Source organism: Euleptes europaea, chromosome 18, assembly GCF_029931775.1.
Source record: "Euleptes europaea isolate rEulEur1 chromosome 18, rEulEur1.hap1, whole genome shotgun sequence".
Lineage (NCBI taxonomy): Eukaryota > Metazoa > Chordata > Lepidosauria > Squamata > Sphaerodactylidae > Euleptes > Euleptes europaea.
In genome coordinates this window covers 19146382-19204174 of record NC_079329.1, presented here as the reverse complement: position 1 = coordinate 19204174, position 57793 = coordinate 19146382, and the positions used below count along the sequence as shown (strand labels likewise).

The 57793-nt window shown below is 42.3% G+C and overlaps 6 protein-coding genes and 2 pseudogenes across 6 annotated transcripts; 5 read left to right on the top strand and 3 right to left on the bottom strand.

Annotated features, from left to right (window-relative positions):
* The first annotated feature begins 4514 nt into the window (after positions 1–4514).
* LOC130490126 (olfactory receptor 11L1-like) lies at positions 4515–5438 on the top strand. Its single transcript, XM_056863937.1, has one exon. It carries the CDS (start codon positions 4515–4517, stop codon positions 5436–5438), a length of 924 nt encoding a protein of 307 aa, XP_056719915.1.
* A 6008-nt stretch (positions 5439–11446) lies between these two features.
* Positions 11447–12262, top strand: LOC130490949 (olfactory receptor 11A1-like). The gene has a single exon (XM_056864763.1). It carries the CDS (start codon positions 11447–11449, stop codon positions 12260–12262), a length of 816 nt encoding a protein of 271 aa, XP_056720741.1.
* A 5402-nt stretch (positions 12263–17664) lies between these two features.
* On the top strand, positions 17665–18601 carry LOC130490741 (olfactory receptor 5B21-like; annotated as a pseudogene).
* A 1861-nt stretch (positions 18602–20462) lies between these two features.
* Positions 20463–21283, top strand: LOC130490740 (olfactory receptor 6B1-like; annotated as a pseudogene).
* A 4256-nt stretch (positions 21284–25539) lies between these two features.
* LOC130490739 (olfactory receptor 10A7-like) lies at positions 25540–26511 on the bottom strand. Its single transcript, XM_056864547.1, has one exon. It carries the CDS (start codon positions 26509–26511, stop codon positions 25540–25542), a length of 972 nt encoding a protein of 323 aa, XP_056720525.1.
* A 5938-nt stretch (positions 26512–32449) lies between these two features.
* Positions 32450–33192, top strand: LOC130490738 (olfactory receptor 1020-like). Its single transcript, XM_056864546.1, is given in 2 exon segments — positions 32450–33164; positions 33167–33192. Coding segments are annotated over 2 exon segments (741 nt in total).
* Positions 33193–38379: 5187 nt separating this feature from the next.
* Positions 38380–39393, bottom strand: LOC130490737 (olfactory receptor 10A7-like). The gene has a single exon (XM_056864545.1). It carries the CDS (start codon positions 39391–39393, stop codon positions 38380–38382), a length of 1014 nt encoding a protein of 337 aa, XP_056720523.1.
* A 3140-nt stretch (positions 39394–42533) lies between these two features.
* Positions 42534–50321, bottom strand: LOC130490736 (olfactory receptor 10A7-like). The gene is made up of 3 exons (XM_056864544.1): positions 49731–50321; positions 44657–45580; positions 42534–42575 (listed from the first exon to the last, which is right to left on the bottom strand). Exons 1-3 carry the CDS (start codon positions 50319–50321, stop codon positions 42534–42536), a joined length of 1557 nt encoding a protein of 518 aa, XP_056720522.1.
* Between the last annotated feature and the right edge of the window lie 7472 nt (positions 50322–57793).

Genomic DNA, 57793 nt, shown 5'->3' with positions numbered 1-57793 from the left:
GAGAATATCCGAACGCGGCATAGGGTACGCGTCGAACTGTGCTAGGTCGTTGACCTTCCGGTAGTCCACACAGAACCGCACAGTCCCGTCGGGCTTCGGCACCAGCACTATGGGACTTCGCCAGGCACTACGCGAAGGTTCCACTACCCCCAAGGCTAACATCTTGGCTACTTCCCGTTCTACGGCTTCCCACCGCTGGCGGGGAACGGGGCGCCAAGGTGATCGGGCCACCTTCCCGTCCGGCGTGCGTACTTCGTGGGAGACCATTGTCGTGCGCCCGGGGTCGGAGGCGAAGATCACAGGTAAGCCGGTGAGTAGTTGGATCACTTGTTGTCGCTGCTCGGGGGTTAGCCCCGGATCTATGTGAGGGTGCTCCTTCTTTACCCCCGGCTCGCCCCAAGGAATTTGTCCATCGGGGAGTTCTAGAGGTTCCTCCCCCAATTGACACAGCCCTATTGAACCCGACCTGTCTACCCATGCTTTTAGGTCGTTTATGTGTATTTGTTTTCGTTGGTGCCCCCGCTGTCCGCACTTCACCTCGTACGTGCAGGGACCTATCACTTTGGTCACTTCAAAGGGGCCTTTCCAGGGATCAGTTTCGCCAACCCCGAAAATCCTTCCCTTCACCAGGACTTGTTCTCCTGCCTGAAATTCTCGTTCCCGGGTGCCCCGGTCGTAGGCGGCCTTTTGTTCTTGTTGGGCTTTCTGCAGGTTTTGGGCGGCCAAGTCTCGAGCTACGTCTAACCTTTCCCTGAGGTCCTGCAGGTAGTCCGGTACCTCCCGACCTTCTATTCCTTCTTCACGGCCTCTCCACGGCCGCTCAACCAATCCTAAGATGCCTCGGGGTCTCCGTCCGTACAACAATTCAAAGGGGGCATACCCGGTTGATGCTTGCGGGGTCTCCCTGACTGCGAACAGTACGGGGTCCACATAGAGATCCCACTGGTGTGGATGGTCCCCTGCCAGTTTCCTCAGCATGTTTTTCAACGTCTGGTTGAACCGCTCTACTAGCCCGTCCGTCTGGGGATGGGCCACGGAAGTGAAGATTTGCTGGACTCCGAGTGTTTTACACAACTGTCGTGTGATGCCCCCCGTAAAGGAGGAGCCCCTATCGGTTAATACTTCACTTGGTAACCCTACCTGAGCAAAGAACCTAATTAGAGCCCGGCAGACCCCCATCGCCTGCATAGACCGCAGCGGGATGGCTTCGGGGAACCTGGTAGCATAATCTACAATTACTAGTATGAACCGGTTTCCCCGGGGGGTCCGTGGAAGTGGCCCCACGAAGTCCATGGCGATGCGGTCGAACGGGGTTCTGATCACTGGAAGTGGCTGTAACGGGGCTCGAGGCGGAGGGCGGGGTGTCCAGCGCTGGCATCGGGGACAAGACTGACAGAAAGCCTTCACTTCTTTGGAAATGGCGGGCCAGAAGAACCGCCCAAGGAGGCGGTGTAAGGTGTTCTTCACCCCCTGATGGCCGGCCCAGGAGTGATCGTGACTTAACCGCAGCAGTTGGGCCCGGTATTCAGAGGGGACCAACAGCTGTTCCACCTCCGTCCCTTTATCTAGGACCACCCTATACCACCGCCCGCGTTTTTCAATTATTCGGGGCCAACGTCCCGCCCTTCGGGGATCCCGAACCTGCCCTTCACTCACCGCCACCAACCGTCTCAGGGCTGCCAGAGTGGGGTCCTGGTTCTGGGCGTGGGCGAACCGGCCGTCTCCTTCCCATTCGTGCGTCAGGGAATCCCTGGACGACGGTGTTTGCTCCCCGCCGACGCTGGAGGGCCCCGGCCGTTCCTCGTCTTCGACTTCTGTTACCCTGACGTGATCCTCCTTGGCCTCCGGGGTCGGGGATCCGATGTTTGCCATCATCTCTCCGAAACAGGGCGCGTCTCGTCCGATCAACATGGGGTAGGGGAGTGTTCGGACCCTCGCCACCTCCATCCGCCACCACCGGGCATTCCACTCGACCCCCACTTGGACCACCGGGTACTCTTCCACATGTCGGTGGAAACACGCCACTGCGGCCATCCTCCGCACTGGCAGGTTCTGGGGCAAGAAGGAGTCGAGAACCATTGAGATAGATGACCCGGTGTCCAGCAAGGCCTGGAGTGGGCGCCCCCTCAACTGAAGGTCCACCAAGAGGGGCTTGGGTCTTGCCCCGGGTACCCCGGCCTGGAAAGCGTATTCGCCCCCGAAGTCGCACTCCATGAGGGGGCACTCTCGCTTGAAGTGTCCCCACTGTCCACAAGTGAAGCACGGGCCTTTCCCCGCCATCTCCCCACTTACTCCTTCGGGGCGGACTGGGGGACGGTTCTGCCCACCCAGGCCTCCTCCGGGTCCGCTCCCGGGTCTCCCCAGGGTTCCTGGCGGGCCCCGGGGGTTCCCCCCCGGTAGTAGGCGGGGAAGGATACGGGCCCGTCCATCCCGGGCCAAACTAGGGGCGCCCACCGGACGACTGCCTCCTCGAGGGACGTCCCGTGTTGGCTCCCGGGTCTCTAGAGCGGACACGTTTTCCAACAAGGTTGTGGCATCTTCTAGAGTTTTGGGTCGGTTACACACCAGCCAATCCTTGGCCCGTGGGGGCACGACCTGCACCAGCTGTTCCATCACCACTCTTTCCACTATGGTTTGACTGGGGGTGACTGCCGGTTGGAGCCAACGTTCAGCCGCATCTTTAAGGGCAGTGACAAAAGCTCTGGCGGGTTCCCCCTTCTTCCAGGTCAGCTGGCGGAATTTCTGTCGGTAGGTTTCCTCTGAGATCGCATAGCGAGCCAAGAGGGCTTTCTTTAACTGATCGTAATTAGCACTTTCGGCCTTGGGTAATGCTTTCAATGCGGCCTGGGCGGGGCCGGTCAGGTGGGGCCCAATTATGAAAGACCACCTTTCTTTGGGCCACCCCGACGCTTCGGCCGTCCGTTCAAATGCATCCAAATATCCGTCGATGTCGTCTTCCGGTCCCAGCCGAGCTAAAGGGATGGGGGGCATACGTGGTGTAGAGCCTGGCGGGTTGCCTCCTGCTCCATCTCCCCCACTTCCTCTGGCCAGCTCCAAAGACTTACAGACATCCCGCATCAGAACGGCCTGGGCCTCCTGGGCCTGGCGGGCCATGTCCATCATCATTCGTTGCTGGGCTTCTTGCTGCTGTTGCCACATTTCCTGCATGAGGCGGCCTTGGTGATCCGCCATCCACTTCCCGAACTGGGAGAAATCTGTACCGGCCGCCCCCTGTGGCGCTGTGGGTTCCATCACGGCTCCGGTTGTAGGCTTGGGGACGGCGAAGACCGGAGGGCGTAACAGGGGTCGCGAGGGCCGCCAACCAGGTTGGGCTGGGATATGTGGGGGGGGTCGCTTCCCTAGGCCCCCACTGCCCGCATTCTCCACCACTGTGAGGCCCCCTGTCCCCTCTGCGTTCGGGGCGCCTCCCACCGGTGTAGGAGGAGTTCGAGGTGGAGGAGCTTCCCTGGCCTCAGACCTTTTTAGGAGGGGGTCTGGCTCCAATTCCCCCGCAGAGGAAGCCAGGATCACTGTGCCGCCTGCCCAGTCGATCCCCACAGACTCCTCCTGCTGCTCCTCCTCGGCCTCCGCGTCCTCCACCCCTTTTATCCTCCTCCCTCCCGGTGCCGCCCTCCACCCGTCCCCGTGACCTTCCCCGCCTCCTCCCCGCTCCTGTCTCCCAGGTTTCCCTGTCTTTCCCTGGTCCCCGCCTCCCGCCACGGGGTTGAGCTTCCCCGCCCCCTTCCACTCCGGGCGCGGCCGCCCATCAGCTGTTTCGCGGGCCGCCGCCCGCTCCGCTCTTCTTCGGGGCCGCCTCCTGGCTGCCGCCCCTCTCCCTCTTCGCCGCTGCTGCCGCCGCCCTCGGGCCAGCCCCTCTGCTGGCGGGGTTCGCGGCCCCCTGCAAAGGAGACCGGGGGGTCTGGTAAGTTCTCGGGGGAGCCGGGTCGTTTCCCCGGCGCCCCGCTTCCCCCCCCGCCGCCGGCGAGCTCCCCTGGCGGCCCGAACCCCGCCGCCGCAAGCGGCGGCGGTCCCGACGCCTCCTCCTGCAGCCTGCCCCTTCTTGGGGAAGGAGGAGGAGCCCTGCCAAGTCCGGCGACTCCCGGGGTCCCGGGGGTCGCAGGACAAAGAATATCAATACACTCACAGGCGAGAAATAGAGGGTGTCAGGAAAATCATTTTAAATACTGATTGCTAAAAAAATACCTATGAAGTTCAACACACATGTCAATTCATAATGACTTTTGAAATCTTCATATGAACAATCTCGATAGCAAATACAAGTTGAGTAGTTACAAGAAAGACTGTCTGTAATAAATCACCAGTAGTTCCAATTACTAGTAATTTACATGTCTAAAATATTTACTCCTAAAGTAAAAGTATATACTCCTGAACCCATAGTTCAGCTGTCTGCAATGAGATGATGATGATGACGACTTATATGTGGGTTACATATGTAGGGATCAGGGAACTAATTGTATTTTGTTTTATTTTGTATAACACATGGCCAATGCAAGATGGGAAATCAAACAACCATTGCTGAATTAAATCTTCTGGGATTTGGGGATGTACAGCACCTTCAGATTCCTCTCTTCTTGCTCTTTCTGCTGATCTACATCTGCACTATGTCTGGGAACATCCTCATTATTGTCCTAGTGATTTCTGAACAACAACTTCATACCCCCATGTATTTCTTCTTAGGTAACCTCTCCTGCTTGGACAGTTTCACAGTTTGCACCATCCTTCCGAAGATGCTTGCTGGCTGCTTGACTGGGCGTAGCACCATTTCTGTTCAGGGATGTATTGCCCAGTTTTATTTTTTTGCCTCTTTAGCTGCTGTACAATGTTATCTCCTAGCAATGATGTCTTACGATCGTTATTTAGCCATTTGCAAACCTCTGCATTATGTCTCTCTTATGAACACGAAGCTATGCTTCCGTCTGGCAGCTGGCTCTTGGATCAATGGATTCATAGGGATGTCAATATACATATTGCTGATGTCACAGCTAATATTCTGTGGTCCCAAGGACATTGATCATTTCTTTTGTGACATAGCTCCAGTAATGAAGCTTTCTTGTGGGGAAACTAAGACTGCAGAACGTGTGACCACAATATTTTCATCCATTTTTACTTTTCCACCATTTACATTAACCATGACATCCTACATATTCATCATCAGGAACATCATGAGAATCCCATCCACCACGGGGAAGAAAAAGGCTTTCTCCACTTGTTCTTCTCACCTCATTGTAGTTTCCATTTTCTATGGGACTTTGGTGAGTGTTTATGTGCTTCCAAGGACAGAGAGGCTCAAAGCATTAAACAAAGTCTTGTCTGTCTTTTATACACTCCTGACTCCTCTTGTAAATCCCCTGATATATAGCCTGAGGAACCGTGAGATGAGGGAGGCCCTGAGAAAATTTCTGAAGAAATCTGTCTAGTTCACTGAACTCCAGGGAATTTGGTTTTAGAACAAATGTCATCCATGGTAGTTAGTATTCAGGATTTGACTCTAAGTACAAATTTTCTTCCAGTGGGTTGGAGCCAAAGGCTTGTTTTTATGAAAAGGAAGACTTCCTTGGAAGGATGGCAGCTCTTTGAGGAAAAGAATGCTTTGATCCTATGCCAATACATCATAGAAAAGAGGTCTATGATGGACAATAGCCATGATGGCCACTCGGAATGTTCTGACTTCTTTGTTACTGATTGTAGCCTGGGGCTTTCAAGATAAGAGGAATTGGATACAGTATCCAGCCAGCTAAGAAAGGGTAAAATCCTATTGATTTATTCATCTAATGGTACCATCTTTATACTGTGCACAGTGCTTTCCTTTGGGGCAAGAGGCTCTTATGAAGCAGAAACACCTGCTGAATCAGGGGAAGTAAAGAAAGCTGTTGCCATTAGTGGAATGCATCCATAAGATCCAACACAGTATAATATTTAGGGGAGGGGCTGTGGCTCAGTGGTAGAGCATCAGCTTGGCATGCAGAAGGTCCCAGGTTCAATCCCCGGCATCTCCAGTTAAAGGGACTAGGAAGTAGGTGATGTGAAAGACCTCGACCTGAGACCCTAGAGAGCCGCTGCCGGTCTGAGTAGACAATACTGACTTTGGTGGACCAAGGGCCTGATTTAATATAAGGCAGCTTCATGTGTTCATGTGTTCACAAAGTCTACAACAACATCCACCACAATAGAGTGTATCAGATTTCATCCTTGTTGGTGGGGGAGGGGAGTTCTCTGGCAGTCATTTTGAAAGTGGATAGAATGGAGCACCTTACATTACAGAAAAGAAGGTGAACAGGGTATTTAAAATTAAGCAGCTTTTCCTGTTCTGCAACTGAAATATGAATGTCAGTTCATTTTAGTCATCTGCCATGTAAAATAATGTATTAAAGCTTTATGTTTCAAAGGAAAACATTGCCATATGATATTTAACTGCTTTGCATACATTTATTTACATATTTGAATCCCACTGTCCTCCCAGGAGCTCAGGATAGCATAGATGGAGATATGTATTTTATTTGTACAACATCTCTGGGAGGTAGATTATTATGCATTTTTTAAATTTTAAGCTATGACTGGTCCAAAGTAATCTGGGTAATTTCATGGCAGAATGTGAATCTGAATCCAGGTATCCTTCCAACATTCTATCCATTTCAGTACATGTACAGAATGCTCACTAAATGCAAACTTCGCATAAGGAGGGTGTTCAGACTGAATGAGAAGATGCACCCATCCCCTATTCAAGAAAATTGATCTTTTGACCAATATTATGTGCTTTGTACACGTGAGTTATTAAGAATGGACTTCCATATTACCTAGCATGAGTTTAGTAACCATGAAGCTGCCACAGACCCTTGGTCCATCAAGGTCTGTATTGGCTACAGGGCCTTTCTTATCAATTCAAGATGCTGGTGTTGACCCCAAGAGTCAATGGCATGTTGAGAGCAGAGAGACAGTTAGAACCACTGAGAGTTAGTTGGTCAGCAGAAGAACAGTGAAGTAACAATTTACAGTTTTGTGTTAGGGAAGATTAGAAAAGTAGCCTGTCACAGATGGAAAAGAGCAAGAGCCCAGTAGCACCTTAACAAAATTTTAATCCCAGAAATTTTGTTAGTCTTTAAGGTGATACTGGACTCTTGCCCTTTTCTACTGCTATTGACAGACTAGCACTGCTACCCATACTGATGGGAAAGTTATCTGGTACTAAAAAGCCAAGTATGAACTGAATCAGAGTTCAAAAGGTTAAGAGTTGAGAAATGTTGTATATATATTTATGAATCCCTCCCCTGTTGTGTTAAACTTTCAATAAAAAGTTATCTCCTTTTGTTTGTTCATCCCTGATGACTGGATGTGTATTGTGTCAGGAGCAGAAAGAGACATACATACATGCACACACCTGTAAAGCCTCGGTCACTATACATAGACTTATCTCTGAATAAATGGTGGCAGTGTGACATGGGCAAACAATGTTTAGTTCTCAACCCCAACAGTTCTTTGAAGTGCTGGGTGAAGGGCGGTTGACTTAAGGAACTAGGCTCCCCTGTCTGTTGATGTCTCTGGGGAAAAAAAAGAGAGGACACACTGTGTCCAGGTTCTCTACCTATTAAATAGAGATGAGATGGGTGGTGAACTGTGACTGTATTCCTGTGTAAAAGGGGTTCTGTTGGGAGATAGTGTGTTTGGGGGGCACAGGAAAAAAGTAGTGAACTCCTGAATCTGGGACAGCAGTTCAACCTGGGTGGTGGTCTTCAGGAGTGTTATCACATCTGCTATAGGAACTACCCAACCACTATGGTCTTCTTCTGAGGTCCTGCTTTGGGTGTCCCACATTCTGAGGTCAGAAGGCAGGGGTGGCAGCCTGAAAGTGGGCCTTCTCAGTCATGGCACCAAAAATTATGGAATACCCTTCCTAGGAGTCCCTTCCTAACACTGTTTTATGTCAGTGGATGAAGACTTTTTTTTGTTTAATCTGATATTACATGAGTGAACCCTCCTTCCTGCCCTATGTTTTAAGTGCTGACTACATTTTTAGATATGTGTTTTAGTTTTGATGTTAATTGGGTTTATCGTCTGTTCTTAATAAAGCTGTTCTCCCCTGGTGACCTTGGGCAGAAAGTCAGGGATAGTAATGTTTAAATAAGTGTATTACATACAGCTAAGCTTTAGATGTGATGATTTCAAGGCAGATTAAATCTGTATTCCTTTAAGGGAGATTTCAATTCCCCACCAAATTATGAGTGAAGAGTCAGTTGGAAGAAAGAGGGCACCCTTGAGAACAGGAAATACCCTTGACAAAAAAGCATGATACATAAAGAGTAAAATCTCTTGTAATTCGGGAGCTCTTTCTGTTAGCTGTTATCGTGCCAATGATACATATAAAAGTTCATCTTCTGAATGGTCTGAACCGCAGACTGGAGGCTGGGAGTGGGACCAGATGATATCCATTGTAGTCTATATCTTAAAGACAGAAAAGTGTCCAATGTTTAAGAAACCAGCATTTCCCTTGAGCTGCTTCAGCCTCCATCTGTCCTGAAATGCCAGAACTGTAAGTGCTTCACTGAATAAGGTAAACCAAAGATCTATCTTCTGGTCAAGATTTTTGCCTGCCTAAGTATTAAGAACCAGTTCTGGCCTAAAGTGGCATTTGCAGGAGATTTCTGGGTGTGCTTCAGGTCTCGGTTCACGTGAGGTGATGGTGAAGCTCAAGAGGTCCAAACAGTGCACTCCATGAACTGAATATGCACCCTAGAACTGAAAGACAGTTAGCCATGCAGAACTCACCTCTGTAATCATTGTAATAACCAGGGTAACCAAACACTAGGTGGGGCTTGCAGTTCTCTTGGAATTATAACCGATCTCCAGACTATAGAGGTCAGCTCTCCTGCAGGAAATGGCAACTTTGGAGGGTTGACTCTATGACATCACTTCCCTGCTGAGCTCCCTCACTCCCCCAACCTTTGCCTTCTCCAGGCTCTGCCTGTACATCTCCAGGAATTTCTCAAATTGGAGTTGGCAACCCTAATAACAATCTTGTCAGATCAGTGATTATTTTCATATTGCAAATTGGGTTTGAGAAGGAAAAAATGGTGTGCTTTAAGGCTAGCTAGGAAGTTTCCAACTGAGTTGATATTCAGATTTGGGATTTCCTAATGCATTTTCTCCCTCTCCAGCAATGCAATCCTATGCAAAAGTACTCCTGTCTAAGCCCACTGAAATCAGCTGACTTAGACTGGAGTAACTCTGCATAGGATTGCAGTGTTAGCCACTCAGCTGTTGCAGCTGTCAACATGCTCCTGAATTATCTAGAATGCACGTATTCTGGGATCTTTGATGCATTAATCAACGTGGAAGGGATTCCTTGAAAGCCAGGAGTTTTGATAGCATTGGCTTTTAGGAACTTACAAATGGAGAGCAGCCAATGGTCTGGGGACTCAAACATGTTTCAGTAATCACAGTTGAATGAACAATGTACTACAAAATGAACAGTGAGGAATGGAGTTTTGTAGAAATTGCTTTGCAAAATTATCTCAATGTTGCCTTGCTCAACAATGCTCCAAATTACTACTTTGAAATAAGTACCAAACCAGACATGCAGATTTTTAAAGTGTTGGGTCCAGGGGCTCAGAATATTCCGCTTGGAGTAGCAACAAAAGCAAAAAACAACAACAAACAAACGAAAAAAAAAACAGTGTTGAGCTGTTCTACTGCAAGAAAATGTCTGGGGAAGACATGAGCCCTGCTTCCTCCTGTGGCAGTGATCTGAATCCAAATGGGCTATTCTTTATTTAAAAAAAAACACAGCCATTCCCTTCAGCTGCTATGTAGCTGTCGGAAACCTGAGTTGGGTCTGGGAAACTCAGACACAACTGTTTAAAATCCCACACATCTAGTTTAATTATATAGAAAGTAAAAAGGGAGCAGAAAAGAAGGGTACCCATCAAAACATCTAGACTAGCAGCAAAAATAACATCCTCCAAATACATGCTGATTTTGATATTGAGGCTATTCTTGGGCACCTGAAGCTGCCTTATAATGAATCAGACAGTCAGTATTGTCAATTCAGAATGGCAGGAACTCTCCAGGGCCTCAGACAGAGGTCTTTCACATCACCTACTACGTGATCCTTTTACCTGGTGATTGAACCTGGGACCTTCTGCATGCCAAGTTCTACCACTGAACTGTGATGCTTACTTGGTGGCTATTACAGTTTTACCAATGCTTGATGCAATATTATGATCAGATCACAGCCAATGTATATAGGAAAAGAATGCACGTCACACAATTGTAGTACTTCGAGCACTCAAAATTGACTATGTGGATCCTCAATACAAAAATGATTAGAAAATTGTAATGATCATGTTAACACATTAACTGGGATGTATTCTTTGCCACCAGAAATTCACATTCACAGTACAATCATAGGAATTTCTACTCAAAAGAAGAGTTGGTTTTCATACCCCGCTTTTTCTCTACCTTTAAGGAGTCTCAAAGTGGCTTACAATCGCCTTCCCTTCCCCTTTCTACAACGGACACCTTGTGAGACAGGTGAGGCTGAGAGAGCCCAAAGAGAACTAAGACTAGCCCAAGGTCACCTAGCAGGCTGCACTTGTAGGAGTGGGGAAACAAACCCGGATCTCAAGATTAGACCCTCCTGCTCTCAACCACTACACCACGCTGGTTACTGTGTTCAGTGGTGCTTACTCCCTGATAAGCATACATACAGTTGTACTTTCAGAAATATTTGAATCAGCTTAACACAAATTAATGTTGTCATCACTCGTGGCTTCATGAAAATGTTTCTGAACCCTACTGAGACCAAACTCAATTATACTGTGTGTGTATCACAATCCAGAAATCTGTTCTAAGCATTACATCACTGGTACAATGTGTGCAGAATGACTTTCTCAGAATGGCTCAGAATGACTTTCTCATTTCAGTAAGAGCTCAAAATGCTTGCATGACAAGGAACAGTGCCCGTGGCAAATAATCAAATTGTGATTTTTGGTAGTTCACTTTTCTGAGGGTCTTTCCATTCAAAGATTTGTACCAGTAAATTAGTGATCTATTATAACCTGATGGATTGGAGCTAGCCAGATTTTCACGTCATTATTCCCAGTTCCCTTCCCTACTGGAAACTGTCTCATGTGGCATTAGTCCATGCAGGTCTCATAATCCCTATCCTAGTCCTTTCGGGATGTCTCCTTCTTATTTCACAGGGAGAAAAGCTGGTTGGATCCATTCCATTGTGACAATATGTGTGACAGCTTTAACTCAAAAGGACTTTTACAAAAATCATGATGTGTTTTATTTTCAAAAGCAGGAGATGGCAAATGAAAAATGGGAAAATCAAACCAACATTGCAGAAGTAAATTTCCTGGGATTTGGGGATGTACAGGACCTGCAGATCCCTCTCTTCTCTTTATTTCTTCTGATCTATGTCTACACAATGGCTGGCAACATCCTCATCATTGTCCTAGTGATTTCTGAACCACAGCTTCACACTCCCATGTACTTCTTCTTAGGCAACCTCTCCTGCTTGGATAGCTGCACAGTTTGCACCATCCTGCCAAAGATGCTCGCTTACTTCCTGACTGGGGATGGAACTATACCACTGTGGGGCTGTATTGCTCAGTTTTATTCTTTTGCTTCCCTAACTGCTACACAGTGTTACCTCTTAGCGATGATGTCTTATGATCGATATTTAGCCATTTGCAAACCTCTGCACTATGCCTGTCTTATGAACACTAAGCGATGCATTCATCTGGCAGCTGGCTCTTGGATCAATGGATTCATAGGGATGTCGGTCTTTGTAATGTTGATATCACGGTTAGTATTCTGTGGCCCCAAGGATATTGACCATTTCTTCTGTGAAATAACCCAAATAGTGAAACTTTCTTGCAGTGAAACTAAAACCATAGAGCTTGTGCTCACTGTATTTTCCTCAATCTTCACCCTTCCACCATTTATATTAACTGTGACATCCTACATATTCATCCTCAAGAACATCATGCGAATCCCATCCACCACTGGGAAGAAAAAGGCTTTCTCCACTTGTTCTTCTCATCTCATTGTAGTTTCAATTTTCTACGGGACCTTGATGCTTGTTTACGTGGTTCCAAGGACTGAGAAGTTGAGAGCATTGAACAAAGTCTTTGCTGTCTTTTACACTGTTTTGACTCCACTGCTCAATCCTATGATATACAGCCTGAGAAACAGAGAGATGAAGGAGGCCCTGAGAAAGTTTCTGAAGAAATGCATCTAGCCCTTTAGACTCCAGGGTATTTGGTTTTAAAATAGGTGTCCTCCTTGCTAGTTAGCGAGTAGGCTTTCATTCCAAGCACAAACTGTTCCTTAGCTTGGGCCAGATCGAAAAATTCTCTTTTGAGGATTAAGCTTCTCCCTTTGATTAAGGAAGCCTTCTCCAATGGAGGACCTCTCTCTGAGTGTCTGGATGTAACCCATCATTTCCCCAGTATAAAGATAATCATGGAGGATTGGTCTGTTAATGAACAATAGCTATGATGTCTACTCAGACAGTGCTGATTTTTTCATGCATAAATTAGACTGGTGCTTTCAAAAGTGGGGACAGGGACAGAATTCAGCCAACTGAATGAATCTACCACAGCTTCTACAACAATGGAATTATAGATTTCATCCTTGCATTGCGGGTGGTTTCTGATGAAGCCAATCTTTTTAAGAAATGCTAGAAAGAGAGCACATATATAGGATGTTGAATATTAAACATATTTTCCTGTTCCTCAACTGGAATGTGAACAACCTTTCAATTTTTCTGCCATGTGACATCACTTATTAAATTTCTGTATTTCAGAGTAACATCCCTGGAAGATGGGTTATTATGAATGTATGTTTATTTAAGTGGAGAAAGATTGTTTGATGCAAACTCATCCAGGAATTTATTTATAATAGAATGAGAATTAGCACCCATGTCTCACATGGAGCTGCCTTATACTGAATCAGACCATTGGTCCATCAAAGTCAGTATTGTCTATTCAGACTGGCAGTGGGTCTCCAAGGTCTCAGGCTGAGATCTTTCACATCACCTATCAACCAAGCTTTTAAGTAAAGATTAATTAATTAATTTGTTTGTTTATTTGTTTGTAGTCCACCAGGGATTCAACCTGGGAGGTTCTGTATGCCAAAAAGATTATCTAGCACTGAGCCACAGCTCCCCCGCAAAGTCTCCTTCCAACGTTCTGTCCACTATAGTATATGTACAGAATCGACCCTAAATGCAATCTTCAAAAAATTTGGTTTGGAGACTAGCTCCTTTTTTAGCAAATTATCTTCAGACAGATGGTGACTGTTGATTATCTGAGTAATTCAGTGTGGACTTGTCAGTATGGACTCCTACATTTAGGACAAATAAAGCTGCCTCAGAGCACTAGTCCATCAAGGCAAGTATCCTTTACTCTGACTGGCAGCAGCTGTCCTGGGTTCAGATTAAAGTCTTTTACATCACCTACTACATGAACTTTTAAACTGTAATTATTGGGGTTTGAAACTGGGACCTTCTGGATGGAAACCATATCTTATGCCACTGAGCCATGGCCCCTCCCTCAAGCTAACTACCATAGTAAGGAGAAGATAGGCCGGGAGGTGGAGGAGGAAGTGGTGGAAGGCTGGAGGAGAAAATGGACATTGGGGGATGAGATTTCCTGTCCACAAATTACTCACAGTCTCCCATATGTTAACAATTATTAGCTCTCCTGTCAAATTATATCACTGTGTTATATGTTAGCCATTGCCCACTTGGCATTTCCAATCCATATTCCATCCTGAGAAACCGCAGTCCAATTATAATGTCTCTAGAGGCAGAATGTTTGTCTCAACCTTCAGGAAGATTGCTTGCCATTAAGGGAGATTTCATTTCCCAAATCATTGGGAAAAGACAAGTTACCCTTGAGAACCAGAAATACACCAGGCAGCAGAAATCATACTCTGTATCATAAAATATAAATGCTCCTTTGAGTAGCCTGAATAGCATGGCACAGGAAAGGACTAGTCTACAGCCTTAAGAATAGCATCTACATCCTATGGCTCTGGTTCCAAATGTGGCTCAATTCAGAATAAAATGTGGCTCTTTTAAAGACAAGGTGGAGAGCCCTGTGGCACAGAGTGGTAAGCTGCAGTACTGCAGTCCAAGCTCTGCTCACAACCTGAGTTCGATTCCAATGGAAGTTGGTTTCAGGTAGACGGCTCAAGGTTGACTCAGCCTTCCATCCTCCCGAGGTCGGTAAAATGAGTACCCAGCTTGCTGGGGGTAAAGTGAAGATGACTGGGGAAGGCACTGGCAAACCACCCCATAAGCAAAGTCTGCCTAGTAAACGTCGTGATGTGACGTCACCCCATGGGTCATGAATGACCCAATGCTTGCACAGGGGACCTTTACCTTTTTAAAAGAGAAAATTGAATCTTTCAGTTTTGGTACATTGGAGATAGGGTGGTAGAATAACCAGGATGTGATGGGAAAGGCAGGCAAATATTTTGTGGGATTAAAGGATTTCTTAGAGTTGATTTATAGCAAAGAAAATGATAAGAGGTGAAAAGATTCCAGTGATCCAAATGAAAATCATATAGAGATTTATGCCAATGCATTACACAGGGGGTTCCTGAATGCGTTTATATCTTATTGTGAAACCTCATGTGAACCACTTCCTAACAAAAGACACACAACAACCAATGTCTGTGCTGTGGAAGCTGTAAGGATTGTATCAATTATCATTAGTTAACATTTTAATGAGACTGCTCATAAAGCCAATTCAGCTCTGAACAGTGTCACACTAAGATTAAAACTAAACTAAATATTTCATATACCATATAGGTATATGAATAAACAATAGAGAATTAAGAATTTTTAATCTTGACTTGTGGGGGGGGGGGAGCCTGGCAACTGTCAATGTAATATTAAAATCCACCCCTTAGGTTATCCAATTCACACGAAGGGTCCCAGATAAAAGGTTTTTATCCATCTAGCTCTTGCCTCTCTGAGCAGATCACAGCTGAATAGAGAACATTTAAGGGCTTCTGTTTGACCAGAGCCACATTGACACACTGGATCAGAATATAGCTCCTTATTTAAATGTTGCAATAGCTCTCCTGATGGAATGGCATTCAGTCTGGCCAACATAAATAATCATCTGTGGTGTGGGTCACCCAGAAGGTCAAAGTACGTTGGAAGAGATTGTGGCAGAGTTAAACCTAGGTATAAAGGTTAACATACTCTATGTGCTCTTATCGTAGTGCTTCTAAAAGCCAGTTTCATGCAAGGAGCTCAAGATTAAAGAAAGAGCTGCTGATGGCCCATGATATTTTAAGTCTAAAAGAGAAATTCCTAAAAACTAGATATGACGTTCAACCTATTTGCTCCATGAACTCTGATAAGAATCAGCTTGCAGAAGGTGTAAGTATTTTAAAGCTAAAGTTAACATGTGCTTTTTCAGTTATGTCAGTGAGCCTTCTTATTCTTTTTCTTGGTTCATCTCTTGCTCTGAAGTTAGTTTGGGTCTTTAACTGAAAGGGTGCAGACTCAAGACTATCCAGCATACAGGAAAACCACGATTCTCACTAGCTGCTTCAATCTTCATCTATCATAAAATCCCAGAACTATGAAGGTTCGTTTGAATAAGGTAAGACAAAGTTTGGCTTGGGATGGTGATATACCCTAAATGCAATATATGCATGTTTTTTTCTCCCAGAGGATGGGTTGAAGATTTGATGTATTAGGGATTTTCATGCAAGGAACAAATATCAGAATGCATTTTGTAAAATTCTACACTTTGATAGGTCCATTCCCCCTTTACAACCTTTTTACAACTGTAAACACTTCCTCATGTGTTATAGGACAAATTAGCAATTGTGTTTAGAGATGGGCTGTGGCTCACTGGTACAACATCTGCTTGGCATGCAGAAGGTTCTGGGTTCAGTCCCTGGCATCTCCAGTCAATAGGATTAGATAGCAGGTGATATGAAAGATCTCCACCTGTGGCCCTGAAGATCAGCTACCTATCTCAGTAGACAATGCTGAGCTTGATGGACTAATGGTCTGATTCAGTATAAGGCAGTTTCATGTATATCTGCTTATGGAATATGTGTAAAACTATGGCTTGGATCCAAGAAACCTTTTCATTCAGTCGCATCCAATTCATACTATATCTCCCATCCAACATAGCCTTGATCTATGGATTCCCCAAGACTCCAGCACATATGGTACTCAAGCAATAGTAAACCATGTTGGATCCATCTTAAAATGGCCTTGCAATTCTTCTTAATATGCAGGAAATCAAGGCAAGTGTGTTAGCTGATTTAGGTTATTGAGCATCTTTCCTTCTTACCACCAAGAGAAGTAATTTCTGCTTAATATTTTAGGCTAAAACCCACGCTATTGTCTTGTGTCTTCATATGCTGGATGTATGGGGCGACAGCCATTCTTTCGGAGAGCTTTTTACTACTGGGTGTCTTTTATGCAATCTCAAACATTTCAGTTAATTTATAACCTAGGGAAAAAAAGAATGTTATGTTTATTCAGTGCTCTGACCTAAGATCACTGGATGCACACTACTCAGATCTAACCTTGTAAGGAGGATTTTTATTTTACCCAGCAACTTATGGGCTTCCTCTTTATTATGTTCTGCTACCCAGACATTCTCCATAAATATGTTCCGTTTACATGGAATTCAGTAAATGCCATATCTTTTCCTCACAATGCATCATCATAAATAAATTCAGATCTCTACTGCATTACAAAGCTTCTAGGTGGAGAATTGATAAAAACTATATCGCTTGACCCCAAACAAATTAGATGACATCATCTTTCTCACCTTTATTTTATCCTGAGAGTATGCAACTGGCCCAAGGTCAGCCAGCAAGGTTCCATGGCAGAGTGAGGGTTAGAACCAGGATTCTAGTTCAACACTCTAACCACTACACCACGCTGGCTCTGTTAGGCGTTAAGGCCTTTCCATTCCAGATTCTGTGTAATATTGCATCCTTAAGCAGGTTGCTGGTTAATGTAACAATAAGCATCCCTTACCAATAGTTTCAAGTATCTGAACACACACACACACTATTAATCTTGGAAGTTAACATACTGAAATAAATATGGATTATTAATTGACGACGTTCCTACCTTTGCTCAATGTTAAGAAGGAGTGATCTGTATTGAATAATCTCTTGCCATTGTTCACATGACCACAAATATCATTAGAATTTCAATTGTCTGAAAATGTCAGACAGTTTCCCCCCTCCCCACCCCACTTATTCTGCATTGAAAGCATTCATACTATCTCTAGGTCATTGGTATCTTGTTGTGCAATTTGTTCATTGGTTTATTGGATGTACTATAACATTATTATTGCAATTGTCTATTCCAGTTTTAATGCATTGCTTTATACATGTGCTATACTTGTCTTTATTACACAGGGATTGAATCCAACCAGTTTTCCCATTGATGCAAAAAGGAAAGAAGTAGTCCTTTGTGGCCACAGAAACAATATGTTTAGGGTCTTGAGACCTGCATGAAAAAAGCCATGTAGGACATGCACTGTAGTAAGGAAGAAAACTGGACAAAAATTAGTGGGAAAAGCTAACTGCATCCAGCCCAATTTAAAAAAAAAATTTTTTTAGTTCTGTTTTCAAGAATAAGAGATGGCAAATGCAAACTTGGGGAATCAAACAGTCATTACAGATTTAAATCTCCTGGGATTTGGGACTGCCCCACATGTGCAGATTCCTCTCTTCTTTCTGTTTCTGCTGATCTACATCTGCTCTGTAGCTGGAAACATCCTCATCACTGTCCTAGTAATTTCTGAACAGCAGCTTCACACCCCTATGTACTTCTTCTTAGGTAACCTTTCCTGCTTGGATAGCTGCTCAGTTTCCACCATCCTGCCCAAGAAGCTTGCTGGCTGCTTGACCGGGCATGGCACCATCTCTATTTGGGGTTGTATTGCCCAGTTTTATATTTTTGCCTCTCTCGTCGCTACCCAATGTTATCTCTTAGCGATGATGTCTTACGATCGATATTTAGCCATTTCCAAACCTCTGCACTACACCTCTCTTATGAACACAAAGCTGTGCTTCTGCCTGGCAACTGGATCCTGGATCAGTGGATTTGTAGGGATGTCAGTATATATATTGTTGATGTCACAGTTAGTATTCTGTGGGCCCACAGATATAGACCATTTCTTCTGTGACATCGCTCCATTAATGAAGATTTCTTGCAGTGAAACGAAGACAGCAGAGTTTGTGACCACAATATTTTCATCTATATTCACCTTGCCGCCATTTATATTGACCATGACATCTTACCTATTCATCATCAAGGATATCATGAAAATCCCATCGATCAGTGGGAAGAAAAAGGCTTTTTCCACGTGTTCTTCTCATCTTACTGTTGTTTCAATTTTTTATGGGACATTAATGATTGTTTATGTACTTCAAGAAATGAGCATCTCAAAGCATTAAACAAAGTCTTCTCTGTTTTTTATGCTGTCCTCACTCCCCTAGTCAATCCTCTGATATACAGCCTACGAAACAGGAAGTGAAGGAGGCCCTAAAAAGATTTCTAAGGAAATGTATCTAGATCAACTGGGTCAAACATAAAGCCCGAAGGCTGTATCTGGTCCCTTGAGAGCTTTTATCCAGCCCGCAAGCCAGCTGAGGCAGCCATCTCCCCCAGTCCCAAGATGTCAATGATTAAAGACTGTACTAAAAGAAAATACTGTAAGAGTGTTATTGTGTTAAGCATGTTTGTATTTTAAGTTTTAAAAGTAAATAATAATAATAATATCCTTAGATGGCTTTGCCTATGTGTTCTATAAAGTTTGTATCTCTTTATAGACCCTCAGTCCATCAAAGTCAGTATTGTCTACTCAGACCAGCAGCAGCTCTCCAGGGTCTCAGGCAGAGGTCTTTCACATCACCTACTTGCCTAGTCCCTTTAACTGGAGATGCCAGGGATTGAACCTGGGACCTTCTGCATGTCAAGCAGATGCTCTACCACTGAGTCCACATTGCCCGGCCCAATGAAGTGACATTTATGTCATATCCAGCCCTCGTAACAAATGAGTTTGACGCCCGTGATTTAGACCACTGATTCTTAAATGAGCCATACAGTCCCTCCCTGCTGAGGGAAATGGTCAATTATTTGGGGTTTTCAGAGCTTCTGGAGCAATACAGGATTTTAAAATTTTCAGCATTCCCTTTTTTCCACTTGCAATAGCTTCTGATAGCCAACAGAGGCACCTGTTCCATACTGCTCACTACACTCCACGGTATCTGTAAAACTCTCCTCCAACACTACATTTCAAAGTAATTTACTTTCTTTTTGCCAGCTTTCTCCATTGTTCAACTTTACTCTTCAATAAAAAGATTCGAAGGTAAAAATATCCTCCCTCACCTGTCCTGGAACTAGGGCCTGGAATTTTAGACAGTTGACATTTATGGCTTAGAAAAGAGACTAAAGGCTGGTAACACATTCACATTAATCTTTTAATGATATCTGTGTTGTGGTGATTTGAATGTGTGACCTGTCAAATCAACATTATGATTGTGATCACTGTCAAATCAACATTAACTGAACGTTCTTATCAAGTACTATCAGTTGGCTCCCACCAGCTTTCTGCTAGCAAAAGAAGAACAAGTCATCCATTCCTACCACCCAAAACATTTTTCTGGGATCTACATGGACAAAAGCCCTATGAGGCAAGTGTTGCAGTGAAGCTGGGAATTGGGCAATATCAAATGGAAAAGCTGGTATGATCCAACTTAATGATTTTCCAATCAAACTGACAAATTATTTGCTGAGTCATCAGGTGCTGAGTAATGAGAACTGAGATGATGGACACGCATGGGGTGGGGGATAATGCATATTTTAATTACCTCTTGGTAAATTTTAGGGTGCTCTGCGTTTGTTAAGGATTAACATAATTATCTTCCTCTGAAACAAAATTCCCAGAACCAAGGGAAAGTTCCTTTCTCCAATTAAAAATAAACAATGAACTATGGGAGGTTATTTCCCCATGGGTATCAGAGCCACCTAGAGGAATATATATACATCTACATGGCTTGAAATATAAAATTCTCCATAATGAAAGGTTTAAAATACTTGATGGTGCCAGAAGATGAGCTTCATGGCACCCATAGTGAAGAGTGAAAAGTTCTCCTTAAGAACAGACCAGTTATGTCTCTATTCAATGGTACTTCCATCGTCCTCATATTTCTTTCTTCTTTTGAGTTTGGCAACTGTTGTTTATGAACTTGTTTATGACACTGTTCATTATGTGTATATCTTTGTTTCTTTTTCTCCCCTGATTTAAGAGATGACAAACACAGAATTGGGAAACCAAACACTCGTCACACATTTTATCCTCCTTGGATTCGGGGATCTCAAGAAACTAGAAGTGCTGCTTTTCTTGGTATTCTTGGTGATCTATATAGCGACCATGGTTGGAAACATTCTCATTGTTGTGTTAGTTGTGATTGATAAGAAGCTTCACACTCCCATGTACTTCTTCTTGGGGAACTTGTCCTGCTTGGAGACCTGCTACAGCTCCACTGTTTTGCCCAGAATGTTATTAAGCTTCTTAACAGGGGATCAAACTTTGTCAATGGCTGGTTGTATGACACAGTTTTATTTATGTGCCTCTCTTGTGAGTTCAGAATGTTATCTCTTTGCCATGATGTCTTATGATCGCTATTTGGCCATATGCAAACCCTTGCGCTACACAACTCTTATGAATGGCAGGTTATGCTTCCAACTAGCAGCTGGGTCTTGGGTTAATGGATTCATGATTATGTCAGTATTGTTATTCCTGATGTTAAGATTGACATTCTGTGGTCCTAATGTAATTGACCATTTTTTCTGTGATCTTACCCCACTCATGAAACTTTCCTGCAGTGATATTCACAAAATGGAACTTGCAAACTACATAACTGCATCTTTACTTACTTTGCCTCCATTCATATTAACGATAACATCTTATATTTTCATCATCATCACGATTATGAAGATTCCATCCACCACTGGAAGAAAGAAGGCTTTCTCTACCTGCTCCTCTCATCTTATTGTGGTAACTATTTTCTATGGGACCATCATTATTGTTTATGTGCTCCCAAAGACCGCCACCCTTAGAGAACTGAACAAAGTCTTCTCTGTGTTTTACACTTTTCTGACTCCCCTTGTCAACCCTCTCATATACAGTTTGAGAAACAGAGAGGTAAAAGATGCCCTGAAAAAAATGTGTTGGGGGATGTGTGTACTTGAAAAAGAAGCCCTTTGAAAGTCCAAGATGGTACACTGAAAGTCAAATGAAATGAAGACTATCATGGTCATATATCAGTGTCTCGTTTCCACAAAAACCAGTCTTATGCTGATGTTGTAAAGGATGTCCATCTTAATATATGTGTGGCATTTTTCACACATCTGTATTTTTCTGGCAGGGTATGAGCTTTTGTGAGCCACTGCTCACTTCTTCAGATATCTAAATACGTTGGTATTTGTCACCACATTTTTTTAAATTTCTAAAAGCTTTACAGAAAATACTGAAAGCCCATTAGTCAGGCAGCTACATAGGGTTGCCAGGTGTTTTCTTTCCCTCCCCATTATCCCCATACCACTTGCAGAAGTGACAGCCAAGAACAGCTGTCAGCAGAAGACCTGGCAGCCCTAATATGCACCAATAAACTTAATCCAGCAGCCGGAAAGAGGCAGCCTCTAGCCTCTTTCCCCCCATAATCCTGTAATAGACTAAGAGTTGTCCGGGCTACCAAAGCACATGTGTTACATGTTCCTTTTGGGGGGCAGGGTTCAAGGAACCTCAGCATAGTACTGACAGCCAGCAAGGTATAGTGGTTAGCAGTGGTGAACTCTAATCTGGAGAACGGGGTTTGATGCCCCACTCCTCCACATGAGCGGCGGACTCTAATCTGGTGAACTGGTTTGGTTTCCCAACTCCTATACATGAAGCCAGCTGGGTGACCTTGGGCTAGACACAGTTCTCTTGGAGCTCTCTCACAGCCTCACCTACCTCACAAGGTGTCTGTTGTGGGGAGAGGAAGGGAAGGAGATTGTAAACCAGTTTGATTCTCCTTAAAAGGTAGAGAAAATCACCATATAAAAAGCAACTCTTCTTCATCATCATCATCCAATCATTATATACAGATATATGAATAGTAAGAACATATGAAAAGCTTTGCTGGATCAGACCAAGGCCCATCAAGTCCAGCAGTCTGTTCACACAGTGGCCAACCAGGTGCCACTAGGAAGCCCCTTGGCTTCCTTTTACATTTCTTTCCCCCCTAGCTGAGGTCCTTTAATTTTCTATCCCAGAGTAAATCTGGCACAATCTACAGAAATACCATGCTGCCTCCCATATAAGCGCTTCAGGTGATGTTAAAGCTCACAGCTTTAGTAAATATTTTTTCATAAATGTTATGTTGAACCAGATACATTACTGGAAGTGTTTGTATTTGGTGATAGCCATGTTATAGACTGTTAAATATACATTTAGAACTCATGCTTTTAATCTTGTTTATTACTATTGTTCATTTCCTTGGGGACCCTAAAATTAGTGAAAAGGTAGTCAATGTTTTAAATCAAATCAATGTTTGGAGTTTCGGCTTTTATGTGTGTTATGCATTTCTGAAAAGTAAATCACTTAATTTGCCCTTCACATCTGCTGAAAACGTCTTTACTCACTTGGCTGAAGAAACTTTTTTCCATACGTGCAATTTAACCCAATGAGAATATTTAGGATATTATCAAGAAGGATGATAGAAATGCTGGTATTATAAGATATTGTATTATTATATCCCACAATACTTCATAATGGAACAACAGACTTTTAAAAAACAACAACATGGAAATGAGTAATTTCTCATCTGAGCAATCCTACACAGAGTTATCCCATTCAAAGCTCATTAACTTAGATGTACAAGGAAAGGTATAACTCTATTTAGGATTGTACTGCAAATGATCACTGTGCACAGAAGATGGAGTCGCACCTTTCTTGATATGTAATTGATGTGTAATAGCAGAGGTGGGGAAAGTCAGGCAGTGATCCTCAGCAGAAGAAGTGGAATTTATACTCCTTTCTCACCATGGTGCTCAACAGCACCTCAGGTGGCAGGGGCACCCATTACACAGTATTCCCCTTTTTGCCCACAAACATCAACAGCGACTTTGAGCTCTATTTACTCTTCTTCACACGCACACAGCTAAAGAGTTCTCTGTCTTGTCTGGATTCAGTTTCATCTTGTTTTGCCTTAGCCACATGACCACAGCCTCAACGCTTAATTTTTAATTTCTCTACTGGAGTAGGCTTGCTGGCCAATACATGGTCTGGAGATGCAGGCAGGCTTTGAAGAACCTTCCCATAAGTCTTCCAGCATGTTTTCTATCCCCTCAGACCTTGCCTCTTTTTTAAAAAATAGGGATTGATTGCAAAATCAGCTACTGTCCCTGAAGGTTAAGAATTGGGCTATTACTTTAGAAAGAAGAACTGAATCAAATCCAATTTCAACAAAATGGCATGCAACCTATCACTCTACACAGTAAAGATTCAAGACTCCCTAAGAAATCTTCCTCCAACTTTGGTGGCTTTTTCCTTTCTAAAGGTAAACATCCCTTATGCCGGAGGAAGAATTCAAACTTTACTGAACAGAGTGGAAGGATGCGCATCACTGTCTTTTAACAAACTGGATTCTTGTATTTGTTTGAGATATATATATATATATATATATATATATATATATATATATATATATATATATATACACACACACACCCAGACAGTCATGATCAATAACCTACAGTGAGGACATACAGTGAGGGGAAAAGTATTTGATCCCTGCTAAATTTGCCCGTTTGCCGTCTGACGAAGAAATGACCAGTCCTTAGGTTTGTTGTAGCTGTGAGACAGAATAACAACAGGAAAACCCCCAGAAACCCAGAAGACAAAAGTCAGAGATTGATGTGCATTATAATGAGGGAAATAAGTATTTGATTCCCTATCAACCAGCCAGATCCTAACACTAACCCTAACCCTAAGCAGAGGAGAACTGGGTGATTCAGATGTGCATTGGCAAACTGCAGACGGGCCTGTACATGTGCTGTCTTGAGCAAGGAGACCTTGTGGGCTCTGCAACATCTCAGTCCTTCACGGCGTAGTGTGTTACCGATTGTTTTCATGGTGACTATGGTCCCAGCTGCCCTGAGATAATTGACAAGTTCCCCCATGTAGTTTTGGGTTGCTTCATCACCGTTCTCATGATCATTGCAACACCACGAGATGAGATCTTGCATGGAGCCCCAGACTGAGGGAGGTTGAGGGTTAGGGTTAGGGTTAGGATCTGGCTGGCTGATGGGGGATCAAATACTTATTTCACTCATTATGATGCATAGGGCTGTTGAAAAAAAATTCGGTATAGTTCGGCTTCGGCAAAATTCAGCCCATTTTTATTCGGGCCGTGCCGAAGTCTGAACTCCCCCGCTTTGGATCCCTGGAAATTCAGGGGAATCCGGAGTTCGGGGGAAAATTCGCACCCCCGCGTGCCTTCAGGGGGATTCCCTGAAGGCGCGCGGGGGGGCCTTTAAACAGATCTGTGCCTCCCGGCTGGGAGGCACAGATCTCTTTAAAGGGCACCCCACGCACCTCCAGGGGTCTTCAAATAGATCTGCGCCTCCCGGCCAGGAGGCACAGATCTATTTAAAGGGCACCCCGCGCGTCTCCAGGGAAGCTAACTGGAAGGGCGCGGGGGGGGGAAACACATCTGCGCCTTCCAGGTGGAAGGCGCAGATCTGTTTAAAGGTCCCGAATTGGCTGAATTCATTCGGGAACACCCCAAACTCCGCCAATTTGGCTCCCCGGTTCCCCCCTTTTTTGGGTTCGGGAGGAATTCGGCTGTTTTTCGGTTCGGGCCGAACCGAATCAACAGCCCTAATGATGCACATCAATCTCTGACTTTTGTCTTCTGGGTTTCTGGGGGTTATTCTGTCTCTCACAGCTACAAGAAGGTTGAGGGTTAGGGTCAAGGTTAGGATCTGGCTGGTTGATAGGGGATCAAATACTTATTTCCCTCATTATAATGCATATCAATGTCTGACTTTTGGCTTCTGGGTTTCTGGGGTTTTTCCTGTTGTTATTCTGTCTCTCACAGCTACAACAAACTTACCATTAAAATTATGGACTGGTCATTTCTTCGTCAGAGGGCAAATGGGCAAATTTAGCAGGGGATCAAATACTTTTTCCCCTCACTGTATGTCTCATGGATAAGTATTTTTCGCTTCATTGCCTTGTTCACCATCCTCTTCATTGCCTCACTCAACTCTTTGTTCCTTAGGCTATAGATAATTGGGTTCAACATTGGTGTTATGGCAGTGTACATCAAAGCCAACACTTTGTTACTGTCCTGTGAATAACTGGATTTGGGCTTTAGATAGATCAGGCTGCCACTCCCATAGTACAAAAAAATTATAACCAGTTTAATATTATGTGCCACCAGACAGCCATGATCAATAAACTATGTCCCATGGAAAAGTATTTTTTTGTTCATTGCCTTGTTCACCATCCTCTTCATTGCCTCACTGATCTCTTTGTTCCTTAGGCTGTAGATCATTGGGTTCAACATGGGTGTTATGGTAGTGTACATCAAAGCCAACACTTTGTTACTGTCCTGTGAATAAATGGATTTGGGCTTTAAATAGATCAGACTGCCACTCCCGTAGTACAAAGTCACCACCAGGAGGTGTGAAGAGCAAGTGGAGAAGGCTTTCTGACGGCCTTCCACTGTTGCCATCTTCAGAATGTTGGAAATGATCAGAATGTAAGAGACAAGGATGAGGGAAAAGGGGGTCAAAATAACTAGGATTGTTGCTGTAAAAAGCTGCATCTCATATGAAGAAGTGTCAATGCAAGAAAGCTTAATGAGGGGTGGAATATCACAGAAAAAGTAATTGATTTTTGATCCACAGAATGGCAAGGTAAAAACCCAAACTGTCTGAACCAGAGACACCAAATTGCCCAAGAACCATGACAGGACTGTTAATGAAAAGCAAACTTTCTCATTCATGATGGCCATGTACATCAGTGGTTTGCATATGGCTACATAGCGGTCATAGGCCATAGCTGCCAAGAGGAAGCATTCTGAAGCCCCTAAGAAAAGCAGGAAGAACATTTGGGCAGCACAGCCAATATAGGAAATTCTCTTGTCTTCAGACAGGAAATTCACCAGCATTTTGGGGAGGGTGACTGAAGAATAGCAGACATCCAAAAAGGAGAGGACCTTGAGAAAGAAATACATTGGTGTCTGAAGAGATGGGTCAACAAGAATCAAAAAGAAAATTAGCATATTGCCCACCATTATGACTGTGTAAACCAAGAGAAATGCAATGAACAACAGCACCTGCAGGTCAGGGTGATTGGTTAAACCCAATAGGACAAATTCAGCCACTCCAGTAAGGTTGGTTGGCGTTGGTGAAATGATTTTCTTCATCGGGAACAAGAAGATACCAGAAGTGTGTTGTTTTTGTTGACCCTTCATTGAATGAAGAAATTACGACAATCAATTTGTCAGTTCCCGTTTTTATTTTCTGCAATACAGAGAGTTCTTACTTACAATGAGAAGAATCCTGCAAAAAAAAAAAAATTAAGTACATTGTGAGCTTAACGATTAGGAAGATTTTAATTTTTTGTGATTTCTCCCTAGCATTAACCATCTAGACTTCTAGAGAGACTGTTTGGCCATGCGAAAGACTATGCTGGGAAATAGGGAATATAGTTGGTTAAAGGGCTACATGAGATGGATAGATGTTGTAGTGAGAGGGGATTTAAAGGAGGTCTTCCCTTTCCCTTCATGTGCCTGCAGCAAAGCTGGTAAGATCCAACCCACTATCATTAGAATACTTTGAAAATGGGTTACACTTGCAACAAAAGCATTCACATACTCCCCCCACTTTAAAAAGTCGTAGGAGAAAATCCATGTGTTTTATCCATTTGGGGTGAATCTCTTTCACAATACCCACATGTATGAGCAGATATTTCTTATCACCCTTTTGTCAGTAAATGCATCAGATATGGCTGCAACTGAAGCTAATATATATAGAATGAACATCTATGGGATTTATAGTCATAGTACCCCAAATGCCTAAGGATATATGACTACTATATAAATAGTCTTAGGCATTTTTGTCTACTATGAGTATATTACCCCAAATGATATCCAACTCCTATATACTCTTACAGCCCATTCCTGAGAATTGGTCACTTGCGCCAGCGGCCAGAACAACGTTGTTGCACCTGCTATTTAGCAGGCACAGTCTCACTGTTTTCAATGGGGCGAAAAGCCCCAGTTAAACAAACAAAAACAAAAAAACCACGAAACAGCTGTTTTTTTTTCTTTAACAGCATTGGGGAAACGGCTTAGGAAGAGGCGCTGCTGCGTCTCTTCCCCGCCATCCCCGTATGCCTTAGCTCAGGAATGGGCTGTTAGACCTCATTCCTGAGCCTGGGGCCTGAATGGGCTTAGGAGGTGACCAGCACCCTATGCAGGTGTAGTGCCACTTGCAACAGCCCCCAGGACTGGCACGGCAACGTGGCCCATGGACACTGGCTCGGCCTCCCACCAGCATCCTGCCAGCACACATGTTTATGCGGGCATCCTGGGAGTGTTCTGGGGTTCAGGCCTGCTGGTAGGCTGCCTCCTAAACCTGTCCAGTTCGGGAATGCTCCCCTCCAAAACAGCAATGCTGTGCCAGGTTTTTCCTGGCATAGCCTCGCTGTTCTCTATAGGGGGAAATGCCCCATTTTTGAATTTTGAATTTAAGAAGGCTTTTTAAAGCCTTTTGGTGGCCAGGGAACCTTTTTGGAGGTTCTTTTTAAGTAAAGAGGAATTTACCTAAATTTTCTCAGACTATCCTGCCATAGTAACTAAGGGGGATTTTTTATCCATATCATTTAAATATTGTAAGAGTTATAGCAAGCTTGAATCATAAAATGAAACTTGTTAAGAGCATAAAAGATGCAGATTTCAGAACTTTATCTGGATTTTTTTAAAATGACAACGTGTTGGATTTTGGCAGGAATATCTGACTCTGATAATCTCATTAAAGTGATGCTTAATTTGGCATCATTCAGCCAAAGCTAAACATTTATACAGTGCCTTCCTAAGCACAGTTATACTCTTCTACTTCCACTGAAATTAATTGGCTTAGAAGGACATAAGTCTGCTTAGGATGGGCCTGGCCAGTCCCATTGTCTTTTAATGGGAAACATTAACCCTTTTGAAACAAATGGGACTTGTACAACTTTCACAAATTTACACTTTGATATCATACGAAGGAAACAGATTTTACAGCTTTCATTCTACCTCATATTACAAATGGATCAATGGAATTATCTGAAACATGCTTATAAAAACAGAAGATTATCAGAAACAATTGGACTTTCTACCAAACAAATAAGAGTGGACATAAGATTTTTTCCCAAATCAATGTGAGCATAATCTAGCTATTTGAAACTACCATTGAATTTAAATTGATTTTTTTAATTGGCTAACTGTCCAACAGAAATAACTGAAATATAAAATACTTAACTTCAGCCAGATCTAGAAACAAATATAATAGAGAAAACTGATGTAGCTTACTGTATACATATGTAAGCCCATTGTACTATATATCTATTTTAAGTGAAGAGTTAAGGAAGCAAACATTGTTGAATATTAAGAGTCTTGGTATTTTTTTCTTGTTAAATTATATGAAGTGTTTTACTTACCAGAGAAATTAATCACAGGTGCAACGATCGCTTGTTAACAATTCTCAAGAAACAAGGTCAAGTCTTCCCTGAAAAGCTAAATAGCATAAATAGATGATTTCTACTATTCGAGTGGGAAAATGGCAATTTAAAACCGCAGGGAAGCAGTAGTGGTTTTGATGTCCCCACATCATCTCTTCTTGAAAATGAGGGACTTATACCATCTTACCCCCAGTTCATATATGCTCCCTGTCGAAAGGGATGGACAGACTGATCTTAACACTATTTCAGAACACTGCACAATATCCCTGAGGAAAAGAAGCTTGGAGATTTCTAATGAAGTTGCCATCATGATGCCTACAGTTATGTTTCTTTCATGCATATTTCCACCACAGAGTTTAGTTACTGAAGTTATAAGACTCATGTTTTGTTTTGGGTTTGTGTGTTAAGTGCTGTCAAGTCACTTCTGACCTATGGGGACCCTTTGAATTAATGACCTCCAAAACATCCTATTGTTAACAGCCTAGCCCAGGTCTTGCAAACTGAGGGCCATGGCTTCCTTTTTTGAGACAATGTATCTCATGTATCTCCTATCTCTTTTCCAGCTGCCTTCAGCTTTCCCTAGCATTATTGTCACTTAATTGGTGTCACACTAGTGTTGCCAACCTCCAGGTACCATCTCCTCTCAAAGCATTAAACAAACTCTTCTCTGTTTTTTATGCTGTCCTCACTCCCCTAGTCAATCCTCTGATATATAGCCTATGAACCAGAGAGATGAAAGAGGCCCTAAAAAGATTTCTAAGGAAATGTATCTAGACCAAGAGGGTCAAACATAAGGCCTGGGGGCTGTATCTGGCCCCTTGAGAGCTTTTATCCATCCCACAAGCCAGCTGAGGCAGCAATCTCCCCCAGTTTGAAGATGTCAATGATTAAAGACTGTTAAATAAAAGAAAATACTGTAAGTGTTATTGTGTTAAGCATGTTTGTATTTTAAGTAAAAGAAAAAAGAATATCCTTAAATGGCTTTGCCTGTGTCTTCTATAAAGTTTGTATCTCTGGTACCTGACATTAAATTTTGTGGTCCACATGGCCCAGCCTGACAAAGTGACATTTATGTTATATCCGGCCCTCGTAACAAATGAGTTTGACACCCCTGATCTAGACCACTGATTCTTAAATGAGCCAAACAGTCCCTCCCTGCTGAGCTAGATGTACAATTATTTGGAGCTTTCAGAGCTTCTGGAGCAATACAGGATTTTAAAATTTTCAGCATTCCCTTTTTCCCACTTGCAATAGCTTCTGATAGGCAACAGAGGCAGCTGTTTCACACTGCTCACCACACTCCATGGTCTCTGTAAAGCTCTCCTCCAACAATGCATTTCAAAGGAATTTACTTTCTTCCTGCCAGCTTTCTTCGTTGTCCAACTTTATTCTTCAGTAAAAAGATTCGAAGGTAAAAATATCCTCCCTCACCTGTCCTCAAAACAGGTGTTTTAGACAGCTGACATTTATGGCTTTGAAAGAAACTAAAGGCTGGCCACACATTTACATTAATCTTTTAATGATATCTGTGTTGCGGTGATTTGAATGTGTAAATGAATGATCACTGTCAAATCAACATTTACTGAACGTTCTTATCAAGCACTCTGTTGGATCCCATCAGCTTTCTGCTGGCAAAAGAAGAACAAGTCATCCATTCCAACCACCCAAAGCGTTGTGCTGGGATCCACATGGACAAAAGCCCTTTGAGACAAGTCCTTTCCTTTTATCCCTTAGAAGCTCCTTGATCCATTGATCCTGAGCAGCATAAATCTAATGTTTGAGGGATATAAGGACTGAAATAAATCTTGCCGCTGACAATGTAGCCTTGGGTTTCCTGTCACTTAATAAAAAAGGCATTATGTCAGAGACAGAGTCATTAGAGTTATATGTTAAAAGGGGAGAGATGTAATGTGATCGAAGTTCCTCATAAAAGCGGCATTCCAAGAAGGCATGAGCTAATGAATCAATAGAGGCAGAAGAGCAAGGAGAGGTCCTGTCTGGGTATGGTATATTCAAAATTCTGTCCTGCATAGCCATAGAGGGGTTAGCATTCAGTCTAGCTAAACAAAAGACTCTAGAAAGACGAGGAGTTGTCAAATAATAAGTATAAGTGGGCAAATTGTGTGGTGGTGGTATTCCAAAAAACTGAGATGAATAAACGCAGCAAGCACGAAAAGTAGTGCTATTATAATCAAGCTCTTTAATGTGCTTTTTAATTTTGGTGGAAGTTTCAGTTTTCCCAAGATCTAATAACATATCCTGCAAGAAGCCCAACAATGACAATTTCTCATCGAAGGTTTTTTGCCATGAAGATTTTAAAAGGTCGTACTTCAGAGAAGCTAGAAGCCCTTCAGTGAAGCTGGGAATTGGGCAACATCAAATGGAAAAGCTGGTATGATCTGACTTAATGGTTTTCCAATGAAACTGACAAATTATTTACAGGTTCTTGTAGGTTATCCGGGCTGTGTGATTGTGGTCTTGGCATTTTCTTTCCTGACATTTCTCCAGCAGCTGTGGCACGCATCTTCAGAGGAGTAACACTGTAGACTGTAGACTTTATTAGTCCAGACTTGAAAAACTCCAGACTAACAAAGACTACAGTCCACAATAGCCATGCAGATTAGCTGTGCATTCCACATGTTAACAAGATCACTTCAGGATACAATGATTTCACATTAACACACCACACCCTAATTAGCACATTACCTTGATACTTACAGGACAATGATTAGCACATTACTTTTTATACTTTTGCAGAACAATGACTCAGCTCAAATCCAACCCCCTTCTGACTATATAAATTACTCTTCAAACACACTTTGACACTGAGAGACACTGTCCTTCAGTGTTATTTCTCTGAAGATGCCTGCCACAGCTGCTGGCGAAACATCAGGAAAGAAAATATCAAGACCACGGTCACACAGCCCGGATAACCTACAAGAACCTATGAACACTGACTGTGAAAGCTTTCGAAAATATTTTGACAATTTATTTGCTTAGTCATTGAGGGCTGAGTAATGAGAATTGAGATGATGGACACTCATGGGGGGGGGGTGCTAATGCATATTTTAATTGTCCCTTGGTAAATTTTAGGGTGCTCTTATTTTGTTAAGGATTAACACAAGTATCTTCCTCTGAAACATAATTCCCAGAACCAAGGGAAAGTTCCTTTCTCCAATTAAAAATAAACAATGAACTATGGGAGGTTATTTCCCCATGGGTATCAGAGCCACCTAGAGGAATATATATATACATCTACATGGCTTGAAATATAAAATTCTCCATAATGAAAGATTTAAAATACCTGATGGTGCCTGAAGATGAGCTTCATGGCACCCATAGTGAAGAGTGAAAAGTTCTCCTTAAGAACAGACCAGTTATGTCTCTATTCAATGGTACTTTCATCGTCTTCGTATTTCTTTCTTCTTTTGAGTTTGACAACTCTTGTTTATGAACTTGTTTATGACACTGTTCATTATGTGTACATCTTTGTTTCTTTTTCTCCCTTGATTTAAGAGATGACAAACACAGAATTGGGAAACCAAACACTCGTCACACATTTTATCCTCCTTGGATTCGGGGATCTCAAGAAACTAGAAGTGCTGCTGTTCTTGGTATTCTTGGTGATCTATATAGCGACCATGGTTGGAAACATCCTCATTGTTGTGTTAGTTGTGATTGATAAGAAGCTTCACACTCCCATGTACTTCTTCTTGGGGAACTTGTCCTGCTTGGAGACCTGCAACAGCTCCACTGTTTTGCCCAGAATGTTATTAAGCTTCTTAACAGGGGATCAAACTTTGTCAGTGGCTGGTTGTATGACACAGTTTTATTTATGTGCCTCTTTTGTGAGTTCAGAATGCTGTCTCTTTGCCATGATGTCTTATGATCGCTATTTGGCCATATGCAAACCCTTGCGCTACACAACTCTTATGAATGGCAGGTTATGCTTCCAACTGGCAGCTGGGTCTTGGGTTAATGGATTCATGATTATGTCAGTATTGTTATTCCTGATGTTAAGATTGACATTCTGTGGTCCTAATGTAATTGACCATTTTTTCTGTGATCTTACCCCACTCATGAAACTTGCCTGCAGTGATATTCACAAAATGGAACTTGCAAATTACATAACTGCATCTTTACTCACTTTGCCTCCATTCGTATTAACGATAACATCTTATATTTTCATCATCATCACGATTATGAAGATTCCATCCACCACTGGAAGAAAGAAGGCTTTCTCTACCTGCTCCTCCCACCTTATTGCGGTAACTATTTTCTATGGGACCATCATTATTGTTTATGTGCTCCCAAAGACCGCCACCCTTAGAGAACTGAACAAAGTCTTCTCCGTGTTTTACACTTTTCTGACTCCCCTTGTTAACCCTCTCATATACAGTTTGAGAAACAGAGAAGTAAAAGATGCCCTGAAAAAAATGTGTTGGGGGATGTATGTACTTGAAAAAGAAGCCCTTTGAAAGTCCAAGATGGTACACTGAAAGTCAAATGAAATGAAGACTATCATGGTCATATATCAGTGTCTCATTTCCACAAAAACCAGTCTTATGCTGATGTTGTAAAGGATGTCCATCTTAATAGATGTGTGGCATTTTTCACACATCTGTATTTTTCTGGCAAAGTATGAGCTTTTGTGAGCCACTGCTCACTTCAGATATCTAAATACGTTGGTATTTGTCACCACATTTTTTTAAATTTCTAAAAGATTTACAGAAAATACTGAAAGCCCATTAGTCAGGCAGCTACATAAGGTTGCCAGGTGTTTTCTTTCCCTCCCCATTATCCCCATACCACTTGGAGAAGTGACAGCCAAGAACAGCTGTCAGCAGAAGAGCTGGCAGCCCTAATATGTACCAATAAACTTAATCCAGGAGCCGGAAAGAGGCAGCCTCTAGCCTCTTTCCCCCCATAACCCTGTAATGGACTAAGAGTTGTTTGGGCTACCAAAGCACATGTGTTACATGTTCCTTTGGGGGGGGGCAGGGTTCAAGGAACCTCAGCATAGTACTGACAGCCAGCAAGGTATAGTGGTTAAGAGTGGTGGACTCTAATCTGGAGAACGGGGTTTGATGCCCCACTCCTCCACATGAGCGGTGGACTCTAATCTGGTGAACTGGGTTGGTTTCCCAACTCCTATACATGAAGCCAGCTGGGAGACCTTGGGCTAGACACAGTTCTCTTGGAGTTCTCTCACAGCCTCACCTACCTCACAAGGTGTCTGTTGTGGGGAGAGGAAGGGAAGGAGATTGTACACCTGTTTAAAAGGTAGAGAAAATCACCATATAAAAAGCAACTCTTCTTCATCATCATCATCCAATCATTATACACAGATATATGAATATTAAGAACATATGAAAAGCTCTGCTGGATCAGACCAAGGCCCATCAATTCCAGCAGTCTGTTCACACAGTGGCCAACCAGGTGCCTCGAGGAAGCCCCTTGGCTTCCTTTTACATTTCTTTCTGTGGTCATTGTGAGTCGTTTTGTTTATCCACTTTCATCAGTGTGCTCCTGATTAATTTGTGTTACACCATTGCAATGTTATGTATACCTTACATGCTATTTTAATTTATAAACAGCCTTAAGACCACTTTACAGTAAGTCACGCCATTGGTCCATCTAACTCAGTACTGTTTGTTCTGATTGACAACATCTCTCCTGAGTCTCAGGGAGAGAAGGTTTCCCCCTCCCCTAGCTGAGGTCCTTTAATTTTCTATCCCAGAGTAAATCTGGCACAATCTACAGAAATACCATGCTGCCTCCCATATAAGCGCTTCAGGTGATGTTAAAGCTCACAGCTTTAATAAATGTTTTTTCATAACTGTTATGTTGAACCAGATACATTACTGGAAGTGTTTGTATTTGGTGATAGCCATGTTATAGACTGTTAAATATACATTTAGAACTCATGCTTTTAATCTTGTTTATTACTATTGTTCATTTCCTTGGGGACCCTAAAATTAGTGAAAAGGTAGTCAATGTTTTACATCAAATCAATGTTTGGAGTTTTGGCTTTTATGTGTGTTATTCATTTCTGAAAAGTAAATCACTTAATTTGCCCTTCACATCTGCTGAAAACTTCCTTACTCACTTGGCTGAAGAAACTTTTTTCCATACATGCAATTTAACCCAATGAGAATATTTAGGATATTATCAAGAAGGACGATAGAAATGCTGGTATTATAAGATCTTGTATTATTATATCCCACAATACTTCATAATGGAACAACAGACTTAAAAAAAAAACATGGAAATGAGTAATTTCTCATCTGAGCTGTAAGAGGTAAAAAAAAAAAAAGGTCCTTTCTATTTTGTAGGGTTGCCAACCATCAAGTGGGCCTTGGTATTCTCCCAGAACTACAACTGATTTCCAGGCCACAGTGATTATTCCCCCTGGAGAAAATGGCTGCTTTAGAGGGTGGACTAGACTCTGTGGCCTTATACCCTGCTAAACTCCTTCCTATCTACCAACCCCTTGATACCCAGGTTCCAGCCCGCATTCTCCAGGAATTTCCCAGACTGGAGTTGGCAACCCTAGCAGTGTGTGTGCTTGTATGAAAAGTTGGAAGGAAGACGAAGCTGAATTCACATGGGCAGACCAGCCGGCTTACAATCTCCTTCCCTTCCTCTCCCCACAATAGACACCTTGTGAGGTAGATGAGGCTGAGAGAGCTCAAAGAGAACTGTGACTAGCCCAAGGTCACCTAGCTGGCTTAGCCAAAGATCTTAGAGTTGTCATTCTTCAAAGTTCATCACCATCTCCCAAACCTTCAAACCATCCATTTATGGTCATGACCACCAAGGTAGCCCAGGAATGCGCCGTATTCAATTTCACAAGTTGTAACTGCAGTGGTATATTGAGATTTGTGGATAATCTATTGTAGGATTATTGTTCTTTTGGTCAACAATACACTAGGAAAGCATAATGAACATATTCCTGGCTTTTAAAATAAGGGAGAGGAGGTGATGGAAGTGTAACTATACAATCCTACACTGAGGTACACCATTCAAAGCTCATTAACTTAGATGGAGAAGGGAAGGTATAACTCTGTTTAGGATTGCACTGCAAATGATCACTGTGCACAGAAGATGGAGTCACACCTTTCTTGATATGTAATTGATGTGTAATAGCAGAGGTGGGGAAAGTCAGGCAGTGATCCTCAGCAGAAGAAGTGGAATTTATACTCCTTTCTCACCATTGTGCTCAACAGCACCTCAGGTGGCAGGGGCACCCATTACACAGTATTCCCCTTTTTGCCCACAAACATCAACAGCGACTTTGAGCTCTATTTACTCTTCTTCACACGCACACAGCTAAAGAGTTCTCTGTCTTGTCTGGATTCAGTTTCATCTTGTTTTGCCTTAGCCACATGACCACAGCCTCAACGCTTAATTTTTAATTTCTCTACCGGAGTAGGCTTGCTGGCCAATACATGGTCTGGAGATGCAGGCAGGCTTTGAAGAACCTACCCATAAGTGTGCCAACATGTTTTCTATCCCCTCAGACTTTGCCTCTTTTTAAAAAATAGGGATTGATTGCAAATTCAGCTACTGTCCCTGAAGGTTAAGAATTGGGCTATTGGTTTAGAAAGAACAACCAAATCAAATCCAATTTCAACAAGCTGGCATGCAACCTATCACTCTACACAGTAAAGATTCAAGACTCCCTAAGAAACCTTCCTCCAACTTTGGTGGCTTTTTCCTTTCCTCCCTTATGCCGGAGGAAGAATTCAAACTTTACTGAACAGAGTGGAAGGATGCGCATCACTGTCTTTTAAACAAACTGGATTCTTGTACTTGTTTGCACTCTGAGGACTGTATAGGATATATATATATATATATATATATATATATATATATATATATATATATATATATATATATATATACACACACACACACACACACACCCAGACAGTCATGATCAATAACCTATGTCTCATGGATAAGTATTTTTCGCTTCATTGCCTTGTTCACCATCCTCTTCATTGCCTCACTCAACTATTTGTACCTTAGGCTGCAGATAATTGGGTTCAACATGGGTGCTATGGCAGTGTACATCAAAGCCAACACTTTGTTACTGTCCTGCGAATAAATGGATTTGGGTTTTAGATAGGGCTGTTGATTCAGTTCGGTCCGAACCAAAAAACAGCTGCAATTTCCTGCAATTCGGCAGTTTTTCAGTTTGGACGAAACAAACTCAAAAAGGCGCAGATCTGTTTTCCCCCGCGCGCCTCCAGGGAGCTTCTCTGGAGGCGTGCGGGGGGACTTCAAACAGATCTGCGCCTCCCGGTCGGGAGGCGCAGATCTATTTAAAGCCCCCCCCAGCCCTGCCGGGACTCCCAGCAGGGCTGGCGGGGGGCTGGCGAGACCCTCTGCGCTGTCTGCACAGACAACGCAGAGGGTTTCCAGACCCCCCCACAGCCCTGCTGGGAGAGGGGCTTTAAATAGATCTGCGCAATTCGGCAGTTTTTCGGTTTGGACGAAACGAACTCAAAAAGGGGGGAAACCGGGGAGCCGAATTCGCCGAGTTCAGGGTGTTCCCGAATAAATTTGGTGAATTCGGCCCCTTTAAACAGATCTGCGCCTTCCAGCTGGAAGGCGCAGATCTGCCCCCCCCCCACGCGCCTCCAGGGAGCTTCCCTGGAGGCGCGCGGTGGGCCCTTTAAATACATCTGTGCCTCCCGGCCGGGAGGCACATATCTATTTAAAGCCACCCTCCCAGCCCTGCAGGGAGGGGGTCTGGAAACCCTCTGCGCTGTCTGATCTATTTAACCCTCTGTGCTGACCGTCTGATCTATTTAAAGCCCCCCAGCCCTGCTGGGAATCCCAGCAGGGCTGGCGGGGCCTGGTAAGACCCTCTGCGCTTTCTGCGCAGACAGCGCAGAGGGTCTTGCCAGCCCCCCGCCAGCCCTGCTGGGAGTCCCGGCAGGGCTGGGGGGGGCTTTAAATAGATCTGCGCCTCCCGGCTGGGAGGCGCAGATCTGTTTGAAGTCCCCCCGCGCGCCTCCAGGGAGCTTCCCTGGAGGCGCGCGGCGGACCCTTTAAATAGATCTGCGCCTCCTGGCCGTGAGGCACAGATCTATTTAAAGCCCCCCTCCTCCCAGCACTGCCGGGACTCCCGGCAGGGCTGGGGGGGTCTGGAAACCCTCTGCGCTGCCTGCGCAGACAGCGCAGAGGGGCTTGTTTAAAGGGCCCACACGCGCCTTCAGGGGGCTTCCCTGAAGGCATGTGGGGGGCCCTTTAAACAGATCTGCACCTCCCAGCTGGGAGGCGCAGATCTGTTTAAAGGGCCCCCTGCACGCGTGCATGGGGGGGGGTGAATTTTCCCCTGAACTCCGGATCCCCCCGAATTTCCAGGGATCCGAAGCGGGGGAGTTCGGACTTCGGCACGGCCCAAATAAAAACAGGCCGAATTTTGCCAAAGCCGAACTATACCAAATTTTCTTTTCAACAGCCCTAGCTTTAGATAGATCAGGCTGCCACTCCCATAGTACCAAAAAATTATAACCAGTTTAATATTATGTGCCACCAGACAGCCATGATCAATAAACTATGTCCCATGGAAAAGTATTTTTTTGTTCATTGCCTTGTTCACCATCCTCTTCATTGCCTCACTGATCTCTTTGTTCCTTAGGCTGTAGATCATTGGGTTCAACATGGGTGTTATGGTAGTGTACATCAAAGCCAAAACTTTGTTACTGTCCTGTGAATAAATGGATTTGGGCTTTAGATAGATAAGGCTGCCACTCCCGTAGTACAAAGTCACCACCAGGAGGTGTGAAGAGCAAGTGGAGAAGGCTTTCTGACGGCCTTCCACTGTTGCCATCTTCAGAATGTTGGAAATGATCAGAATGTAGGACACAAGGATGAGGGAAAAGGGGACAAAAATGACTAGGAATGTTGCTGTAAAGGCCTGCGTCTCATATGAAGAAGTGTCAATGCAAGAAAGCTTAATGAGGGGTGGAATATCACAGAAAAAGTAATTGATTTTTGATCCACAGAACGGCAAGGTAAAAACCCAAACTGTCTGAACCAGAGACACCAAATTGCCCAAGAACCATGACAGGACTGTTAATGAAAGGCAAACTTTCTCATTCATGATGGCCATGTACATCAGAGGTTTGCATATGGCTACATAGCGGTCATAGGCCATAGCTGCCAAGAGGAAGCATTCTGAAGCCCCTAAGAAAAGCAGGAAGAACATTTGGCCAGCACAGCCAATATAGGAAATTCTCTTGTCCTCAGACAGGAAATTCACCAGCATTTTGGGGAGGGTGACTGAAGAATAGCAGACATCCAAGAAGGAGAGGACCTTGAGAAAGAAATACATTGGTGTCTGAAGAGATGGGTCAACAAGAATCAAAAAGAAAATTAGCATATTGCCCACCATTATGACTGTGTAAACCAAGAGAAATACAATGAACAACAGCACCTGCAGGTCAGGGTGATTGGTTAAACCCAAAAGGACAAATTCAGCCACTCCAGTAAGGTTGGTTGGTGAAATGATTTTCTTCATTGGATCCAAGAAGATACCAGAAATAGTTTGTTTTTGTTGACCCTTCATTGAATGAAGAAATTACGATAATCAATTTGTCAGTTCCCGTTTTTATTTCCTGCAATCCAGAGAGTTCTTAGTTATAATGAGAAGAATCCTGCAAAAAAATTAAATGCATTGTGAGTTTAAGGATTCAGATTTTCTTAATTTTTGTGATTTTTACCATCTAGACCTCTAGAGAGAACATTTGGCCATGCGAAAGACTATGCTGGGAAATAGGGGATATAGATGGGTAAAGGGCTACATGAGATGAATAGATGTTGTAATGAGAGGGATTTAAAGAAGGTCTTCCCTTTTCCCTCATGTGCCTATAGCAAAGCTGGTAAGATCCAACCCACTGTCATTAGAATTCTGTGAAATAGGGCTATACTTGCAACAAAAGCATTCAAATACTCCCCCCCTTTAAAAATTCATAGGGTTAAAAAGTGATGTGCTTTAACCATTTGGGGTGAATCTCTTTCACAATACCCATATGTATGAGCATGTATTTCCTGTCACCCTTTTGTCACTAAATGCATCAGATATGACTGCAACTGTTATATTATGAAGCTAATATATATAGAATGAATTTATATGGCATTTATGGTCATAGTACCCTGAATGTCTAATGATATCTGACTCCTATATCAATACTCTTAGTGCTCATTCCTGAGCCTGGGGGCTGAATGGGCTTAAGAGGCGACTAGCCCCCTACGCCGCTGTAGTGCCACTTGCGGTGTCCCCCAGGACTGGCACAGCAACGCGGCCCATGGTGGCTGGCTCGACCTCCCGCCAGCATCCTGCCAGCCCAAGTGCTCATGCCGGCATCCTGGGAGTGTTCTTGGGACGGGGCTGCTGGTAGGCTGCCTTTTAACCCCGTCCAGCCGAGAAAATCTATGGTGAGACCACACTTGGAATAATGTGTACAGTTCTGGTCACCACACCTAAAAAAGGATATTACAGAGCTTGAAAAGGTGCAGAAAAGTGCAACCAAAATGATTAGGGGACTAGAGCAACTGTCCTATGGGGACAGTTAGGGCTGTTTAGCTTGGAAAGAAGGTGGCTAAGGGGAGACATGATAGGCGTCTATAAAATTATGCATGGTTTGGAGAGAGTCGACAGGGAGAAGTTTTTCTCCCTCTCCCATAATACTAGAACACGGGGTCATCTGCTAAAGCTGGAGGGTGAGAGTTTGTGTCAAAACACATAAAAGGAAGTATTTTTTTCACACAACGCATAGTTAAATTGTGGAACTCCCTGCCCCAGGATGTGATGACTGCCAGCTTGGAGGGCTTTAAGAGGGGAGTGGACATATTCATGGAGGAGAGAGATATTAGTTCGAATGGATACTAGTTCCAATGGCTATTAGTTTGAATGGATACTAGTCATGCTGCATACCTATTCTCTCTAGTATCAGAGGAACATGCCTATTATTTTGGGTGCGGTGGAACACAGGCAGGATGGTGCTGCTGCAGTCGTCTTGTTTGTGGCTTCCTAGAGGCACCTGGTTGGCCACTGTGGGATCAGACTGCTGGACTTGATGGGCTTTTGTCTGATCCAGCAGGGCATTTCTTATGTTCTGGAAGGGAAGCTTTTTGTGGTGGAACCTTGCAATCAGTAATTCAAAATGATAGAGCCAGAGCAATCTTACAAAACCCTGAACAGGATCATTTTAGGGGTTGAATCATCACTAGCCTTTTCTCACTAGGTGTGCCTTCCATGGTTCCAAGCGGAGGTTTAAAAATTCCTTATATCAAAGGAATATTTATTAGTCTATGGGCAAACCCAAAGTCTTTTACAATCTTAAGCAGAGTTACACTTTTCTAAGCTCATTGATTTCAATGGACTTACAAGGTTGCAATTCTGCTTAAAACTGCACTAGGATCTGTGAATTCTTTGTATCACAAACATATCAATTGAACTAAATTACCTACTTTTTCAGAAAATCCTTTGCTTACTAAAAAAATAACTGTTTTTAACTAAAGGGGAATCTACTTAAATTACCTGAGAGTATCCTGCCATGCTTAGAGTCATAGTAACTAAGGGTTACTATGTAACTATAGTAACTGTGTAACTATAGTAACTATATATAGTAACTATAGTAACTAAGGATATGTTTGTGATACAAAGAATTCACAGACCCTAGTGCAGTTTTAGGCAGAACTGCAACCTTTAAGTCCACTGAAATCAATGATTATCTGAGAAAGGCTGTCAAAGATAGGACATTTTGGAGGACTTTCATTCATAGGGTCGCCATGAGACGGAAGTGACTTGACGGCACTTAACACACACATACAACTAAGGGGGATTTTGATCCATATCATTTAAATATTGTAAGAGTTATAGCAAGCTTGAATCATAACATGAAACTTGTTCAGAGCATAGAAGACGCAGATTTCAAAACTTTATCTAAATTTTAAAAAATGACAAAGTGTTGGATTTTGGTGGGAAATTTTGACTCTGACAATCTAATTAAAGTGATGCTTAATTTGGCATCATTCACCCAAAGCTAAACATTTATACAGTGCCTCCCTAAGCACAGTTATACCCTTCTACTTCCACTGAAGTTAATTGGATTAGAAGGACATAAGTCTGCTTAGGATGGGCCTGGCCCAGTCCCATTGTATTTTAATGGGAAACATTAACCCTTTTGAAACAAGTGAGACTTGTACAACTTTCACAAATTAACACTTTGCTATCATAGGAAGGCAACAGATCTTACAGCTTTCATTCAACTTCATATTATAAATGGATCAATGGAATTATCTGAAACATGCTTATAAAAATAGAAGATTATCAGAAACTATTGGACTTTCTAACAAACAAATAAGAGAGTGGACATAAGATTTTTTTCCAAATCAATATGAGAATAATGTAGCCATTTGAAACTACCGTTGAATTTAAATTGATATTTTTTTAATTGCCTAACTGTCCAACAGAAATAACTGAAATGTAAAATACTTAACTTTGGGCAGATCTAGAAACAAAGATAATAGAGAAAACTGATGTAGCTCATTGTATACATATGTAGGCACATTGTACTATCTATCAATTTTAAGTGAAGAGTTAAGGAGACAAATATTGTTGTATATTAAAAGTGTCTTGGTATTTCTTCTTGTTAAATTATATGAAGTGTTTTACTTACCAGAGAAATTAATCACGATCGCTTGTTAACAGTTCTCAAGAAACAAAATCAAGTCTTCCCTGCAAAGCTAAATAGCATAAATAGATGATTTCTACTATTCAAGTAGAAAAATGGAAATTCAAAACCGCAGGGAAGCAGTAGTGGTTTTGATGTCCCCACATCATCTCTTCTTGAAAATGAGGGACTTATACCATCTTACTCCCAGTTCATATATACTCCCTGTCTAAAGGAATGGACAGACTAATTTTAAAACTCTGTTTCAGAACACTGCAGAATATCCCTGAGGAAAAGAAGCTTGGAGATTTCTAATGAAGTTGTCATCAGGATGCCTACAGTTCTGTTTCTTTTATGCATATTTCAACCACAGAGTTTAGTTATTGAAGTTATAAAACTCATGCTTTGTTTTGGGTTTGTTTGTGTGTGTGTTAAGTGCCGTCAAGTCGTTTCTGACTTATGGTGATCCTTTGAATTAACGACCTCCAAAATGTCCTATTGTTAACAGCCTAGCCCAAAATGGGGAAAGGAAAAACAACATGACCTGATTTGGGTCCCAACTGAGTAGATAAGCATGCAGGGTTGCCAGGTCCCCCTTTGCCACTGGTGGGAGGTTTCTGGGGCAGAGCCTGAGGAGGGCGGAGTTTGGGGAGGGGAGGGACTTCAATGCCATAGAGTCCAATTGCCAAAGTGGCTATTTTCTCTAGCTGAACTGATCGCTATCAGCTGGACATCAGTTGTAATAGCGGGAGATCTCCAGCCTAGTACCTAGTGGTTGGCAATCCTAGGTATAAATGAAATAAGTACTGGGGAAGGGTGGCAGTTTTAGTTCAAAGATGTTGTGGTTTATATGTAAGCATCTTATTCCAGTGGAGCACAGTTGATGACTTTCTTCAGAAATATGTTGCATGGTTGATTTGAATCTGAAACCAAAGTCATTTTTTACATATATTTGAATTTTCTTATTAGAAATCACTGGGATATAACAGTCTTTAATGGGTCAGATATAATATCCTTCCTATCTCCTGAAAATCCCCCTTAGCATTAGTCTTAAGAGGTTACTCTACCTTTTTATAGGAACTTTGGTATGTTAATTAATTGAGAAACATGGGAGTAGGAAGAAAGGAATAAAATGATCATGTGTGAAATAAGCAACTTATAAAAACCCTATCTTTAACCTTGGAATTTCTGTGTAAAAAACTGAGACTTAAGCTTCTCAAAGCAAATCATGTAACTTCTCATTGAAAAGTATGTGTGTAAAATAAACAATTCTGCCTGCTACCTAAAGAAGAATAAAATAAGTAGTAGAGTTGCCAGCCTTGAGGTGGGGCCTGGAGATTTCCTGGAATTACCAGTGATCTCCACGCTACACAGTTTCGTTTCCCTGGAGAAAATGACTGCTTTGGAGGATGAGATCTATGGCATTATACCCCACTGAGGTCCTGTCCCTCTCCAAGCCCTTTGATCCCCAGGCTCCACCCCCAGATCTGCAGGCATTTTCCAACCCAGAATGGGAAGCCCTAGTAAGTACTAGGTGAACCACAAAAAGGAGGCCATTGCAAATGCCTCAAAAGACCTGTTTCTGGTTGTTGCAACCACCTGACCATTTTATGCAGTCACACAAAGCATGGATTGGGAGGAAGATGTCAAATGTTGGGTTGGACAGGAAGGGAATGAGATTGTCATTCAAGAACCCTGGTTCCAAGTCATTTGGCACTTTAAATATAAGAACCAGAACTTCCAGATGGGGCCTGGTGTTCTGCAGGAACTACAACTGATTTCCAGCCTATAGTGTTCTGAAATTGAATCACTGGGACTCCTTAGCGGTGACTATTTAATACCACATTTTTCAATTAAGCTTGCTGGCCAAAACCTGGTATGGAGATACATGCAGGCTTTAAAAAGACTTCCCATACTGACACTCCATGATGCTTAGGGTTGCCAATATGTTTGCCATCCCCAGAGGCCAGAGTGGTAGGATACATTCCACTATCTTTTAAAGTGGATTCTTGTGCTTGTTTGAACTCTGGGAATTTTATAACATTTAAAAAAAATCATAATTATAACCAGTTTAACATTAAACACCACCAAACAGCCATGCTCAATAATCTATGTCCCGTGGAAAAGTATTTTTCGGTCCATTGCCTTGTTCACCATCCTCTTCATTGCCTCACTGATCTCTTTGTTCCTTAGGCTGTAGATAATTGGGTTCAATATGGGTGTTATGGCAGTGTACATCAAAGCCAAAACTTTGTTACTGTCCTGTGAATAAATGGATTTGGGCTTTAGATAGATCAGGCTGCCACTCCCGTAGTACAAAGTCACCACCAAGAGGTGTGAAGAGCAGGTGGAGAAGGCTTTCTGACGGCCTTCCACTGTTGTCATCTTTAGGATACTGGAAATAATCAGAATGTAGGACACAAGGACGAGGGAAAAGGGGGTCAAAATAACTAGGATTGTTGCTGTAAAAAGCTGCATCTCATATGATGAAGTGTCAATGCAAGAAAGCTTAATGAGGGGTGGAATATCACAGAAAAAGTAATTGATTTGATTTGATCCACAGAATGGCAAGGAAAAAACCCAGACTGTCTGAAGCAGAGACGCCAAATTGCCTAAGAACCATGACAGGACTGTTAATGAAAGGCAAACTTTCTCATTCATGATGGCCATGTACATCAGCGGTTTGCATATGGCTACATAGCGGTCATAGGCCATAGCGGCCAAGAGGAAGCATTCTGAAGCCCCTAGGAAAAGCAGAAAGAACATTTGGGCAGCACAGCCAATATAGGAAATCCTCTTGTCCTCAGACAGGAAATTCACCAGCATTTTGGGGAGGGCAACTGAAGAGTAGCAGACATCCAAGAAGGAGAGGACCTTGAGAAAGAAATACATTGGTGTATGAAGAGTTGGGTCTACAATGATCAAAAAGAATATTAGCATATTGCCCACTATTATGACTATGTAAACCAAGAGAAATACAATGAACAACAGCACCTGCACGTCAGGATGATCAGTTAGACCCAAAAGGACAAATTCAGTCACTCCAGTAAGGTTGGTTGGTTTTGGTGAAATCATTTTCTTCATCGGGTCCAAGAAGATACCAGAAGTGGGTTGTTTTTGTTGATGCTTCATTGAAGAAATTATGATAAATCAGTTTGTCAATTCCCTTTTTTATTTTCTGCAACTTAGAGTTTTCTTACTTACAATGCGAACAATCCTGAAAAAAATTAAAAACACTGTGAATGTAAGGATTTAGGTGTTCTTAACTGTCTGTGCTTTCTACTCAGCATTAAGCATCTAGAGCAGGGGTGTCAAACATAAGGCCCGTGAGCAGGATATGGCCCGTTCAGAACTCTTATCTGGTCCGTGAGCCAGCTGAGGCAGCCACCCCACAATCTTGATCTGGGCTGGAAAGGCATGGCCCAGCCTGACCAAGTGACATTTATGTCATATTCCGCCCTCGTAACAATTAAGTTTGACACCCTTGATCTAAAGTGAATATTTGGCTGTGCAAAAGACTATGCTGGGGAATTGGGGTTCTGGATGGATAGAACCATGTGAGGTAGATGCTGCAGTTATTAAGGTGTTTAAGCAATATCACCCCTTTTTCTTCATGTGCCTATAGCAATGCCGGCAGGATTCAACCCACTGTCATTAGAATTCTGAGAAAATTGGCTATATTTGCAACACACATTATGTCTTAAGTGCCGTCAAGTCATTTCTGACTCTTGGCGACCCTATGAATCAATGTCTTCCAAAGTGTCCTATCTTTAACAGCCTTGCTCAGATCTTGCAAACTGAGGGCCATGGCTTCCTTTATAGAGTCAATCCACATTAATATACTTTTTTTTCTTTAAAAAAGTCATGGGGGGTATCCCTGTATTTAAATAATTTGGGGTGAGTCTCTTCCACAATACCCTTACATAAGAGCAAATATTTCTTGACATCCTTTTGTCAGTAAATATATCACATAGGGCAGCACCTATTACATATGAATCTAATACGTATAGGATGAATTTGGGGGGGGGGGATTAATACTCATAGTAACCCAAATGCTTAAGAATATTTGAGTGTCTTATCATGCAATCGCATGAAGAATTACACCCCTCTAAGATCATTTATTTCAATGGACTTTGAAGGTTGTAATTCCACTCAGAACTGCATTACTATCTGTGAATTGTTTGCACCCCAAAGGTATCAATTGAACTACAAAAGCAATTTTTTCTGAGAATTATTTGCTTACTTAAAAATAATTAATTTTAAATAAAAAAAATTTCTTAAAATACCTCTAACTATCATTTCATGCTAAAAGTCATAGTAACTAAAAGAGATTTAAAAAAAAATCAGGATCATTGAAGTATTATAAGGGTTATAGCAAATTTGAAACTTCAAGTGAACATTGTAATTGCATGCAAAATGCTGGGTTTTTTTAAAAAAAATCAGAGTTTAAAAACAAAAAAAGGGGGAAATGACAGGGTCTTTGATTTGGGTGGAAAATCTGAATCTGACCATTATTATTTTTTATTGTTATGCTGGTCAATGACTGTATTTAATAAATCTATCACAGCATAATCACAGTGATGTCTACTTTGGCAAGAATCATCCAAAGCTTAACATTTATACAGTGCCTTCCTAAGCACAATGATACCCTTCTAAGACCACTGAAGTTAATAGGCTTAGAAAGGTATGTCTGCTTAAAATGGCAGTGGAAAGTCTCATTGCAATTTAATGGGAAATGTTACTCCCTTTGAAATCAATGGGATTTGTACAACTTTCGCAAATGTACAGGGTAAATTATAAAATAGAAATAGATCTAAAAGCTTTCATTCATTCATCCTTAGATTGCAAATGGATCAATTGAATTAACTTGCCAACATCCAACATACTTCTGTTATTAGAATATCATCAGAAAATTGCACTTGCTACTTGCATGAGACTTTCCCCACTAAATCAGTAATGGTATAATCTAGCCAAAGTCAAGTATTTGAATCTCACACTGAATTTAAATGAGATCTTCAAAAACATGAATAACAGTCAAATGAAATAACTGAAATATATAAGTGCTTAACTTAGTAGGGAATAGCAGGGAAATTTGATATGGCTTAATATGTAGGCATGTTATTCTCTATTTTGCCAGATGGATGGATGAACAGAATGACAGACAAAAGATAGATGATAGATGATAGATGATAGATGATAGATGATAGATGATAGATGATAGATAGATAGATAGATAGATAGATAGATAGATAGATAGATAGATAGATAGATAGATAGATAGATAGATAGATAGATAGATAGATAGATAGATGAAGCAGACATTGCTGTACATTAAAAGAGTCCTGGCATTTGTTCTATGAAGAGTTTTACTTACCACAGAAATGAAAGTAGTTAACCTCAGGTACAATATTCCTAGTTAACAATACTCAAGAAAACAAAATCAAGTATTGCCTGGAAAGTCAAGCAGCACAACCAGATTACTTCTACTATTGAGGTGGAAAAGTGGAACTTCAAAACTGAAAACTCATGTTTTTGGTTTCCTCACAACATTTCTGATTGAAAATGGGAATTATAATTCTTCCATTTTACTCCCAGTTCATATATGCCACAGTCTAAAAAAGTGAGAGACAGATTTAAGAACTCTTATTTCAGAACACTGCAGATGGTCCCTAAGGAAAAGAAGCCTAGAGATTTCTAAGGAACTTTTTCACCATAACTTTTAAATTTCTTTCATGCGTACTCCAGTCAAGAGTTTAGTTATTGAAGTTATAAAACTCAAGCGACATACGGAATGTAAAAAGAAAGCAATAAAGCAAGCAAGCAAGAACTAGAACTAGAATGCTGAAGTTCCCCAGGACAAACAGCCTAGGGGTCCTCAACTTCACCCTGAGACCCCTTCTGTCAACTCAGTCAGGGATACTGTTGGACAGCAGGGTGGGAGTTATACCAATATAATTCCAATCATGTCTCTCAATCCCAACATTATGTACCCGGCCTCAAAACCAGTAGTGTCCTGGATGGGCCACTAGTATAAGAGGATAGAATACTAACACCACCTCCCCACCCTCCAGACGTATGCTAATGGGGCACTGAATACCCCAGACCCATGCTAATGGAACACTGAGTATCCCAGAGGACACAATTGGGAGAGGTCAACATATTCCCCCCCCCCCCCAGTCTGATACATGCCAGGTCAGTCCTGTTTTCCCTGTGGTTGACCTGGCATTTAGCAGCAGGATTTGGTAGCATGAAGGACTGTTGATATGTTCAGCAGGAATGTTTAAGACTTAAGACCTCCATTCTCCCCACAAAACATGACAGTAAAGAACAAAGACATACTAATAAACAAACATACACTTGTACAAGATTTCTCTCTCTCTCTCTCTCTCTCTCTCTCTCTCTCTCTCTCTCTCTCTCTCTCTCTCTCTCTCTCTCTCTCTCTCTCTCTCTCTCTCTTTCTCTCTCTCTCTCTCTCTCTCTCTCCATGAAAGAGAACCATGGAATCAGGAACTGAGATCTTTCAGACGTCTTTATTGTATTGAAAAACAATTCAATTGTGTATGTGAGGGAGGGGATGAACCAGCACACACAAGTAAAAACCAGAGATGTACTATCATCTATCAGTTCCTCCACATAGCTAAATTCCTGGAATGCTCTATGGCGGAACTAACAATCACTTGAATTTTATCATACCTTTACAATGGAAGTGAACAAATTTCAGCTTTAATCTCTAAATCGTATATTTTCTCCTTTCTACTAATCAAGTCCAGATGTTTGACTAGTGCTAGTACAAGCACAAGCTACTCTTTATGTTAACAGAAGATTGAATGTATCTGGAGGACCTGGACACACACCACCCTTCATTTTAGCTTACGGAGCTAACTGCCCTTATTTTTTCTTGAATCTTCTTCAAGGCCTGTTTCACCTCTTTGTTTCTCAGGCTGTATATAAGGGGATTTGCCAGAGGGGTCAAGACCGTGTAAAAGGCTGAAAAGACTTTGTTCAGGTCTCCCAGTGCTTGGGTGTTGGGTAGCATATAGACAATCATAAGCGTCCCATAGAAAATGGTAACCACCATAAGATGGGATGAGCAGGTAGAGAAAGCCTTCTGCCTTCATGCAGAAGAGGGGATTCTCAGGATGGTGGCAATGATGCAAACGTAGGATGTCATGGTCAAGAGAAAAGGAGGTAATGTGAATATGCAAGCAATTATGAAAGCAAAAATGACTATTTTATGAATGTCACTGCATGCTAATTTTAGCAAGGGGTTGAAGTCACAAAAGAAATGATCAATGTCATTTCGCCCACAGAATGTTAACTGCAGCAGAGGAAACAATACGCTGTTTCCTAGAAAGCCACTTATCCAAGACCCAATAATTAAATGTAGGCAATCTCTATTGTTCATAAGGGTTGTGTAATGCAAAGGTTTGCAGATGGCCAAGTATCTGTCATATGACATGGCAGACAAGAGAAAACATTCTGTTGCGGCAAGAGAACCAAAGAAATACATCTGTAGAAAACAGCCAATGAAAGAAATGGATCTGTTTCCAGTCACAAAACTGGCCAACATCTTGGGGAGGATGGTAGAACTGTAGAAGGTCTCCAAGCAGGAAAGATTTCCCAGGAAGTAGTACATGGGTGTGTGCAGGTGTTGGTCAGCCACAACAAGAGCAACAATGAGAATGTTCCCAACCATGGTCACCATGTAGATTATCAGGACTATCATAAAGAGAAATATCTGAAGCTCTGGGTTGCCTCCAAATCCCAGGAGGATAAATTCTGTAACCATAGTTTGGTTTTCCCACACTTTCTTTTCCATAGTTTGAATCTAGAAAAAACGAAATAGTTTGATGTTTATCCTCCAGTTATTGTTTATCACTCCAGTTATTGAAGAAGCAATGGACATAAGTGCTGAAATTATCCTGTTTACAAGTGATACCAAGATGACAGCTAGGAAATGCCACCTTCATAGCCCCAAGCAGCCAATGGAATCGAGCTCGCAGCATTCAAAAGTTCTCACCACATCTTTATTGAATGGTTTATGGAAATAATGAGTTTATTTTTCTCATTATTTTCTCATTATTATTAGAACAAAAAATATATCTTACTCACTTGAAAGTTGTTTGAATTGTCATAACAGCAACTCTATTCCCACAGTTGCATGTAGGAGTTATTTATATATACATACAGAGCTTTCCAACCATAGGGAGTTGCTCCCCAGAGTGTTTATGATTTTGTTTACTTGGCTGCTTTACAACTGATACCAGCAAAAGCTAAAACAACCCACTAATGAACTACATAAACCATTTCAAATGATTTCAGAGGGGTTGGGCCACAATCCTAAACCAATTCTGCAAGCTGCTTAGGTTGGTAACTAAAACCCTATGCCAGTGTAGGGCTGTGGATTCGGTAAAAACCAAACAAAAAAAATAACGAATAAATGCAAATTCAGTAAAATTTGTTTTCTGGTTTATCAGGTCCACAAAATCCGGGAGGTTGGCAAAGCCAAATTTGCCAAATCCAGCTTTTTCAGGAATGTCTTTCCGTGGTCCGTTTTTGTTTTTTTTTTGCAGGTAGAGGTCCCAAATTTTCAGGATTGCTAGAAGGGACTCTCCTTGCAAGAACCCCCATGTTTGGTAAAGATTGGGTCAGGGAGTCCGGAGTTATGGTGTCTGAAAGGGGTCGCCCCATCCTCCTCCATTGAAATGCATTGGCAAAGTTGCTGTGTTCAGAATCTTTAGTGTGATCTTTGCAATGTATCTCAATAGAGAAGCCGGGCTTTAAACAGTGGGAAAGTTTACCCAGTGCCTCCATAGAGATACAATGTATCTGGATACAGTGTTCTGAAATGTTACCTCCATGTTTATCTTCTGACCACACTGCAGGCAATGAAGCTTTGGAGCACAACCCGCCTCCCTCAAGCCTCAAGCAGGGTAGTGAATCTTGGAGGGCTCTGAATTTTTCCCCAGGAGACCCCGGAATGCCAGCCTCCTTGGGTGCCGATGTACCAGAGGCACTGCACATCTGCTCTCCAGAAATAGATTCTGCACCTCCTCCACCTCCAGTTTTCCCCTCTGTGGACATTGATCACATTGTGAGAGTGGAGCAAGCTGGTGGGAATGTGGATCTTGCCTCCTCATTTTGCTAGCCAAGAATATTGTCGTTCACCCATAACAATAAAAAGATGGCCTGGCTTCTGCTCTGTACTTCTTTAAAGAATCTGTCTTAACTGCATATAGTACCCTGCTTGGATTATTGAGCCAGACGTTTTTTTTTTAAAAAAAAACTCCTTTATTTTCAGCCAAAGTATCTTTTGTCTATTCCCCCCTGTCCAATTCAGGCTTTTAAAAAATCAAATCTTGCATCACATATTAACTTTTAATTACTATTATTAAGGCAATGCATTATGGAATAAAGATTTCATATGACCTATCCACTGCAGAGCAGAAGGTCAGTTTCATGCTGTCTTACAAATCTCTCGATGCATCTGGCAAGTATTTACCTCCCCTGTAATTATCAAAATCACTGTCATTGTCAACACTGTCTGAAAAGTGGGTAATAAAAATGCCCACATTACAAATACATTCTAAGCTCACCTCTAAACTTATTCAGACTAGTGGTTTGCTGTATGGATGAGCAGGACCAAATCGACCACGAATACGACAGACTTGGTCATTGAATCTTCATGCCCCCTACTTTGGCTTCTGTTTTATTCCTTGGAAAAGTGTATGGAGTTTGAGCAAGAAACGTGAAGTGGAGACCATTTTACCAGGGAATGTGGTTCAAAATGCAGAAATGCTGCTGTGGACTGGCTAGCTATGCATTAGCTATCAAGTCATTCCTATTGCTTCTATTCCCACTTCTTGTATCGAAGGACGTGAACAGCAAGTGCACCATTACTGACAACCATCTGTATAGGCCAGGAGATTCTACAATTGGAGGAATCTTCTCTCTGACTCACCCTCATTATAAAGAGCACAGTTTTAAGAAAACTCCATATAAGCGTTATTATAGCTATTTTGAGTAAGTTCTTCTTAATGGCTAATAGTAGTAAGCATGCTATTTTTTTCAAATGATTATTACAGTTGCCCACAGCTCTGTGAGAGGAGACATTGCCACGGGAACAGCTTTTCACATCATCGGATTCGCTCAGGTTCTTCTAGTTGCATTTCTACCCTTAGCGGTTTTGTTAAAGGCTCAGGAAGTTCTATTCAGAAAGGTGTTGGAAACTCTATCAAGAGTTCTGATCTTAGCTATTCAGTAGAGGAGGCAGAAAATCCATTTAAAAGAAATTGGTAAAGAAACTGAATTAAGACAGGTGCAGAAGAAACGTGAACATTTCAAACTTGTATATTTTCATGTCTGTGGCAGCCCATTTTATTTGTCTTCTCTTGTTCCTTGTAGCCCCCTTCAATACAGTATCTTGTGTGTTTGTATACATTTATGTTTCCTCTACCACTGAAAGAAGTCTTTCTTTCTTTGTTTGAAAAAAGGTAAATGTTACACTTGTTACGGTTCATCCCTGCCTCAGGTGCATAGCCACCAATGTTACACTTTGTTTTTTCATTGCCATTTGTGTCATTTTTTTTAAATCAAAGGGATCCAGCTTTCTGGGGGTAAAGTGTAGATGACTGGGAAAGGTAATGGCAAACCACCTGGTAAACATAATCTGTTTAGTAAATGCTATGATGTGACATCAACCCATGGTTCAATAATGACCTGGTGCTTGCACAGGGGACTATGCTTCATTTGACTGTGTACTAGATATCATCTCTGACAGAAGTTTCTAATGCTCAGTGTTACTTCCATTGCAGTCTACAACAAAAAAATTACCAGCATGTCCTGGCCTTCATTTTTGCCATCCATGAAATCAATAAGAATCCTGGGATCTTGTCCAATATTACCCTAGGAATCCATATCCATGACAATGTATTTGATTCAGGGTGCACATCCAAGGCAGCCCTGGACTTACTGTTCACAAAGCAAGTTAATGTATTACAGTTTGATAGAAACAAAGATGTTTTGTCTGTTATCGAGGGACTGACTGTCAAGAACTCCATCCAAATGGCCACCATCTTGAACATCTATAAGATTTCACAGGTATGTGTTTAAGTAATTGGGATATTGATTAAACCGTCTTATGGTTAAGTTACGTTCTAATCAAATATCCATTAATTTAACAATGCAATTTAAAGCAACTAAGCCTTTAATATGCATTTTTAAAGTATGAGTCTCGGTATTGCCATTTCAAATTACTAATGGCAAAGGAGCTTCGAAACATAGTGACCACAGTCCAACATAGAAATACACTGTTGCCACCAAGCTTCCATTTTAGCTGGACTTTCTTTTTGTCTCTCCATCTTAGCTCCATGACCAGAATATCTCTGCCAGCATCATTCTCAGCCCTTGAATGGAGCAAATCTGTGCTTTGAGAACCAGCAGAGAGGGAGCAGGACAGTACATAAACCCACTTCGATGTTAGCATAGCTCAATTGAAAAACAAAGAAGTACTCAGAGAGATTGATACCCACCTGACTACCAAGGCAGTTAGATCAGTGATTAGAACTCCTCTGCAATTAATTAAGATGCTATGGACCCAATACAATTTTATTGCATTAATGTTTCTTTTTACAAAACACTCCAGTACCATGAGCATCATCATTTTTAGCTATTAAGGCTTTCCTGTGACTCAGTTTAAGACTGGATGTTTGGAGCTACTGCTGACCCTCCACATTTCAGTAAGGCAGCAAAGACTTCAAGTGTATCTCCCCTCTTCCAGAACTTTAAAACTCCCAGAACCCCAATAAAAAATACCCTCCCCCAATCAGAAAACTAATCTCTGAGCTCATCTGGATTCTCCTCTCCTTTCAAGCCTATGGAAAACAACTATTTCAAATTGTATTCAATTCCCAGTCCTGTAATGCAAGCAAGAAGGCTTCCTCAAATGTACTGAGTGTACTTGGTTCTCTACCCCTGTTTTCTCCCCCTGTATGTAGCTTATTGGCCCTGACCTGGATGGCCCAGGCTAGCCTGATCTCGTCAGATCTCAGAAGCTAAGCAGGGTCAGCCCTGGTTAGTATTTGGATGGGAGACCACCGAGAAATACCAGAGTTGCTGTGAAGAGGAAGGCACTGGCAAACCACCTCTGTTAGTCTCTTGCCATGAAAAACCCCCTTGCGACTTGACTGCGACTTGACGGCACTTTACACACACACATGTAGGCTATTGGGATATTATAAGGTTGTAAATATTTTTCTGCTGTTAGTTGTGAGAAGTTTAGGTGCCAGGGTTTTACGGTAATATGAATAACCATAAATATATTTGAAAGCTCTTAAACCATTTGAGAATGATGTTTGTCACTGTGAGCCTGGCTTCAGCTGCGTAAGGGCGGCCTGTACTCTAAATAAATAAAATAAATAAATAAAATAGGCAAGATAAGTTGATCAAATTTATATATAGTTTTATAGACCAAAACAGAGAGCATGTGCATTATGGCTGATGTATGAATCACACAACTATCATTGGATATCTGTCAAAAAAGACCTACTCAGCCTCTGCTGCATATCTAGAGTAACCCCCAGGTATGCAGACCAATGGGTGTGTGGGGACAAGGGAAGGAATTGTCACTCTAATGGTGTGATGTCACTCCCAAAAGTGTCTGCATGATGCTCTAGGATTCATTGAAAATGCTGTGATTTCACATCTCCTTTTCCCTCTGCAACCTTACCAAGTAGCAGTGGGGGTCAGAGGCTGCTGCTGGGAGGTCTCCCACTACCAGTGTGGGAAGCCCTACCAGTGTGGTGTAGTGGTTAGGAGTGGTGGACTCTAATCTGGAGAACCAGGTTTGATTCCCCAGTCCTACACATGAGCCTGCTGGGTGACCTTGGGTTAGTCACAGTTCTCTCAGAACTCTCTCAGCCTCACCTACCTCACAAGGTGACTGTTGTGGGGAGAGGAAGGGAAGGAGATAGTAAGCTAGTTTGATTCTCCTTAAAAGGTAGAGAAAATTGGCAAATAAAAACCAACTCTTCTTCTACCAAAATGACATGCAAAGTCTTGCCAGGTTTTCTGGCAAGACTTTGAGTATCGTTTTGGATTGTTGTAGCAACCCAACTGTATGTCAAGGATGATGACATGGGGGAACACAATAAGGAAGGGGAGGGAGGTGGAGGAGGATGATACCCCACATATTCCTTACATGTTACTCACTTTTAAGTAATTGAAATTGGTAGTACAGAATATCATACTGAGTACGGAAAAGTGTTATTCATAATATTTGCAATTTAATCTAACAATAAAAATTTGGGACTTTGTATTGGAACACATTAGTGACATTAGTATGGCTGTTTATAATTATTTCTTCTGTGTCTAATTTACCATGCTTTCCCTGGTAGTTTTCTTATGGTTCACATAAACCTACATTCAGTGATAAAGCTCATCACCCTTCCTTGTACTGGATGGCCCCGAGCAAAACTGCTATGCACAAGGGAATTTTCCAGCTCCTCTTGTATTTCAGGTGGACTTGGATTGGCCTCATAGCTTCAGATGACGATGATGGCGAAGATTTTACCCAGATGTTGTCCTTCTTGCTGGAACAAAATAACATTTGTGTTGCCTTCGTGCACAGAGTTACAGAAATGAGCCTCACAGACCACAAAATATTGACAGAGCTCAATTCAGCCCTTCTGTCACCCGAAGTGAACGTGATTGCTGTCAGCGGAAATTCTCAGTCTTTGTTCGCGTTGGAATATCTCTTAGACGTGTACGAATTTAGAATGTGCCATCATATAGGGAAAGTTTGGATCACAACAGCCCAGTGGGATTTCACAAACACGATGCGTGAGGATAGCTTCTGCACAGCAACCTTCCAGGGTGCTTTAAGTTTTGCAGGCCATAAAAATGTCATGAAAGGATTCCAGGACTTTCTCCAGACCTTAGAGCTTGACGAGGCACTGCTGTATTTTATCTGCATCTTCTGGCGAGAAGCATTCCAATGTTGCTTTCCCCCTGAAAACATCAACAAGTGCAAAATGTGTAAAGGGAATGAAAAATTGGACAGCCTGTCTAAGTTTATGTTTGAAATGGAAATGAATACTCAGAGCTACAATATTTATAATGCTATCTATGCTATAGCACATGCTTTGGATGCTGTATACATGTCGAGGCCAAAAACAATGGCAGATAAAGGCCAATTTAAGTATATGAATGTTCAGCCCTGGCAGGTAAAATTGTTACTAAAAAAAAAAAAAAATCTGGTCGTGGGAGAAACTGGGTCTGAAGCTTGAATGTGATTACCAAAACTCTCTCTGGATATGTCAAAGTAGAGAATGAAATGCAATATTAATTTGTTTATGTCATTCATACCCCAACTTTCTCCCCACTGAGGTTCCAAAGCATCTTGCATCCCCCTCTCCTCTTTCATTTTATCCTTACAATCGCAGTTTGAGGCAGTTCAAGCCGAGAGTGTGGGACCAGCCCAAGTTCATCCAGCAAGATTCCACCACAAAGTGGGAACGAGAACCCGGGTTTTCAAGGTCCTAGTCCAACATTCTCATCACCATAACACACTGGTTCTCATTCCTATTAATGTAGAACTATTGGGTTGGATGGATCCAGTGAATCTCAACCCAGTGGAGAGTTGTGGGTGGTGATATGGGGGAGGCAATGCCAGATGCAACCCCACATCACTTTTGGTAAAAATTCAGAAGTGACACAAGCAGCTCTAGGAAATCACAGAGTGTCTGGTGATTCGTAGAGCTACTCTATGTCACTTCTGGTGGTTTTTTTACTAGAAGTTTTTTAAAATAATCACAACCCCAAACAGAACAAAAGAGAAAATAGAACAATAAATGCAAGTCTACACAGAGAGACAGACAAATGGACAGACAGACAGACAGATACATAGATAGATACATAGATAACCAGAAATGACGCTGTGGGTTTGTTTTTTCTCTCCCACTGCTGCTTGGAGTGATGATGGGCAACAGGAGTGGGGGGCAGGGAATCCCCTGCTCCCCAACTCCCATTGGGCAATTGGGTTCCCGAGGGAAAAGAATAGTTCCACTTGTGGAAGGGATTGTACAAGATATTTTCCATCATCTCACAACACATTATATACCTACAAGATCTTGTGGAACAGTTTCCTACCTCAGGAAGACATTCTGAGCATGAAGAAGCTGCTAGATTTACTTCTGGGAACCCTGGTACTGGTTGCCCAATATTTTGCACAAGCACAAGCACAAAAAAAAAAAAAAAAAAAACAGTGGGATTAGAATAAGGTTTTTTGCACCT

Excerpts from the sequence above, each read along its gene's own strand:
- LOC130490126 (XM_056863937.1), top strand. The coding sequence starts at position 4,515 with ATGGGAAATCAAACAACCATTGCTGAATTAAATCTTCTGGGATTTGGG.
- LOC130490949 (XM_056864763.1), top strand. The coding sequence starts at position 11,447 with ATGGCTGGCAACATCCTCATCATTGTCCTAGTGATTTCTGAACCACAG.
- LOC130490739 (XM_056864547.1), bottom strand. The coding sequence starts at position 26,511 with ATGAAGAAAATCATTTCACCAACGCCAACCAACCTTACTGGAGTGGCT.
- LOC130490737 (XM_056864545.1), bottom strand. The coding sequence starts at position 39,393 with ATGAAGGGTCAACAAAAACAAACTATTTCTGGTATCTTCTTGGATCCA.
- LOC130490736 (XM_056864544.1), bottom strand. The coding sequence starts at position 50,321 with ATGGAAAAGAAAGTGTGGGAAAACCAAACTATGGTTACAGAATTTATC. Across the intron at positions 45,581-49,730 it reads GCAGTGACATTCATAAAATA|AAAATGATTTCACCAAAACC; the intron begins GTCATTTTTGCT and ends GACCCGATGAAG. Across the intron at positions 42,576-44,656 it reads GTGAGGCAATGAAGAGGATG|CTTTGCAGGGAAGACTTGAT; the intron begins GTGAACAAGGCA and ends TATGCTATTTAG.